Source organism: Mobula hypostoma, chromosome 5 (genome assembly GCF_963921235.1).
Source record: "Mobula hypostoma chromosome 5, sMobHyp1.1, whole genome shotgun sequence".
Lineage (NCBI taxonomy): Eukaryota > Metazoa > Chordata > Chondrichthyes > Myliobatiformes > Myliobatidae > Mobula > Mobula hypostoma.
Genome location: NC_086101.1, coordinates 178,347,819 through 178,400,632, shown reverse-complemented (window position 1 = coordinate 178,400,632; position 52,814 = coordinate 178,347,819). Strand labels below are relative to the sequence as shown.

The 52,814-nt window shown below is 41.2% G+C and overlaps 1 long non-coding RNA gene across 1 annotated transcript; it reads left to right on the top strand.

Annotated features, from left to right (window-relative positions):
• The first annotated feature begins 16,242 nt into the window (after positions 1 to 16,242).
• LOC134346360 (uncharacterized) lies at positions 16,243 to 29,074 on the top strand. The gene is made up of 3 exons (XR_010017919.1): positions 16,243 to 16,367; positions 26,557 to 26,609; positions 29,044 to 29,074. It is a non-coding gene; the product is annotated as an uncharacterized LOC134346360 (long non-coding RNA).
• The last annotated feature ends 23,740 nt before the right edge of the window (positions 29,075 to 52,814 follow it).

Sequence of the window (52,814 nt, the reverse complement as noted above, 5' to 3'; positions counted from 1 at the left end):
TCACCTGGGATTTTCCACACACATTTGTCTCTAAAGTTTACAGAGAATGGCGTGAAAAATAAAACAAAATAAATTCAGTGAGCTGCAGTTCTGTGTGTGAAAATGCCTTGTTAATGTACTGTCAGACTGGTTCAAGCTGACAGGAAGGTGACAGCAACTTAAGTAACTATCCATTTGAGCTTCAGGATTCACACCACCAGGTTCAGAAACAGTGACTACTCCTCAATCTTCAGGCTCTTGAACCAAAGGGGATAACTTCACTCCACTTAACCCATCATTGAGATGTCTCCACATCCATTGGCCTCACTTTCAAGGACTCTTCTTTTCATTCTTAATATTTATTACTTATTTACTTATTATGATTATTATCTCTTCTTTTTGTATTTGTAGTTTGTTGTCTTCTAAACGCTGGTTGAACATCCTAGTTGGGTGATCTTTCATTGATTCTGTTATGATTATCATTCTATAGATTTATAGAATATGCCCACAAGAGAATGAATGTCAAGTTGTATCTGGTGACATATCTGTACTTGGGTAATAAAATTTACTTTGAACTTTGTTACAACAGTGGTGTGCAGAAGAGCATCTCTGAATGCACGTGTTGAACCTTGAAAGGCGTGGGCAACAGCAGCAGAAAACCATGAACATTTACTAAGTGGCCATGTTATTAGGTAGAGGAGGTATCTAATGAAATAGCCACTGAGTGAACATTGGTATGGACATTAATAATTTTTTTGGAAAGGTGGGCATTGCTGGAAATGGAGAATACTTATTATCCTTTGCCCTATTGACCCTATTTGCAGGTATTTTGCTTCACTACACCTCCGCTCCATACCTCTTTCATGCCCAGTCATCAGCCCTTAAAACCAGTAGATGATACTTTGAAGGAGAAGTTTTGGTTGAAGTTGCAGAGAAAGTGGAAAGATATTGTGATCAGCAAGTAGCTCTCCCACATAGAAATGCTTGGGATTTCTGTGGGTCTAGGGTCAGATTACTGTGTAACTTCAGGATCCGTTAGTGGACCATGCAAGGAAATGCAACCCCTGACGTTTGCACATCAAGGGGCAGTTGGCAGCAACGAGATGGTGAACAAAGTCTCATCACAGTGCTAACGGGCCTCAAGATATCCTGCTAGAATTTCGTGAGAAAGAGCAGGCAGGTTTAGCAAATTCATTCTGAGCATCTCTTTACACTGCAGACTACCCTGCACTGTATCACATGCCTTTGACAATGGCATGCCCACAGCTAGAGATGTTTTGGCTATGTGCTGCATTTCATGCAGTGACATGGCATATTAAGAGTTATTCTACCCATCCATCTTGTGCCAGGATTATCTCTTAACTATTTAAATAAATTGAGTCTAAAGTATCATTGATTATGATCATAAGGATCATACGTCACTTCAACCATGGAACTTGGCCCATTATTGAATAAAATCATGATTGTTTTGATTATGACTTTAGAGTCATAGAGAAGTACAGCATAGAAACAGGCCCTTTGGGCCATTTAGTCCATAACAAAACTTTTTAAACTACTTACTCCCAATGACTTGCACTGGGACCATAGCCCTCCATATCCCTATTATCCATGTGTCTATCCAAACCTCTCTTTAACGTTGAAATTGAGCTTGCATGGACCAATTGTGATGACAACTCAATCCACACTCCCATGAGCCTCTAAGTGAAGAAGCTTCCCCTCATGTTCCCCTTAAACGTCTTACCTTTCACACTTAAGTCTTGACCTCTGGATGTAGTCACATCCAACCTCAGTGGAAAAAGCCTGCTTGCATTTACCCTATCTGTACCTCTCATAATTTTGTGTAGCCCTAGCAGCTGTCCTCTCAATCTTTGACATTCTGAAGAATACAATCCTAACCTGTTCAATCTTTCCTTATATCTCATGTCCTCCAAATATGGCAATATCCTTGTAAATTTTCTCTGCACTCTTTCAACCTTGTTTTCATCATTCCTATAGGAAGCTGACCAAAACTGCACAAGATACTCCAAATTAGGTCTCACCAATATGTTAGACAACTTCAACATAACATCCCATCTTCTATACCCAATACATTGATTTATGAAGACCAATGTGCCAAAAGCTTTTTACCAGTGAATGACTTTCCATGAATTATGGGCCTGTATTCCCTCTGCTCTACCACACTCATAGTCGTCATAGTCATAGTCATAGTCATACTTTATTGATCCCAGGGGGAAATTGGTTTTCGTTACAGTTGCACCATAAATAATTAAATAGTAAGAAACCATAAATAATTAAATAGTAATGTGTAAATTATGCCAGGAAATAAGTCCAGGACCAGCCTATTGGCTCAGGGTGTCAGAATGACCCTCCAAGGGAGGAGTTGTAAAGTTTGATGGCCACAGGCAGGAATGACTTCCTATGACGCTCTGTGCTGCATCTCGGTGGAATGAGTCTCTGGCTGAATGTACTCCTGTGCCCAACCAGTACATCATGCAGTGGGTGGGAGACATTGTCCAAGATGGCGTGCAGCCTGGACAGCATCCTCTTTTCAGACACCACCGTCAGAGAGTCCAGTTCCATCCCCACAACATCACTGGCCTTACGAATGAGTTTGTTGATTCTGTTGGTGTCTGCTACCCTCAGCCTGCTGCCCCAGCACACAACAGCAAACATGATCACACTGGCCACCACAGACTCGTAGAACATCCTCAGCACCCTACCATTCATTGTGTAAGACCTATGCTGAACTGGTCCTGCTGAAGCACAAAGCCTTGTACTTGTCTACATTAAATTCCGTCTGCCATTTTCAGCCCATTTTTCCCGCAGATGCAGATCCCTCTGCAAGTCATAATTGATTTCCTACACTACAGCTCCAGTCTTGGTGTCATCCAGAAATTTGCTGATCCCGCTAGCCACATTACCATCCAAATCATTGACATAGATGACAAAGGACTCAGCACTGATCCCTGCAGCACTCCATTTATCACAGGCCTCCAATCAGAGAGGCAACCTTAACAAAAGAGAGCTTTACTTTGTACTCCCATCAACTCTCAGCAACCTCCAGCTTCTGCACCTTTTGTTTAACTCTGCATCAAAAAATTCAAAAGTAAAGTTTCCAGTTCTCTTCAGAGATAAGGATTCCAAAGATCCATGACGCCTGAGTGAAAATAATGTTGCCTTACCTCTATTGTTTTTATGTAGGGACTTTTAGATTCTCGCACAATAGAAAATAACTTCCCCGTGTCCAAACTGTCAAGAATTTTCAGTCTTGATTAGGTGCCCAAACTCGAACCATCAACGTTCCATTCCCCTCCATAGTTGCTACCTGACTTGTTGAGCTCCTCCAGCTCCATTGTGCATTGATCCAGATTTCCAATTTCTGCAACCTCACTTGTGTCTTCAACAACTTTCAGGATGATACATTTTTCAGTAAAGTTCCCTCTCACTCAACAGTCAAGACAAGGCTAATTTGCCCAGACGTTCCACAGTACCTGTCCGGCAGACCCTCTTGGAAATAATTTTCAATATATTCAGACTCAGATTTACTGGTTCATTGAAGCATATAGTGAAATGCGTCATTTGCGTTAACAACCAACACACCTAGGGATGTGCTAGGGGCAGTCTGCAAGTACAATACAAAGCTGTAATAGCATTCGAGATGTATCCTCATTAATATTTATATAAAGCACAACCTCCTTACATTCAAAAAAATTAATTAGAAATAAGGGACGGTAACAGACATTTCCAGACAACAAACCTGTGCCGCTCAGATACTTCTACATGGCCAATTAATCTACTAACTCATATGTCTTTGGAACATGGGAGGAAGCCAGAGCACCCAGAGGAAACCCACGTAGGCAAGGGAAAATGTACAAACTCCTTACAGGCAATAGTGGGAATTGAACCTGGGTCTCTGGCACTGTAATAGCATTACTCTAACTGTTATACTACCATACCATTGTGAGTTTGAATTCAATTCCCCGAACAATAAATGAAACATTCTGTTAACTTGCTTGATTACTTGCTGTACCTGCATTCTGGCTTATTTGAAAAACATGCATTAAGTTGTCCCATTCCCTCTTCATTTTTGAACTATGTAACCTCTCAATAGTCGAATAGTATATTTTAAAAATTTCTCCTGTCAAAATGGGCCGTTTCACATTTTCCCACGGTATTCTGCATTTCCCGCATCCTTGTCGCACATTTAATCTTTGTAGCCTCCTTATGCATTTCTTTCACAGCCTTATTAGCGTCTCAAGCAAATTCAGGAACAATAACGTCAGTTCACCCAGTGCCCTTGGAAGGGCGATTCTATTCTTAAGCACCAGAAAAAAAAAAGGCACGGATGTTGGAAATCTGAAATAAAAACAGGAAATACCGGAAATATTCAGCAGGTCCTTTTAGGAGGGTCATTGACCTGAAATGTTAACTGTAGTTCCTCTCTCTTTTTCCACAAAAGCCGGAGCATTCAGGGTGAACCTACAAGGAAAAGGTTTGATTTGGTGCTAAAACTATAACTTACACGTGTTCTTACTAGGTGTACCGGCATGTCTGGTAGTGTTGGATTGTAGATTGGTGTGAACTAGAGAAGCAGGTTCTTGCAAACCAACTTCTGAGCATATGGATATCCAGAAATATCTACACCATTATGTTTTAATTGGAGTTGGAGGGTTGCCTAGGTAAACCTAATATTTTGTTTGCTGATCCTTCTCATTTACCTCGTAATTCATAACCGTTAAATAATTTTGTCGGTAATAGTAATTTTAGTTATGAGCAGAAAGTTTCCTAGGCTATGCTTGTTTTCTTTAGAAAAGTGGAGGCTGAGATTTAATCAAGGCATATAGGATTATTGGGGGCCTGGTCATGGTAAAGAGAGGTGACCAATTTCATGGGCAGAAAGGTCAATATCTCAAGGGGATAGATTTAATTGGTGGTAGGGGTAGAAGGAAGTGGAGGAAAATATTTTAAGTCCTAAGAGAAGTGGGAGTCTGGAGGTCACTTCCTGAAAGACGGGTGGAGGCATTTCAAGAGTATCTTACAGAGCCATAAATTATAGACCAAGAACTGGGAAATGGAATTAATCCATTTCCATTTTTTGGTTGGACCAACTTTGCTGAAAATTTCTCCGTTTAGCAAATTAAATGTTTTTTAGTAGATCCCTTCTGTCCCAGATAAGGAGGTGTCAGGACAGGCAACAAGCCATAAGCAAACTGCTGGAGGAACTGTGGAGGCAGAGGAATGGGCAATGTTTTGGGCTGAGGCCCTGCAGCAAGATTGGAGGTAGCTAGTACAAAGAGGTGAAGGTAGGTTTTAAGGTTCATCTTTGAGGGAGTGATTCCCATAGATTAGTAGCTGGACAGTTGATGGCAGATTCGTTGTCACTGGACTGATGAAAATGAGAAGTGTGCAAAGTATCAATAGTACAACACAATCCTCTTTCCTTTGCATGGTCGCTTATTTGCCATGTTGTGATAATTTTACTGAACTGGCCTCCCAACATTAGGAATCATTATCTTCACACCGTGCATTCAAACTCCACACGTCCATACATAAAGTACCATGTCTGTGTGGCGGTTAGCACAATGCTATTCCAGCTCGGGGCATCGGAGTTCAGAGCTCAATTCTGTGTGTAATGAGTTTGTACGTCCTCCCCATAAGTGCATGGGTCTCCTCCAGGTGCTCCAGTTTCCTCCCACATTCCAAAGATATACTGGTTAGTAGGTTAATTGGTCATTGTAAATTGTCCTGTGATTAGGGTAGGGTTAAACAGGTGAGTTGCTGAGCAGTGTGGCTCATTGGGCCAGAAAGACCTGTTCTGAACTGTATTGCTAAATAAACAGTGTAAATAAATAAATAAACACATCCCACAAACAAGTTTCATTAAAGGGCACTCTTGATTTATTTAAGCTGTCATCCCTATATCACATAGGGCAATCATTCAAGTTGAGGAGCATTTACTCTGGTGGATGTCAGTGAGGAAATATTGTGGTAACTTTTTTTTGGGAGATTTTATTCTGCTGCACTGAAGATAACTAATTTTGAGTATTGTATAAAAGGATCAAGCAAGAAAAATGGGATCCAATCGATAAGATAACATCTCATTAGATGGGTGGATGAATTAACAATGCTTGTTTGATTCTTACACGCAATTGAGACAGAATGAAATAATAACAATTATCTGTTTTTAAATTTAAAATGTTCAACACAGTAGAGAATTAAAAAATTGTTCATTTTTAAAAAATTCCTCTACACATATGTTTTTTGTAAAGGCTATAACTCTGGCTAGATATACAGTAGTTTTGCACATAAAGTCTGCTACCTAGTTCTCAATAAAACAGAATTTATCCATAAGCCCTCAAGGTGAAGGGGTTGTGGTGGCTGCAATAACTGAGGTCTTTTCTCAGTCCAGAGGAAATTTGAGGCTCTGTGCAATAACGTCAATGAATAACAAATAAGCATATGTATAGTAAATAGCCAATGACCTATCCTTTATCAACTAAAAACAAACTAATAAACTAATGGTTTTAACATTTTCCACCTCTTTCTACATCTTTCCATGATCTGAGCTCGCCTATCTCTGTTAACACTACCAGACCCATAACTATCATGGATCGTCATGCTTCTCCAGTTCCAGCTATCTGTGCATCCCTGATTTCTACCATTCCACCACTGACAGGCACGGCTAACCCATACGCTTCGGATTTCAAAGTTCAAAGTAAATTTTTTGTTAAAGTACCTGCTGCCCCCGAGATTCATTTTCCTGCGGACATTCACAGTGGAACAAAGAAATATAATAGAAACAATGAAAAACTACACACAAAAGTAGACTGAGAAACAACCAATGTGCAAAGAAGACAAACTGTGAGACTTAATAAATGAATAGACAATACCAAGAATATCTTGAAAGTGAGTCCATAGATTTTGGAATCAGTTCAGACATGAGGTGAGTGAAGTTATTTATTCTCTGCAGGAACTTGATGGTTGAAGAGTAATAATTCTTTCTGAACTTAGTGGTGTGTGACCTGATGCTGCTGTACCTCCTTCCTGATGTCAGCAGCAGGAAGAGATCATGGCCTGGACGATGGGGGGGGCATTGATAATGGTTGCTACTTTCATGTGGCAGCGCTCCTTGTAGATGTGCTCAATGGTGGAGAGGCCTTTCCTCCCTAATACTTCTAGTTCCCCACTTACTACCTTTTCCACCAGAATTTTGTCCATTTTACCCGACATCTCCATGTGCTGGTCAGTATTAGATTTGCTTGATTGTGCTCTTGTGAAGTAACTTGGGAAGGTTTGTTTGGGATAAGTGCTACATAAATGTGGCTAATTTGGGTGAACCAAACTCCTGAGAACTAGCACAAGAAACCAGGAGCATGAGTAAGCCTACTGGCCCCTCAAACCTGCCCCATCATTCAATAAAATTGGGAATGATCTGAACTAGGCCATAACTCTTCACTAACCCTGCTCTAACGCAGATTGCATATGGTCGTGCAAAGAACTCTGTACACGAGTATGCTCCATTTTATTTCATCTGTCTCTTCACTGCAGAGCAAATCGTCAGAAAGAGCAGCACATGACAGGTTGGACATGACAAACTGAGATGGTGAGAAGATCCAAGCAACACACACAAAACGCTGGAAGAACTCAGCAGGCCAGGCAGCATCTGTGGAAAAGAGTAAGCAGTCGACGTTTTAGGCCGAGACCCCATTGATATTTTTCCTGCATCTTCCAACACTGTCAAAAGATTTTCCTGTTGGACTTTGTTGCTTCTTGGAGGTTTCTTTATAATCTTTGATGATGTCCCAGTTGTTTTTTTTAGATGCTTATCATCGAACTGTAACTAGAACATAGAAATCTACAGCATATTACAGGCCCTTCAGCCCACAATGTTATGCCTACCCTAGAAATTACCTAGAATTTCCCTTCCCCATTTTTCTTAGCTGCACGTACCTACCTAAGAGTCTCTTAAAAGACCCTATTGTATCTGCCTCTACCACTGTCACTGGCAGTGCATTCTACGCACCCATCATTCACCTGCTAAACTTACCCCTGACATCCACCCTGTACCTACTTCCAAGCACCTTAAAACTATGCCGCCTCGTGTTGGCCACTTCAGCCCTGGGGAAAAAGACTCTGGCTGTCCACACAATCAATGCCTCTCATCATCTTACACATTTGTAAAATTTGTAACTATTTATACATTTGCATAAATGCATTTATACACATACATTTTTAACTAATTGTAAAATTGAAACCATTTTGCCTCACACCTTCATTTGATTACTTTAGTCTTGAAATTGCTGTTTACAATCAGATCCATTTATGTTTACCACTACCTAAAAAAAAGATACTTAAGTATGACTTCTTCAGCAAGGTTAATCAAATGCAATACAGCATTTCTTTTTTCAAAAACATGCTGTTTGTCACGTTATCAACACACTTTAATTGTTAGAAACCAACCAAAATTCTTTAAACAGTCTGGTAGACTTCAAAATCTATTTTCAAAAGAATTGCATTCACCTTGATATGCATCCAAAAGTACTCTGTTTATGATCAGAATCAGAATCAGGTTTAGTATCACCAGCAGGTATGGTGAAATTTGTTTCCTTTGAGACAGCGATATATTGCAATACATAATAATGGAAAAAGACTGTGAATTACAGTAAGTGTGTATGTATATATATATATATGTATATAGTTAATTTAAATAAATAGAACAAATGTAGAAATAAAAAAAAGTATTCATGGGTTCAATATCTGTACAGAAATTGGATGGCAAAGGGGAAGAAGCTATTTCTGAATCGTTGAGTGTGTGCTTTCAGGGTTTTGTACCTGGGTGATGGGGGTCCTTAATGGTGGACGTTGCCATTTTGAGGCATTGCTCCTTGAAGATGTCCTGGATGATACGGAGGCCAGTGCCCATGACCCTGCTAAACAGTAAAGTTATTCATAAAAATAATATCTTGGTGAGTAGATTGAAAAAAATGGGTACTCTAATTTAATATGTATTTGCTTCATCTATTCTGTGAGTAGGGTGAGATGTGACTTAAAATCCCTGCCCACGTAGGCTGAAGGGGACCAGAAATGGAAGGACCATTATCTTACACAGCACAATGACACATCTAGCAGAGCTGCTGCCTGTCAACTCCAGCAAACCAGAGGTTCAGTCCTTCAGCAGTTCAGTCCTGACCGCTGAAGTTGTCTGTGTGGAGAGTGCTGTTGTAGCAAAGAACATTTTGTCAGTGGCTGTAGGGATTCAAGAAGCATTGAACTTTCATATGGCAGGATCTTCTCAGGCAATGGTAAGAGGCTTGCCAAAACTTCCAACCTTAAGTGTACAATTACACTAACAGGTCACGGAAGCATTGTTTGTCAAAGTCAATGTTTTCAACTATTTTCCTGTGGGAAATAGTGAGCAGCAAGAATGTGTCCTTCAATTCTGTAGTATGGGAGGATTCCCACAAGTGCCATATATTTAAGTACACTCAGGCAGCCCACGTTTGTCACTCTCCCTGGTCGGTAAACAGAAGAGCAACAGTTGCTTGAATGTAAAATGTAACTGTAGAAAATGGATCTTTGAGTTGTAGAGCCATACAGCATTGAAACAGGCCCTTCAGCCCAAATGGTCTACACTGACCAAGATTCCTTGTTAAGTTAATCCCACTTGCCCATATCTCTCTGAACTTTTCCTATCCATATACCTGTCCACATACTTTCAAATGTTGTTCACGTAGCTACCTCAACCACTTCCTTTGACAACTCATTCCATATACTGAACAACCTCTAATGAAAACCATTGTCCCTCATATTTCTATTAAATCTCTTGCCTCTCACCCTGAGCCTTTGTCCTCTATTTCCTGATTCCCCAACCCTGGGGAGAAGAATGTGTGCATGCACCTTAACAAAGTCCCTCGTACTTTTACTTATCTCTAGAAAATTCACCTACACTCCAATGAATAAATTCCCAAACAGCTCATACTCCATTCATAAAGTCCCAGCTGCATTCTTGTAAATCTCCTTTACGCTCTGTTCAGTTTAATTGTACTTTTCTTATAGCAGTGTGTCCAAAGTTGAACCCAATGTTCCAAATGCAGTTTCATATCTCAATGTCAATTGTCAATGCCCAGAATCATGAAGCTATAAAGTCTAGTACCATAGCAGCTTCAATGATTCCTTCCTCTGTAGATTTGACATTGTTGGTAGGGGCAAGGGGCACCAAAAGTTACTTTTGGAGACTGAGGAAATGCACCACATACACAAAATGCTGCAGGAACTCAGCAGGCCAGACAGCATCTATGGAAATGAATAAACAGTCAACATTTCGGGCCAAGATCCTTTTTCAGGACTGGGAAGGAAGGGGGAAGATGACAGAACCAAAAGGTGGGAGCAGAGGAAGAAGGATAGCTGGAAAGTGATCAGTAAAGCCAGGTGGGTGGGAAAGGTAAAGGGCTGGAATCTGATAGGAGAGGAGAGTGGACCATAGGAGAAAGGGAAAGAGGAGGAGAGGCCCCAGGGGGAGGTGGTAGGCAGGTGAGAAGAGGTAAGGGACTAGAGTGGGGAATAGAAGAAGAATGGAGGGGAGAGGGATTTTTTTTTTAACCAGAAGGAAAAATTGATATTCATGCCATCAGTTTGGAGGCTACCCAGATGGAATATGAAGTGTTGCTCCTCCTACTTGAGGATGGCCTCATCGTGGCACAAGAGGAGACCATGGACTGACATGTCGGACTGGGAATGAGATTCGGAATGAAAATGTTTGGTTACTAGGAAGTTCCAATTTTGGCGGATGGAGCGGAGGTGCTTGATGAAGAGTTCTCCCAATTTACAACGGGTTTCACCAAAGTAGAGAAGTCCACATTGGGAGCACTGGACACAATAGACAACCCCAGCAGATTCACGGGTGAAGTGTTGCCTCACCTGGAAGACGGTTTGGGGACCTGAATGGAGAGAGGGAGGAGGTGAATGGTGTTGGTAGCACTTTGACTGCTTGCAAGGATATGAGCCAGGTGGGACGTTAGTAGGGAGACACGAATAGACAAAGTAATCATGGAAGAAATGCAATGGCCATGGTTCAATAACCCAATTCATCTCTTGAGGAGAAGAGTTGATGAGAGGTATAATATTGATTATACATTACATGGGTCCTTCTCAACGTGGTACATTTTCCAATAAATAATCTGCTTAAGCAAGTTAGGGGAACTCAGCAAGTCATGCAGCACCTGCAGAAGGAATTGAGAACCTGGAACCCATGCAAACACAAAGAGAAAGTGCAAAGATTAAGTAAAGCGATCTGGCATTAAGATAGAAAATGGCTCTACTAGCTGTGTCACCACACTACCACATAAACCTGATAGGCAAATTGGCCTCCTTCTAAGTCTTCAGAAATATGAAAAAAGTTTAAAGGCTTTATTTCCATTGCTGCTTGAGAAAGAGAGTTACAAATACTCATGGTTATGGAGAAAAATAAAAGCTCCATTTTTTTTCCTAATGGGCCTCTCTTTCTTTTGAAAAAGCAACCCATAGTTCCAGATTCTTCCAGAAGGGGAAACATCCTCTCCACATCTAGATTCTAACCACAGCAGATACAAGCCTCCATCATGCACAGCCAGCAAACCCTCCAAAACTTAGTCACTGAATGGGATAAATCTGTAAAAGGCAATGGTACGTCTTTCCAGCACCTCCCTGAACTGTAGCAGTCTTGTGAGCTGACCTTAAAAACATTTTAAGATTCATCCACGAGTTGCAGATATCACTTGCAAGGCCATAACTTATTACCATTCCTCTTGCTACCTAATTTGAGTATGAAGTCAATGTTCTACTGCATTAGGTGGTTGAAGAGACATTAATAAAGTGGACAGGTTGCGATATTAATTCAGTCATTTCATGGCTATCCTTGTTAATTAATTTACATTTCATTAATCACTTGAATTTAGTTATACAAAACAGAAATAGACCCTTCAGCCTTTTGGGTATATGACAACCAACAAACATCCATTAATATGAATTTCGTTTTATTTTTATTCACACCACGTTCCTGTCAACTTTCCCTATATACTATTACTGCCCTACTCCTGGGATTATTAATGTGGGAATTTAACTTGCCAACATGTATGTCTTTGGGATTAAACCAGAGTGCTCAGAGAAAATCTATGCAATTATAGTGAAAACTTGCAAACTCCACACTGACCAACACCAGAGGTGAGGATTGAACCTGTGTTGCTACAGCAGCTGCATCAGTTGTGCCACTATGCTGAGGTGGGGGATTGAAATTCATGCCTCTGAACAAATTGCTCAGGTACATTTGAGGGCCACTTGTATACCTGCTTGTTAATGCAAATATTTAATCAGTCAATCCTGTGGCAGCAACTCAATCCATAAAAGTATTCAGATATGGTCAAGAGGAACAGTTGTTTAAACTGAGCACCAGAATGGGGAAGTAATGTGAATTAAATCACCTTGATCCATGGTGCCAGACAAGGTGGTTTGACTACATCAGGAACTACTTTTTTTAGATGTCTGATACATGGGAAGTGCTTCCATGTATCAGGCCTTCAACTTACTTTTGCAAAACCAGCTTTGAATTAAGTCAGCTGAATTCCCTTGAGCTTCAGTGTCCTTTAAAAACCTTATCTTTCCAAAGAACACATAAATTCTGCGCAGTAGATTGCCCTCATCACTGGGTTCAATCCCCTTCAGAAGAATTTCACTGGATTTGTGAGGCATGACCTATTGGTGCTAAAAACTTATTGACTTCTCTTTATTGCCTCTGCGCTTATGTGAGCATTGACGGAATTCTATTAAATGCTTTAGTGCACTTCTCGCTACTATAAACATAGCCTAGAAATGGCCAGAAAACTGCAATATAAAATATTAACACCATCCCTGCAGAAATCCCCTTTTGTGGTTGCACTGATAACATTTTAATTGTCTCAATTCATTTCCTACTGTCTTGCTCTTTCTATTGCTCATAAATTATGCAAATCTCAGCTATCTTTCTTTCTTTTTAAATCTTTTTATTGAATAAGTATACAAAAAAGGTAAGCCATATAAACATTAATACAATGTTAAAGTATAATAAAATTCCAAAAGGTATCAATACCAAAAAAAAATACTACAAACAATGAAATTTAAACATAAGAAACCAAGACAACATAATAGTATACTAAATTTTATATATATCAATGGAAAAAAAAAAGAAAAAAAAAACCCCAAAAAAAACCCACCGTGCAACTAACTAAAAGCAAAGCAAAGCAATGGGCTAACTTGAAACCAAACAGAGTTAAACTTAAAATCACGTCCTCAATCCCGACCTCCATTAAAAACAGTGAAAAAAAACAAGAAGGGTAAATATTACATTAAATGAAAATATCGAATAAAAGGTCCCCAAATCTGTTCAAATTTAAATGAAGAATCATAAAGGTTACTTCTAATTTTCTCCAGATTCAAACATAAAATCGTCTGAGAAAACCAAAAAAAGGTAGTTGGAGCATTAAGCTCTTTCCAATGTTGTAAAATACATCTTTTCGCCATTAAAGTAAGAAATGCAATCATTCTACGGGCTGAAGGGGAAAGATTAACAAATCTCAGCTATCAAGCTTTCTTTAAAAAAGACTTGTAGTCACTGGTTTGAGACTGGAAGCCAAACTTTGATTTTCTCTCATCTGGAACGATGACATATTACCACTGACTACTTCATACCTGTTAGCAACTTCAACTGTGTTCTTCAGTAGAGAGTTTACCAATGAATATATCAGTGCTGCCATCAAGAAAATTGTGTAAAGAGCGGCAGGGGTAAAATCTCTTTTTAATCATTTAAATTAGGATTCTATAAGATTCTGTGGCATTTTACTCCAGATTCCACTAAAGCTCATTTCAATTGTTGGTGCAGTAACCTAGACCTACATGGAATTTAGTTGTATAGTTTGTTTAGTAACTTATGGAACCCTTTAGTCATTGGTATGGAAATAGGCAAAATGATTGTTTTAGTCACTCCGTTGTACAAAAGGCATCATTAAATTGGAAGGAGAGCTAAGAAGATTTACCAAAGTACTACCAGTCTGAGTTATTGTGTAGGGAGAGTTTGGACAGGTTAGATCTTTATGTTCCTCTTTGTATCAGTGATATTGTGGTCACAAAGAATGAGAGCTACACCTCCCCCTGCTCCCCTCTTCCTTCCCTTTCTTCCACAGTCAACTCTCCTCTCCTGTCAGATTCCTTCTTCTCTAGCCCATGACCTTTCTAACCCACCTGGCTTCACTTATCACCTTCCAGCTAGCCTCATTCCCCTTTCCCAACCTTTTTCTTCTGGTGTCTTTCCCCTTTCTTTTCAGTCCTGAAGAATTCTGGGCTGAAACGTCGACTGTTTATTCACTTCCATCGATGCTGCCTGACCTGTTGAGTTCCTCCAGCATTTAGTGTGAGTTGCTTTGGATTTCCAGCATCCGTAGACTTTCCCGTGTTGACGAGAGCTACAAGTTTCTAGGATTGAACATCACCAATGATCTGTGCTGGTCAAAACATGTTGATGCCACGGCCAATAGATCTCACCAGTTTGCCTGTTTCCATCATCTTCCCTTTGACCTTCACCAACTCACAGTGATGCACCATTGAATACATCCTATGACAGCTTGATAATGCGACTACTCTGCCCATGATCACAAGAAACTGCAGAGAGTTGTAGACACAACTCAACACATTTCAGAAGCCAGACTCCCCTCCACAGACTTTATCTACACTATTGTAGCCTTGAAAAACCAGCTAGCAAAATCAAAGATGCTTCCTAGCTTAGGCATTCTCTTTCCTCCCCCTCTCATCAGAAAGAAGCTTTAAAACACTAGGCTCAAAGATTGCTTCTATCCATCAACGACTCTTCAATGGACTTCTTGCATGTTAGCTTTAAGTTTCTCGCTGAATATTGGTACACGTGACATAAATTAACAATATCTTTTTTTTGGTCTACATGAAAAGGCTAGTGTCTCATCTATTTATTCTATTCTTTACACTTTAACATCATATCAATATTCTGTACTCTCTATGGCCTAAAGCCATCATCTCTACAAAGCATAACCCCACATACAATTTGCTTTCCTGATCTATTCTCCTCTCAGGTGCTGTCCATTGGAAATATTTTCCAAACTTATCAGAGATTAACAGTTATATAGCAGCAATATTATGGATGAAGAAAAAATTGTTTTGGAGGTCACAGACAAGCAGATCAAAATTCCTCTGCAGCTCATTGACCAGGCCAGGCTGAGCGAAGCGACAATGTTCTCCACATGTAGTGTAATTAACAAGATTGCAAAAATTAACGTAAAAGGATCAAATTCTATATTTGGACAATTTGTGTTAATAGAGCTAAGAAGTTTGGGGGAAGAAGTTAAGATAAAACTAATAAAATCTCCCATTTGTGGGATAGGATTCCAGTCATTCAGCACTGTCTAGGAAATTCCCGAAATGGAATAGTGGGAATTACTCCTGCAACTTGGATAGGAACTTGAATGGTAGGGGTATGGAGAGCCATGGTTCCGCTGCAGGTCGACGGGACTAGGCAGTTTAAATGGTTTGGCACAGGCTAGATGGACTGAAGGGCCTGATTCTCTGCTATGCATTTCTATGACTCTTTGACTCATGGATTATTAAAAAAATGCTTTTCTCTACTTTTTGATACTTCTGATTATCAGTAATGACTACTTATCAGAACACACACTGAAATCTGTGATCTACGTTCCCTGTTTAATTTTCGTACTCAATATTCATGTGCCTCATGACATAGAGCTAGACCAGACATCCCACTTGTACTGGTTCGCAGAGGAATCCACTCTCCCACTAGTATCTGAGAAGCTGTTCTCTTTCACAAGATTCAAATTTCAAGATTGTTTCACGTCATTTCCAGTACACAGTGTAAAAGAGAACAAAATAATTATTCCTCCAGATTGATGCTATAATTATAAACTATAGCAGGGGTAATTTCCGACAGCTAATTAACCTACCTTTGAGATATGATAGGAACCTGGAGAACCTGAGAAAACCCACATGGTCATGAGGGTTTATATACTCCACACTTTCAGCATCTGAGGTTAGGATTGAACCTGGAAAAGGAACCACTAGGCAGCAGTGTTAACTGCTGCACCACTATAACATTCTTGTGGATGTTTTCCTTGGGAGGGGAATTTATAACCACGCGCATAGCTTCAGAATAAGAGATCATGCAGGTAAAATGGTTTAAAGAGAAGTTTCTTCTCACAAAGTATCATGAATCTTTGGAATACTCTGACAGAACAGTTGAATATATTTAAGGCTGTTGAAGATTTTTCAATGACAATGGAACAACAAGTCATGGAAACATGCAGGATGCAGAAGCAAAGCCATAATCAGACGAGCCTTACTAGGTAAGCATTTTGCCTGTCCCTTTTCTATATATATTTACCTTTCATAGCTTTATCCTCCAAGAGGACCACAACCCTTGTAGTGGTTTGGACATTTGTGTGCCTCAATGACCTGGAGAGCTATGTCGACTGGAGTCAGGGTTTTATGCTTTGCCCCTTGGTAAGGTCACCCATGCCAAACACATCAAAAGCTAGAGGCCCAATGAAAATGGTCCTCTAATCCTCCAAGTCTGGGGGTTCAGCTCAGGGCTGCATCCCTGACTGGTAAAACAAAGCTGTTATGGAAACAGCAATGAAGAGTCCTTTTATTGTATATATGAGTGTGATAGTATTCCTAAGACTCCATCCAGGACTTGCATGGCTGACAGTAGTGAAAAGCAAAAGGAAGCTATTGGCACAATGAAGGAAGCCCTGAACACTGCCAGAGATGGAAGACCCTCATTGCTGCCCTAAATGCTAGTGGCATAACGGGCAGTAAGTAAATAAGTTCATAGCTTTAAGGATTGTGATGAGGTAAACCACATTGCACCATCTTAATCCTTATACTCCTTAAACCTCTCCAGCTAACTTTCTTGCAAAGCCTTTAACTCTTTTCCTGAGATCATTCAGGGATGGCCCCATTGCATGTGAATAAATTGAATGGTGATAATTAGCCAGAGTTCAAGAATGCAAAGAAATCAGCAGTTCCTGATTTCTATTCAATCATCTGTAATGGAAAGTCTGCTCCTGGGGCGGTCAGCTGTGGTTTAACAACCATGGCCAAGGGTTGAATTATACCCATGAACAATGGAGACTTGGGCAAAGTACCAGAGGAATGCCCATGCCCTTTGAATTGCACTTAAACTGAGATCATCATCTTCAAGGGAGGAAGGGAGAAAGATGAGTTGTTTTCTCAAAGGAAATAAGAGGTTGAGAAGGTCGTGGAAATTGCAGCTTTGGGCAGGAGTGCACGTTATCAAAATATGTTGTTACTTCTGAGGTTGCCAAAACAAACAAAGAGAGATGAAATCATATTTATCCAGGACTTGATGCCGGAAATAATCTAAATGTGAGGAGACCATTTGATCAACCTTGAGTTAATAAATGTACACTGATCCCTATATCTTTTTATCCTGATAGTGAGCGCCATTAGTTTTGCATTACGTTAATTTCAAAATAAAAAGGTAACATATCACTCTGGTAAGTTTTAAGCAATAATTAACTAGATATTTATATTTATAATTATAAAAAATACACAATGGATATATTTAATATGGAGGATAATGGGTTTTTGATTTGTCAGGGTGCCAAAGGTTACGGGAAGAAGGCAGGAGAATGGGGTTGAGATGGATAATAAATCAGCCATGATGGAATAGTGGAACAGACTCGATGGGACAAATCGCCAAATTCTGCTCTTATATCTCATGGTCTTATAATTCCATGGATCTGCAGATGAAGGAAGTGAGATCAATTACCATCTTCAATAAATTGAACTAAAATAAGTTCTGCAGTGTTCACCTGAGACGATGAAGGCTGAACATTGTAGAACTGTAGAATGATTAAAATCGATGACACAGGAAGTGTCCATTTGTTTCAAGTGGACTTTAGGTTGATTCACTTCCCAAGTATTGGTCCAAGTCTCTATGAATCATTGTCCTTAGGGGCAAATAGAATTTAGACAAATAAATCTAGATTTTGAGTTGGAAAAGTATAAAATGGATCCTTATTTCATTTACCCTGCAGGTGTTAAAAGGATGATAGGGACCAATTTCAGGTCCTCAAGAAGGTTGAATAGGGAGTGATTATCAATCCCCTTGAAATCAGAATCAGAATCAGCTTTAACATCACGGACATATGTCATGACATTTATTGTTGTGTGACAGTATAATGAAATACATGAAATACAATAAATTACAATAGGAAATATATATAGAAAAATTAAATTAAGTAAGTAGTGCAAAAGAAGAGCAAAAGTAGAGAAGTAGTGTTGATGGACTGGTTCAGTGTCTGTTCGAAATCTGATGGTGGAGATGGAGCTTTTTCTAAAACGCTGAGTGTGTATCTTCTGGCTCTTGGAACTCCTCTCTGATGCTAAGAAGAGAGTGTATCCTGGGTGATGGGTGTAATGTAGTAATCCTAAAAGCAGCAGCCCAAGATAAGTCATTAAGACCCTTTAAAATGCTTATTCTGGGCTGAAAGGTTATTAAAAGATTTTAGCCAGATATAGGATCAGTTCTGATTAACTCAGAAGATGTGGATGCTACTGCACTGAAATCTAAATGGGTCTTCCTTCTCGTTCCAAAAAGTCAAGAAGCTGCCATTAGCCATGATGGTTCCCAGTAAATAAGCTTATGAGAGGTAAAGTCAAACTCAAAGTAAAAACTGTTGTAAAAATACTCATGAGCTCACTTTTCGTCTCAGGTTCATGATATTTATTGCTGATTAATTATTATTATTGTTTTTTTTTCTTTCTTTTTGTATTTGAATAGTTTGTTGTCTTTTGCATATTGGTTGTTTTCTGTCCTGTTGGGTGTGGTCTTTCATTGATTCTTTTGTGTTCCTTGTATTCATTGGAATTTCCCACAAGAGGCGCTTCGGTTTCCTCCCACAGTCCAAAGATGTACAGGTTGGTAGGTTAATTGTTCTTTGTAAAATGGTTCCATAAACAGGCCAATGTTAAATCAGGCGTTGCTAGGTGGCAGGGCTCAAAGGGCTGGAAGAGTCTGTTCCACTTGTATTTCAGTAAATAAATAAATAAAGCATTTGCAAAAGTTTCATCATCATACAAGGAGACATCATCAGTGTGCTGTACATTTGAGGTGTGTCCTCTGAATACGTGGCCTTTATATACTTAACAATCAATTGATTGGTCATCATGATGGAAACTCAGTTGTGACATAGGGATGGGGTCTCATCACTGATTGGTTGCTTGGCAAACATTGTGTGTTTTCTGGAATTTTGCCCGCATTGGCTTATAATTGGGTCGAGGTCTATATGCCTGTTTATAGACCTGTTTGTGGAAAACCATGCTTCCAAGAATTCTCTTGCAAGCCATGTGTTTTCTTGCACATTGGCTCTCACTGATGCCCTGTCAAACTTGTGCTCCTCTCGATCTTCATGGGCAAGGGCACAAGATTTAGAACGACATGCTGTAGCTGTATAGTACTGTGCCTGAGACTTTTATCAACATGGAGAGGAAAGTGTGTTTTTAAATCTGGTGGGAGCGAGAGGATTTGGGAATGGCAAGGGTGGAGTGTCACAGGAGGGGTGTGGGCAGGTGTCAGAGGAGTGCCAAAGGCAGGAGGTAGCTCAGTGGTTGACACACCCATCCTCGAGAGACTGGGCAAGATCATTTGATTTCAAACAGTTGGTTTATTGATCATTACTGAATGTCTCTCTGGTGCATCCCTCTCCCTTCCCCTTTTCCCAACCATGATTCCCCTCTCCCTGTCTCCTTCCCACCCTCAATCCAAAATAGAGACCCATATCAGAATCAGGTTTATCATCACTCACATATGTCATGAAATTTGTTTCTGTTTGTGTGGCAGCAGTACAGTGCAATTTGTAAAATTACTACAGTACTGTGCAAAAGTCTTAAGACAACCCAGTTATATGTGCCAAAGACATTTGCACAGTACTGTATAGGATTTTGGTGAGAATGCACCTGAAATATTGTGTGCAATTCTGGTCACTAATACTATAAGAAGGATATGATTAAGCTAGAGGATGCAGACAAGTTTCCAAAGGGTGTTGCCATGACTGGGGAGCTAGAGTTATAAAGAATGACTGGATAGGCTGGGAATATTTTCCTGGGAGAAAAGGAGGGTGTGGGGGTGGTGACCTTACAGAGGTTTATAAAATCATGAATAACATAGAAAAGCTGAGTGGTCATTGTCATTTTTCAAGTGTAGTGGTGCCTGTAACGAGAGAGGGCATAGGCTGAAGGTGAGTCAGGAAAGATTTAAAGAGAACGAAGAGGCAGGTTTTTCAAAGGAGGCTGGTGGGTATATGGAATAAACAGAGGAAGAGAGGAGATGGTTGCAATTACAGTGTTTTAAAGACATTTAGCCAAATGTGTGAATAGGAAAGGTTTGGAGGGGATATGGGACAAATGTAGGCAGGCGGGTCTAGCTCAGGGTCAAAGGGCTTGTTCCCATGCTGTACATCACCATGGCCCTCAATGGGAAAACAAGATTGGTAGGAATGTTGCAAGCAGGAAGGCCCTTTTCCTCACCATACAACTCTGTGACTTTGCCATCTCCCACCCTCCTGGGACTTGCATTGGAACAGTGGCTGATCAGAATGTGGAGTGTTTCCACAGACGCCACATTGCAACAGGCAGTTTCTCCTGAAAATTCACATGGAATCTGAGAATGGGTTTCTTTCTACTTGGGTACAAGGGTCAGACTTGTACCCATGTGATGCTTTAAAAATATTCTGAAGTGATTTCTAGGCCAAAACCTTTACTTATTTTTCACTTAACATAGTTGACTGCTTTGTCATTTGTAATGCCTGCTAGGGGAATTGCACTGCCTGGGAAGAACAGACAATTTTTGTCCTGAATATCTAATCAGCTCATGATCACTTGGCCTTACATTGGAGACATATACTGTATCTTAATATTTTTGTTATCCAAATGCACATATTTGAAGCTCAGATACAGGAGCCTGTAGACATACTCTCAACATTTTTGGATCAGCTTTCTCCCCTCCGCCATCGGATTTCTGAATGGACAATGAACGAATGCGTGAACAATGCCTCATGATTTTTGCTCTCTTTTCACACTACTTATTTAATTTAATATTTCATTTATATATTTCCTATTGTAATTTATAGTTTTTTATGTACTGCTGCCGAAAAACAGCAAATTTCTTAGTGATGTTAAGAATTCTGATCTTGATCATGTACAGCCAACAGTTAGTAGCTGATCCAGTTCTTGAGATCCACAGTATCACAAAAGCCTGAAAGTTTGATCTGCTTCATCAAGAAATGGCTGAGAGCACCAGTAATGGGATAGGACCAGACACATCCTGCTTGTAACATTAAAGGTTTGCACTGCGAAGTTATTCATATCTCTCGCCAATTATGACACTGACATCTATCTGAATATGTGGATGATTTCCCAGAAATATCCTGTTCAGATGAAGCAACAACAGTTAACTGTTTAATCAGTTTACTTTGAGCAAATTGAAGAAAGAGCAACTTGATAGCGTTACAGTTAGTGCAACACATGACTATACTGAGTCTATAAGATCGGAATTCCATTCCTGCCACTGTCGGTAGGGTGTTTGTACATTCTCCCTGTGGGTTACTTCTGGGTGCTCCGGTTTCCTCCCTTATTCCGAAGATGTATGGTTAGGGTTAGTAAGTTATATGCATGCTACGTTGGCGCTGAAGACCTGGCAAAACTTTTAGGCTGACAGCATAATCTTCACCAATTTGATTTGATGCAAATGATGTATTTCACTGTATATACTGATATTTCAATGTGACAAATAAAGTAATCTTCTTTAATCTTTAAGAAAGTGATAATAGTATTATCGTTTGCTTCCCAATAGCCTCCTTAACAACATAATTTTGGGTTTTTCATGGCAGCTCACTCCAAATTTCATCTCAGCATTGGTCTGAACCTGGACCAAAAGGGCTGAATTCCGAGGAGAGGGGAGCATGTTCCTCCTTGACATCAGGTTATCAGTTGACTAACTGTGACATCAAGGACCTGCAAAAATTGAGGTCAATAGGGTAGGAAGGATAACTCTCCAATAGCTGGAGCCAAATCTCATAGAACAGAAGATGATTCATAATCAGGTTTAATATCATTGGCATATGTTATGAAATCTGTTTTACAGCATCAGTATATTATAATACATAATAATAAAAAAACTATACATTGCAATTCTATAGATTTGATTTTATAATATAATTAAATAAGTGCAAAAATAGAGAAAAAATAGTGAGGTATTCTTTGTCCATTCAAATATCTGATGGTGGAGAGAAAGAAGCTATTTCTGAGACATTAAGTGTGTGTTTTCAAGCTCCTATACCTCCTTCTTGATGGTAGCAATAAGAAAAGGGAATGTGCTGGGTGATGTTCGTCCTTACTGATGGATGCGCCTTTTCGAAGATATCCCTGATGTAGGAGAGGTTAGTGCCCATGATGGAGCTGGTTGAGTTTACAACTTTCTGAAGCTTTTTTCTGATCCCGTGTGGTGGTCCCTCCATACCAGACAGTGATGCAACCATCTGAATTGTGATTGTTGGTGACTAATCATCCCAATTGCAGGAGGATCCAATGGTATGAACACCAAATTTTCTAATTTAATTTAATCCCCTACCTTCCTTTCCCATTCCCTATAGTCCACCCAGATTTTTTCTCCTTTTCTTCATTTTTTTCCCAGTTTTTCTCCCCACCCACCTAACTCCATCTGTCCATCATTCCTCTCCCCTCTCCTACCACATCATCTGGTTCTATCCATCAGCTTCCAGTTCCCCAGCAATTTGATATACAGGCATTCTTTGCTCTTCCCTCCTAACCCGGAAGCACAATCTCTTTTGCCTCCTCAAATACCTTACATCCTGAGTTTTTCCAGCAGTTTATATGTTGCTTGGGAGGACTTTTGCTGATTGGATTCATCAGCGAAACCACCTCCATTTGCTTTATCAATGACCTTTCATCCCTTATAAGGTCAGAGTCAAGATTCAAGTTTATTGATCATGTATACATTGAAACTTGTAACTTACATTAACAACTAACACACCCAAGGCCAACACAGCATGTCCTTAGTGCTGAAGGAGCTCAGCAGGTCAGGCAGCATCTATGGATGGGAATAAACAGTTGACGTTTCAGGCTGAGACCACTCATGAAGACAGAGCACAACAAGCATCAAAATAACAACAGCAGTGTGGGAAAGGAAGAGCATTTGGCATGGTAGACTGGATGCTAATCAAATGAACAGCAAAACCAACCCCTTACCTCCCTCCCACCCACGTAGGAATGCTCATTGGTTCAGTACTATTAGATAGATAGTTAGATATACTTTATTGATTCCAAGGGAAATTGGGTTTCATTTCAGCCGAACCAACGAACAATGTTTAGAGCATAAATATAGCAATACAAAACCACAGACAATCAAACAACAATATGCAAATTATGCCAGATGGAATAAGTCCAGGACCAGTTGATTGGCTCAGGGTGTCTGACCCTCCACTGGAGGAGATGCAAAGTTCGATGGCCACAGGCAGGAAGAGAAATGTTCTTGTTCTTAGGCTGTCCTGAAAAGAGTGTCTAATTGGCTAAAAACAGAAGCTTGTGTCAATTTTTGTAAAAGATAGATAGAGAGATAGATATACTTTATTAATCCGGAGGGAAATTCGGTTTCATTACAGCCGCACCAACCAAGAATAGAGCGTAAATATAGCAATACAAAAACCCCCAACAATCAAACAACAAAATGCACACTATGCCAGATGGAAAATAAGCTCACAGCTCCTTAACAAATGAACTAGTCCATATGGCAGCAAGCAGCAAGACCTTGACACCATCATAGAAAGCAAAATGGCAAGCTGCAGGAGCCGATCATCTATGTTAAAAGAAGATCGAACCATCAGCCCTTGATACTTATTAGCAATTTTACATCCTTGGGGGTCATCATTAATCAGAAATGTGTCTGTTCAATCACAAGGGATTCACAAATGCTGAGTGTCCTGCTGTGAGCAATTCACCTCCGAATACTGCAAGGGCTCTCCAGCACCTGTGATGCCTAAGTCAGCTACAATATGTGATGGAGTACTTTCTGATTGCATAGCTGAGTGCAGTTACAAGACATCCTCCATGATCTTCATGACCTCAACACCCTTCAAGACAAGGCAGTTCATTTGATTAGCATCCAGTCTACCATGCCGAATGCTCTTCCTTTCCCACACTGCTGCATAGAACCACTACAATATACACTGCAGTTACTCAACTAAGTTACTCCAAACCCGAAACCTCTATCAGTATGAAAGGCAAAGCAAGTGGGGTATGGAACCTCCATTACCCATAGGATTCCATCCAAGGTGCACACCATCTTGCGATGGAAATTTACCACCATTCCTACATCGCCATTGGGTCTAAGTCATGGAATTCCCACCCAACGACATTATAGATGTACTTTGGTTCAGCAGGGACCTCACCACTATCCCTTCAATCTCAATTATTGATGCCTACTTTTCCACTGATTCCCACATTGTGAAGAAAAAGAAGGAGAAATATAATAACTGTGCACATACATCTACTGATGCTTCTGGACACATCTTCAGTGATGTTCCTGGAATCATCGGGTGTTCTGGGTCTTTCAGCATCATACAACCTCCTCCAGGTGACCCAGCTGGGGCTGATCAGACTCCAGCTTGTGTCCAGATGGCTAGCTACTTATGACTCCATGGCTCCCCTCTTTTGAGCCACAGCCATCTTGAGGCCCTCTCTGCCGCATCGGCGGCACTGCGGATGGCTCTCCTCTTCCTCTCTCCCTCGATGCCCAAAATGCTGAAGGCTCTAACTAAAGAATGGGCTGCGAATCCCCTACAACCAACCTCCACTGGGAGACACCTCGCTCTCCATCCAGCCTGCTGACCAGTCCTGACAATAATTGTTGTCATGGCTTCCAGCTTCCTATCGACCCCTCCCTTTGCCGTTGCCTCCAGAATTTGGTTAACATCTTCATCAAACTGCTTCCACAGTGAAGTCATGTTAGCTGCAGGCCATTTGATCCGCCTCCTGTTAGACTTCATATTAGAAGGATTAGTTTGCAACACATTTGTATCTGAAAATTGAAATGACCTAAAAAGCAAAAATACAGCATGTATTATTTAATTTGCCATTCAAAAAGGATACCATTTTTTTCAGTAGGAATATGTTACTTTCCAGTACCAAGATTACAATGAACTGTCTGGGATTGCCTCTGGGAAAGCACCAGTGAAGAATTAGTTACAGAGGACTTTCATCCAAAAATAGAAACATTTATTTCTGTATTTATTGAGAAGCGGTGCATATAGACCTTTCAGTCCCTTTGAGCTGCACTGGCCAGCAACCCTCAATTTTACCCTGGTCTAATCACAAGAAAATTTACAATGTCCTACCAACCAGTACATCTTTGGACTGTGGGAGGAATCGGAGCAAACCCACACTGTCACAGAGAGAATGTATAAACTTCTCACAGACAGCAGCAAGAGTGGAACCCAGGTTGCTGATGCTGTAAAGCATTGTGCTAATCACTACAGTACCACACCACCCACAGTAAAGGGTTTCTGCCAAATAAACGATGACTCCTGGAGATTATTGTAAAAAATGCAAAAGCTTAAAATATGAGCAGTGCCCAGTAAACAGATGGCAAATAATTCATTCCACCTTTCCCTTAATTCTCATGATTGTAGTATCAGAAGAGAGCATCTGCACTGAATGTTCCTTTCAAACAAGTAATATAAATATAATTCATGTGAAAAATGTTGCATGTAATGACAAGAATAGAAAAAAATATATATATTCATCATAGCGCACTGTCTAATTCTCATCTACGTGCTGTGCCTCAATGATGTCATCCGAAACGTTACAGTTTGCTTCCACGTTAACATTGACAGTAAGCATCGCCACCTTTGTCAAGAATCCCTCACATCTATCCCACAATCACTTTGACACCTTCCCCCCCCCTCCCCCCGACCACCACCAGCAGGCAGCAGGCACTGTAGCATTAGGATAAGAACTGTCAGGATGGGGAACAGCTTCCTCCCCTGGTCCATAAGTCTACTGAGCTCCCTGCCACCAAGTAGGTCTCATCAGATATGAAGTGCCTTCAGTTAGTCCTGACGAAGGGTCTCGGCCTGAAACGTCGACTGCACCTCTTCCTAGAGATGCTGCCTGGCCTGCTGCGTTCACCAGCAACTTTGATGTGTGTTGTAGTGTTATACTGTTTACTTTTTAATTTGTGTCATAAATGCATCTTATGCTAAATGTCAATCTTTTGCAATATATTTTATTATTTGTTAATTTATTTGTGGTAATATTACTTTATGTGTTCTGCGTGAGTTATATGTACTGTATTGTGCACCTTAGCCCGGAAGAACATTGTTTCATTTGGTGGTATACATATATTTGGTTGAACGCCTATAAACTTGAACTTGAACTTGAGCACTGCTGATGAAAATACTTTGTTCCTTGATCTTTCTACTACCTACTCAGACAGGCAGAAGCTTGGGAGTCCTGGTGGCTGGTTGGTCCATCCTTTGTTCCAGGTAAGTGCTCCTTTCGTGACACTAGTGATAGTCCACTGGACAGTTTATGGACTCCAAGGGGGCACCACAAACTCTTAGGGACTTATGGGACTTCAACCAGGAAGTCTTCCCAATGAACCTGTTCAATGATCTACTTTATTTGTCACATGTACATCAAAACATTGAAACATACAGTGAAATGTGATGTTTGTGTCTAGAATGAAAACTAGTGGCAGATGATGTGTTATCATGCTTTTGATATTAACGTAGCATACCTACAACTTATTAACCCTTATACAGATGTCTTTTAGAATGTGGGAGGAAACTGGAGCACCAGTAGGAAACCAACACAGTCATGGGAGAGTGTAAAAACTCCTAATGGACAGTGGTGGGAATTGATCCCCATTCTTACAGCTGACACTATAAAGCATTACGCTAAGCACGATGATACTGTGCCAACCCATACATTAGGTTAGAGTTCCAGTGGGTTCACTGAAATCAATAGAAAGGAAAGGCTGTGGAGAGAATGATCAGTACAAGTTACAGTAATTTCTTTTTTTGATTTGACCTAATTCATTTTGGTTGCACAAAGTTAACTATTTTAACTGTGTATTTTAGTACCTGATTTTTTTTTGATAGCATGTACTTTTTAACAATATTTGAATGCTTTTGAATACTTGTGTAGGCAAAATGATATTCATGGACTTAAACTGGTCTGCTTGAGCTTAACAAGACAACACAGGGTGGAGTCTGTCCATTCTGCTAGAACTGCCCTGCTCCGGTATAATCGGGTCAGGTATAATTTTACACCTGATCCAAATCGGACTCAGCAATGGCCAATCCAAACCTGATCCAAGTTTAGATCCAAGTCTGCCAAAATCCACAGCAAAGCCCTAGACTTGACTATTTAATTTCCTTCATATCTGGCTTCTACTCGGAATTCTTTAAAACACTGATTTCCATGACTTAACTTCCACTAATTACCATTCCCCCCCCCCCCCTTCTGTGACTCAGAACCTCACTGTTGTAAGCATCACTTTCCTTGCTTCATAGTTGGTGGGTGTGTGTCAGCTGCTTTCTTCCCAAACAAATGAAGTGTTTTGGCCCAAAACTTGACAGTTCATTTCCCTCTATGAATGCCTGACCAACTGAGCTCTTCCAGCATTCTGCGTGTCTTGCTTAAGATTTCCAGCATCTGTAGAATCTCTTGTGATGCCTCCCAATCTCAGCAATCTTTCTCGCTTAATCTTCTTGTTTTAAATTTTCTCACTCTCTACCATATTTCTTTTCTGGCTCATTATTGAAGTTCTTCATTAGTAAATGTCCCAGTAAAGTACCTTGAGATATTTTGCCATGTTAGATGCTTTACATCAAGGCAAACTCTTGCTATAATGATTATACCAGTCCACTTAGCACAAGGAAACAATTTGATCAGCAGTATGTTTTTTTTCACTCTTCTAAGAGACAGAGGTACTACAACTTAAAAGAGTAAGCCAGAAAGATCAGAGACTTCATCCAATTGGCTCTGTGCTGGTTTCCTGGAGTATTTCTACTGAACTAACATTATAGCTTTAGTGAGAGTCTGGGAGAATCTCTGAGGCGTTTCTAGAGCAATGAGTTCTTTAAATCTGTGTAATTATTAATAAAACTATCATCTGTCAATGTGAAAGTTTGTTTGAAATCCTTAGTTTTCAACTTCACCAGGAAATAGAGCAGCAAGAGCATGGTGCCAATCCAAGCAGATAAGGGGATAGAATTTCATATGGGAATTGAAAATGAAACAATTTCAGCAATGGGTAACTTCACAGGTCAATGTTCAAAGTGAATTTACAATCAAAAGTATGTATATGTAACCATATAATACCTTAAGATATATTTTCTTGCATGCATTTGCAGGGAAAAGAAGAAATTCTATAGAATTTGATCAAAGCTGTTCATAAGCAAAGACCGTCAAACAGCAATGTGCAAAAACAGATAAACGGCAAATTAAAATAATACGGAGAATATGAGTTGTGAAGAACCCTTAAAATTAATGTGTAGATCATAGACTCAGTTGAGAGTAGTAGTGAATGAAATTATTCATACCGGTTCAAGAGCCTGATGGTCGTAGTTATTACTGTTCCTGAGGAGGTGTAGGACTCTGTACCTCCTACCTGATTGTACAAGCCAGAAGAGAGCATGCCCTGAATGGTGGGATCTTTGATGATGGTTGCTGTTTCCTTGTGGCAGCCCACCTTGTAAATGTACTCAATGGTAGGGAGGGCTTTGCCTGTGATGGACTGGGCTGTATCCATCACCTTCTGTAACCTTTTTCTGCTCCTCGACATTGGTGTCTCTATACCAGGATACAAGGTTTAAACTTTTGAAAGCTGGAATTCTACTCTAATCTGTGCAGATACTGAATGTCAATGGATCAAACCTGACATTCTTAATCTTTTTGTTTTTGTTCCTTTAGCTCTCTGATATGATTGTCAGTCACAAGACCACAAGACAAAGGAGCTGAAGTAGGCCGTTCGGCCCATCAAGTCTGCTCCGCAGCTCCCCCATGAGCTAAACTATTCACCCATCTAGTTCCAATTTCCGGGTTTTTCCCCATATCCCTTGATACCCTGACTAATTAGATACCTATCAATCTCCTCCTTAAATACCCTCAATGATCGGGCCTCCACAGCTGTATGTGGAAACGAATTCCCCAAATCCACGACCCTCTGGCTAAAAAAATTTCTCCTCATCTTTGTTTTAACTGGGTACCCTCTAATTCTAAGACTATGGCCTCTTGTCCTGGACTCGCCCACCAAGGGAAACAACCTTTCCACATCTACTCTGTCCAACCCTTTCAACATTCGAAATGTTTCTATGAGATCCCCTCTCATTCTTCTATACTCTAATGAATACAGTCCAAGAGCCGACAAACGCTCCTCATATGTTAGCCCCTGCATTCCAGGAATCATCCTCGTAAATCTTCTCTGAAAAGTCAAGTCCTTTCTTTACTCTGGCTCAGGTTCAATTCCAGCTCTAATAATATTTGGGATGGTGGGAGGAGAAGATGGCGGCACGACACAGCGCGCGCGGCCTCTGTGATGAAATGATATCGTATTTGTTAAATAGGGGCCGTGCACAATTCTGATTTGATGGAGACAGACGTGAGAGCACAGAGGAACATCTGGAGAAACTTCTGAAATGCCTGGTTCGCTGCTGCTGCTACTGTGTGATTGAGAATCTCCAGAGGGGAAGGGTCCAAATCCTCGGCTTTTCCTGTTGTCGGCAGCCGGGGCCGGGGTAGAAGCACTTGGTAGAGATAGTGCTCGGTGCTCGGTGTCGGAGGGCTGGTTGGAGGCTCAAAGTTTTCGGATGACTCAGAGTCGGACTGTGGTTGGATGCTTCCAGGATGCTGCCTCGGCAAGTTTGCGGCACTGGAAGCTCACGGCAGCAGGAGAGTTTTCTTCCTTCTCCCGTCTGTGTGAGATGATGGGACTTTTGAGAGACTTCAAACTCTTTTTTACCGTGCCCATGGTCTGTTCTTCATCAAGTTACGGTATTGCTTGCACTGTTGTAACTATATGTTATAATTATGTGTTTTTTGTCAGTTTTTCAGTCTTGGTCTGTCTTGTGTTTCTGTGATATCACACCGGAGGAACATTGTATCATTTCTTAGTGCATGCATTACTAAATGACAATAAAAGAGGACTGCGTGTCTTCATAATCTAATAATCTAATCTAATAAACTACAGGAAAGTCCCATTTTATTGGCTGTAAATAAAGACTTTAGAGCCATGGAGCAATGCAGGATGGAAACAGGCCTGTCCGCCCATTGAGATCATACTGACTATTTATTCACTCATTTTACCCTCTCCTACATTCCCATCAGCTCCCTTCCAAATTCCAACACTCACTACAATTTATTAACCAATTAACCAATCAGCCGGACCATTTTTCTGATGTAGGGAAGTAAAGTTCTGAGAGGAAATGCATGAGGTCACGAAGAGAACGTGCACACTCTACATAGAAAAGACTGGCTTGAAACAGGGTGACTGGAGAAGAGGCTTGAATCAGGGTGACTGAAGAAGAGGCTTGAATCAGGGTGACTGGAGCTGTGGGGTAGTAGCAACAAGAACTGAGCCACTGTACCACCTCTGAAAGAAACTGGCAACCAACATGGGGTTCAAGTACATGAACCTAAGATTAGGAGACTTGCGTAATACTGAATGACCTGGCTAGGGTTTTAAACATAAATTTATGCACTCTCAACTCAGTTCCTTTTAGATATGTGGCAATTGAATAAGACAACATCAGACGTTGTCCAATATAGGACTAATGGCTTAGGATGTGTGGGTTTCCTCCAAGCGCTCCAACAGTCCAAAGGCATACCGGTTAGTAGGTTAGCTGGTCATTGTAAATTGTCCCGTGATTAAATCAGGGGTTGTTTTATGGTCTGGCTCAAAGGGATAGATGGGCCAGTCCCTGTATCTCAATAAATAAATAAACAAACAAACAAACAAACAAACAAGGAACACACATCAAAGTTGCTGGTGAACGCAGCAGGCCAAGCAGCATCTATAGGAAGAGGCGCAGTCGACGTTTCAGGCCGAGGACACAGGCCCTTTGGCCCAACTCATCCATGTTGACTCTGATGCTTCTGCATTCTGTTTCCTTTTCATTCCCTGGATGTAATTATGTATAATATGATCAGTCAGAACAGCTCATGGGTCAAAAGCTTTTCATTGTGTCTCAGTACATGTAACAATAATAAATTAATATAAATGTCTGTTTAAGCTAATCCCATTTGCCTGCATTTGGCCCATAACCTCTAAGCCTTAGGTTTATGCACACCAAAGGAAGGAAGGAATAGGTGGATTGGAAGGAGAAGTATCTCAGATATAGAATCATCCATGTTCTTACTAAGTGGCAAAAAAAGCTTAAGAATTTATCTTCTCAACAATAGGGGAACATCACTGGACCAGACATAGTGAATTGAATTGAATTGACTTGACTTTATTACTTACATCTGTATCGAAGGGTTTTAATGAGACAAGCCCTGGTGAGATAGTGGATCCATTGGTCCAAGTTTTTTCAAAAGTCACTGAGTTCTGAGAGGGTACTGATGGATTGTTAACTGCGGATAAGACTTCCTTCTTCAAGGTAGAAGATAGAGAGTGACAAAGGGCAAGAAACTTTTAAGTTATAAACTTATGATCTATCACTGAAAAGATGCTGAACTCTGCAAGCAACGCTCATCAAAGTTGCTGGTGAACGCAGCAGGTGAACTCCACAATCAAGGAAGAAATAGACAGAAGTGCTTAATGTAATCAAAGCAAACCAGTATGGAAGATAAATCGTGTTTGACACATTTTTTGGAGTAATTTGAAGAAGTAACAATCAGGGTCGAAGTGGAGGATATGTAGATGAAGCGTATTTGAAGTTTCAAAGCACATTTAACAAGGTGCCATGTGAAAGGTTAACATAGAAGATGAGAGTTCATGTACTGGGGGAAGTTCAATACTGTCTATCACATACTTAGAGAGGGCCAGAATAAATAGAACTTTTCCAGGTTGGAAGAATGTAGCTAGCAGATGCCCCAATGATTAGTTCTTGGCCCTCAATTGTGGCATGGTAGCATAGTGATTAATGTATTACTATTACAGCATCACCGACCCAGGTTCAATTTTGTTGTTGTTTGTAAGGAGTTTCTACTTTCTCCCATGACCATGTGGGTTTCCTCTGTGTGTTCCTCCCATATTCCAAAGACAAACAGGTAAGTTGGTTAATTAGTCACATGGATGTAACTGGGCAGCAAAGGTTTGTTGGGCCGGAAACCCTTGTTACCATGCTGTATCTCTGAATAAAACACAAAAAACAAAAATAAATTATCTATTTGCCCAGAGAATAGTTCTTTCTTGAATTCAGATTATGAAGAAAATTCAAATTCCATAGTTACTATGGTGGATCTTTAACTCATATAGTCATAGTCATAGTCATAGTCATACTTTATTGATCCCGGGGGAAATTGGTTTCCGTTACAGTTGCACCATAAATAATAAATAGTAATAAAACTATAAATAGTTAAATAGTAATATGTAAATTATGCCAGGAAGTAAGTCCAGGACCAGCCTATTCGCTCAGGGTGTCTGACCCTCCAGGGGAGGAGTTGTAAAGTTTGATGGCCACAGGCAGGAATGACTTCCTATGACGCTCTGTGTTGCATCTCGGTGGAATGAGTCTTTGGCTGAATGTACTCCTGTGCCCAACCAGTACATTATGTAGTGAATTAGAGACATTGTCCAAGATGGCACACAACTTGGACAGATCCTCTCTTCAGACACCACCGTCAGAGAGTCCAGTTCCATCCCCACAACATCACTGGCCTTACGAATAAGTTTGTGATTCTGTTGGTGTCAGCTACCCTCAGCCTGCTGCCCCAGCACACAACAGCAAACATGATAGCACTGGCCACCACAGACTGGTAGAACATCCTCAGTGTGGTCAAGCAGATGTTAAAGGACCTCAGTCTCCTCAGGAAATAGAGACAGCTCTGACCCTTCTTGTAGACAGCCTCAGTGTTCTTTGACCAGACCAGTTTATTGTCAATTTGTATCCCCAGGTATTTGTAATCCTCTGTATATCTGTAGATTATTTCTTCAGACCATTGAGCTTTCGCCGGCTGATGGTGTAGTGGCATCAGTGCTGGACTTCAGAGCGAAGGCTCCTGAGTTCGAATCCAGCTGGCTCCCTTGCACGCTTTCCTTCCGTGCTGGGCTGAGTGTAGAGCTAGCAACTTGGCCTCGTAAAAATAAGAAAGCATGCCAAAAAAAAAGGCGTCCCTATGACTCCACTCGGAGTTAAAGACTTTTTTTTTCTTCTTCCTTGAGCTTTCAGATCAGCAATTTCATACCACTACCACCAACACCCGAAACAAAACAATTATCATCCATTTAACCTTTTTTTCCAGAGCTTCCTTAAATTTTGTTGAAAGGTAAAAGGACCTTTCAATTTTTAAGGTAAAGAAAGGAGCAGTCTTTCTTTGTGCATCAACTGTGTAGAGGAAGGTTTTCACATGCAAATCAGAAACTGTCCGATTTTAATTCCATTCAAGTGAAGGAAAAGATTTGAAACTAGCTAGACACTATCCTTGACATGACATGACATGAAATGTTTTATGTCTGAGCGGCAAGTGCAAAGCCCAGAAAATACTGGAAATTAAGGTTTGATAGTCCAAAAGTGAAAGGGAGATTAATGGCTTCCAGTAAGATCTCCAATTAGTTTCTTTTATCGTTGAAGGGGAGGTTAGTCATTAGATAAATTGTAAAAGTGTTAAATAGGAAGTTATTCCTTGGATCTGAGTGTCACTGAGTGTTGGTCATGATTGTAGATAATGTGAAATATTTCCAACAATTAAAATGAAAATCAACTGTATTCCAACTTTAAGAGCAACAGACTCCAAGGGCAGAATATTCCTGTTCCTATTTTCCTATGTTTCATAATAGACCATGGTTCTAGCCCTGAACTTTTGCATTCCATGGATGACATTCCCATGGTTCTAATAGAACTAGAGTCATATATCTGAAAGAGCAACAGATCATCAGTTCTGATAGTTATCCTGAGGAACATCTCCCAATGCGAGACATTCATTCCTGCTCTATTTAAAAAGATTTAGCAAGCTTGGCCTTCACATCTAATTCTACATAAGCACCAGTCTGTGGGAAAACAATATTTTGCTCTCTCATCCCACTTGAGGCTTGCTAATTTTATACTTTAGCCCTGTGACTGTAGTTTAAACTATCAGTTTATATGGCTCTATCAGCATCTTAAGGAAAAAGATCCAAATCCCTTCTAATGGTATCACATTCTATTTTGGATACCTGCCTAGTTGATAGCTCCAGTCTCCGAAAACTCTTTAGTACATCTGCTGCATTCTTCCTGAGCTCTGATGGATTATATATAGAATACACAGAATTAGATGTAATAATGGTTCATATTTTGAGGGATAGTTATTTTAAAAAAGCCCATTCACATAATTTAAATCACCTATTAACCCCAGTGAGCTGGATTATATTTTATATTGGACACAATCATCATCTTATTTTGTTCTACTCTTCTTATTCACTGTCTACATCTAGAGTCTAGAAAAGTACAGCACAGAAATAGGTTCTTTGGCCCATCTAGTCCATTGCAAACCTTTTAAACTGCCTATTCCCATTGACCTGCGTCAGGACCATCGCCCTCTATACTCCTTCCATCCATGTAGCTGCACAGGCTTCGCTTAAACGTTGAAACTAAGCTTGCATGGACCACTTGCACTTGCAGCTCATTCCATATTCTCACAACCTCCGACTGAGGAAATTTCTCTTCATGTTCCCTGTAAACGTTCCACCTTTCACCCTTAATCCATAAGTTGTCAGTGGAAAAAGCCTGCTTGCATTTGCCTCATCTACACCCTTCATTATTTTGTATGCCTCTATCGAATCTCCTCTTGATTTTCTACGTTCAAGGAACAAAGTCCCGACCTATTCAATCCTTCCTTATAACTTAGGTCCTCCAGGCCCGGCAACATCGTTGTAAATTTTCTCTGTACTCTTTCAGCCTTATTTACAGCGAATTGAAAATTTCTAAGTTCGAGGCTGAATGCGCAAAGTAAATTTATTATCCAAGTACACTTGTGTCACCATACACAGCCCAGAGATTTGTTTTCTTGTGGGCATGCACAGTAAATCCAAGAAGTGTAAGAGGATCTATGAAAGACCACATCCAACAGGACAAGCAACCAATGCGAACAAGACAACAAACTGTTCAAATACAAAAGAAAAAAAAACATAAATAAATAAGTACTAAATATTGAGAACATGAGGTGAAGAATCCTTGAAAGTGAGTCCATAGGTTGTGGGAACAGTTCAGTGATGAGGCAAGTGAAATTGAGTGAACTTATCTCCACTGGTTCAAGACCCTGATGGATGAGGGGTAATAACTGTTCCCAAAACAGGTGGTGTGGGTCCTGTACCTTCTTCCTGATGATAGTCATTGAGGTAGGTTACAACATTCTTCTTAGGCACTGGTATAATTGAAGCCTGCTTTAAGCAGGTGGGTATCTCAGACTGCCAGAGCGAGAGGTTTGATCAGCAAGGGTCCTTAGTACCAGGTATCCCATCTGGGCCATATGCTTTCCTTGGGTTTACCCTCCTGAAGGATGCTTTCACATCTGCTCAGAGACTGAAATCACAGGGTCGTCGGGGGCTGTGGGAGTTCATGAAGGTTCCTCCATGTTTTGATGGTCAAAGCGAGCATAGAAGGCATTGAGATTATCTGTGAGTGAAGCTTTGTTCTCACCTTTGGCTCTGGGTTTCACTTTGTGAGAGGTAACAGCATTGAATCCCTGCCACAGAAGTCAAGCATCCTTCAGTAATTCAAGTTTGATCTGGAATTGCTACATCGCAACTGAGCTGGCTTTCCGAAGATTGTACCTGGATCTGTTGTATCTTACTGAGCCACCGGACCTGAATGCCACTGACCTGGCCTTCAGCGGATTGTGCATCTCATGGTTCTCCCAGCACTTCTGGTTAGGGAAGACGCTGAATGATCTTGTGGGAACACACTTGCGTATGACCGTTTTTATAATGTCTGTGATAACTGTGGTGTATTTATTCAGATCCTGTCATAAGTCCTTGAACATGGGCTAGCCCACCAACTTGCAACATAGCCACTCTTCTGCCTCCCATGACCTCCTCTTTGTTCCTATTTCTGAAGCCTTGCTTTTTAGCCTCTGCCTATATACAAGTAGGAGAAAGACAGCCAAGTAATCAGATTTCCCAAAATGTGGTCTAGGTGTTCTTTACAGCAGTATAGCAGTGGTCAAATGTGTTGGGGGCCACTGGTGCTGCAGGTTATATGCTGATGATAATTGGGTGGGGATTTCTTCAAACAAGTCTGCCTTTTACCATTCTCAAACTTCTACTATTGTCTATTTGTGCAAGTGTTACAAGTGATGACTAAACTATGTCCAAGCAACACACAAAATGCTGGAGGAACTCAGCAGGCCAGGTTGCATCAATGGAAGAGAGTACAGTCGACATCTTGGGGCCAAAACCCTCCGGCAGTACTAGAGAAAAAAAACAGAGGAGTAGATTTAAAAGATGGGGGAAGGGGAGAGAGAAACACAAGGTGATAGGTGTAACCCAAAGGGGGAGGGATGAAGTAAAGAGCTGGGAAGTTGATTGGTGAAAGAGACAGAAGGCCATGGAAGGAAGAAAAGGGGGGAGGAACACCAAATGGAGGATCTCTTGTTTGTGATTGGATTACTAAACTATGTCCTTTCACCCTAAACTTCCAGAAGTGCAGAAATAGTTTATCATAATCTATGCATCAAAACATTCAACTGTATCACTCCCAGGTGTACTAAATTGCAAGCAATGCAGATCCAACTTGTGTAACCTCTTACATGATTTCACCAAGTAATCTTCTTGCCAATCTATGATGTTATCTGTCCAAGATCATTTTTATCTTTGATACCCACAGCTGCTCCCCTTTCCCAGTCAGGGTAAAACCATGGAGAATGTACCCGTTATATCTATTGGAAATGTACATTTTCTTATTTTCGTTTGTTCATTTGTTATCTGTAAAAGCAGCAATTTATATCCCTTCCTGCTTACTTTTTATCAACTATCCAGGAACATTTCAATCTAGGTAGAAAAAAATTCTTATTTTCCCCAAGCCACCAGGCTGATCACCACCTCTATGCATTAACCCACCCTAGCACCCCATCCCACCACTACTATGTCCTCATCAACCGCTCCTCTTCACAGCTCCTAAATGCCCTTCATACCCCCGAACAATGCCACTTTACGCTTACACTCCTCACCTCATACCTCCACGGACACAATTACTGTCCTATGATGCTTAATAAGCCCTGATGATACTGAGGAGATATTTTCTTGCCAAGAGTCAATTTGTCACTTTATCATTCCCTGTCAGACACCTTGTGCTCAGAGACTCCGGCACATAGTGTTAGTTTATATACATACAATCAGTCTATCTGTATAAGCTAAATCTTAGGTATATATAGCCATATTCTTAGAGTTAACCTATGTTCAGATATCATGATAAGTACATACAATCAGTATAAGCTAATCTTGTGCACTTATGGCCAAGCTGCTTTATATTTGCATCTATATTTATATTTATAGTGTTTATCATGCCTATTGTGTTTTTTATGCTGCATCGTATCCAGAGTAACAATCATTTCCTTCTCCTTTACACCTGTGTGTGCTGAAGAATAATAATAAACCTTTAAGAATAATAATAAAAATTCAACATTTTTGGATAAATTTAAGAGTTTTATTGGAACAAATTATTGGAATTCAACTTCCACATAACCCTATATTATTTTTATTAGGTGACACTGAAGGGATAAAACTTAACTTAACTTAACGAAACTTAAATTGAATAAATACCAGAAAGAATTTATAAAAATTGCATTGGCAGTGGCCAAAAAGGCTATTGCAGTTACTTGGAAATCGGATTCATATTTAAGTATGGATTGTTGGAATAATGACATTTTTAGCTGTGTTCCACTTGAAAAAATTACTTATAATTTAAGAAATAAATATGATACATTTTTGAATATTTGGCACCCTTATTTACAAAAGATAGGATTGTATATAGAGGTGCTCTGATGATAAAGATGTTGGTCCTTTGGGGAAAGAAACAAATACATATATTAAATTTATTTCGAATCCCATGGAGCATGTGGATACCTTCCAATATCCAGGCAGTCTTTTTTTCCCTTTTTTTTTCTTTTCTTTTATGTAGGGGTATGTATCGGGGGAAGAGTTAAGGGGAGGGGGGAGGGTAGATATTATTATTCCATGTAATCAAGTTTGAAAATTGAATAAAAAAAATTATTAAAAAAAGAATAATAATAAACAATCATGAATTTTGAAACCCACTTTTCTTTGGATCTCCGACTATTTTGAGTATTCCTGCATTAAGAACCTTTCCTGTTCTGTGCTTTATGGGCTCAAAAGTGGATGATAAACTCCATTATTTCCCTTCCATAATTTAGTACTTACTACAACTCCAATTCATTAGAGTATTGTATGTGATGAAAACCTGTCCCACCAGAGATGGTTGCAAAGGGCTCTAAGCTGAAATGAAACTTGGATCAATCTCCAGCATTAGCTGGTAAATTGGGAATCAGAATCATAAGACCATAAGACAAAGGAGCAGAATTAGTCCATTCAGCTTATTGAGTCCGCTCCGCCATTCCATCATGGCTGATCCCAGATCCCACTCAAAACCATACGCCTGCCTTCTCACCATATTCTTTGATGCTCTGACCAATCAGGAAATGACCAATTTCTCCCTTATGTATATGCACAGACTTGGCCTCCACCGGTGTCTGTGGCAGAGTATTCCACAGATTTAAGATTATCTGGCTAAAAATAAATTATCCTTACCTCTGTTCTGAATGGTCACCCCTCAGTTTTAAGGCTGTACCCTGTAGTTCTGGATATCCCCACCATAGAAAACATCCTCTCCACATCTACCCTATCTAGCCCTTTCAACATTCTGTAGGTTTCAATGAACACCCACAAGCCCCCCCCCATGCATTCTTCTAAATTCCACTAACTACAGGCCCAAAGCTGCCAAATGCTCCTCATACATTAACCCATTCATTCCCGGAATCATCCTCATGAACCTACTCTGGACTCTCTCCAATAACAAAACATCCTTTCTGAGGTATGGGGCCCGAAACTGTTGACAATACTCTAAGGGTGACCTGACTAGTGTCTTATAAAGGCTCAGCATTATCTTCTTGCCTTTATACTTTATTCCCCTGTAATAACTGCCAACATTGCATTTGCCTTTTTTTTACCACAGACACAACCTGTAAATTAACCTTCTGGGAGTCTCGCACGAGAACTCCTGAGTCCCTTTTCACCTCTGATGTTTGAACCTTCTCCCCATTTAGATAATAGGCTGCACTATTGTTCCTTTTACCAAAATGCATTATCATACATTTCCCAGCACTGTATTCCATCTGCCCCGTTTTTGCCCATTCTTCCAACTTGTCTAAGTCCTGCTGCAATTGCATTGCTTCCTCAGCACTACCTACCCCTCCATCTATCTTCTTATCATCCGCAAACTTTGCCACAAAGCTATCAATTCCATTATCTAAATCATTGACGAGCAATATGAAAAGAAGCGGTCCCAATTCCGACCCCTTGAGGAACACCCACTAGTCACCAACAGCCAACCAGAAAAGACTCCTTTTATTTCCACTTGCTGCCTGCTGCCTGTCTGCCATCCCACTATCAATGTCAGTATCTTTCCAGTAACACCATAGGATTTTATCTCGTTAAGCAGCATCTTGTGTCGCACCTTAACAAATGCCTTCTGAAAATCCAAGTAAATGACATCCACTGCCTCTCCTTTGTCCACCCTGCTCGCTACTTCCTCAAAGAACTCTAACATATTGTCAGGCAATGCAAACAAGAGAAAATCTGCCAATGCTGGAAATCCAAGCAACACACACAATATGCTGGAGGAACTCAGCAGGCCAGGCAGCACCTATAGAAAAAAGTGCAGTTGACTAAACTTTCCCTTTACAGAAACCATGCTGACTTTGACTTAGTTTATTATTAGTCTCAAAGTACTTCAAAACCTCATCCTTGATAATAGCTTCCAACACTTTCCCAACCACTGAGATTATGCTAACTGGCCTATAATTCCCTTTCTTTTGCTTCCCTCCCTTTTTAAAGAGTGGGACGACATTTCCAATCTTCCAGCCCTCCGGAACCATACCATGATCAAGTGATTCTTGAAAGATCATGACCAATGCATCTGATATGTCTTCAGCAACCTCTCTCAGGGCTCTGGAATGTAGTCCATCTGGTCCTGGTGATTTATCCACCTTAAGACCTTTCAGTTTTCCTAGCACATCTTCCTTTGTAATAGCAATGGCGCTCACTCCTGCTCCCTGACACTCATGGACCACTGGCACTCTGCTAGTCTCTCCCACAGTGAAGACAGATGCAAAGTATCCATTAAGTTCATCTGCCATTTCTTTGTCCTTCATTACGAGCTCACCAGCATCATTTTCCAGTGGTCCAACATCAACTCTCACCTCCTTTTTACCTTTCATATAACTGAAAAAACTTTTGGTATCCTGCTTTATATTATTGGTTAGTTTGACCTCATATTTCATCTTTTCCTTTCTTACGGTTTTATTCTCTGCCTTTTGTTTGATTTTAAAAGCTTTCCAATCATCCAACCTCCCATTCACTTTTGCTACCTTATATGCACTTTCCTTGGCTTTTATGCAGTCCTTAACTTCATTTGTCTGCCACAGTTGTCTATCCCTGCCATTTGAGAACTTCTTTCTTCGTGGGACATATAAATCCTGCGCCTTGTGAACTATTCCCAGAAACTTCAGCCATCTCTGCTCTGCCGTCATCCCAGCCAGTATCCTCCTCCAATCCACCTGGGCAAGCTCTTCTAGCATATATCTGTAATTCTCTTTATTCCATTGCGATACAGATACATGTGGGTTATGCTTCTCCATCTCAAATTGCAGTATGAATTCAATCAAATTATGATCACTGCCTTCTATGGGTTCCTTTGCATTAAACTCCCTAATAAGATCTGGGTTGTTACGCACTATCTAAGATAGCCTTTCCCTGAGTAGGCTCAAGCTGCTCCAAAAGGCCATCTCGTAGGCACTCAAAAAATTCCCTCTCTTACGATCTGACACCAATCTAATTTGCCTAATCCCCTTGCATATTGAAGTCCCCTGTTACTATTGTGTCATTACCCTTATTACATACCTTTTCCAGCTCCCTTTGCAATGGAGGCCTATATATGATTCCCATAATGGTTTTTTTACCTTTGCAAGTTCTTAACTCCACCCACAAAGACTCAACATTCTCTGACCCTAAGTCACCTCTTTCTAAAGAGGTAATTCCATCTCCTACCAATGCGCCACACTACTGCCTGTGTCTTCCTGCCTGTCCTTTTGATACAAAGTTTATCCTTTGACGTTAAGCTCCCAACTATGGCCTTCTTTCAGCCACAACTCAGTGATGCCCACAATGTCATACCGACCAATCTCTAATTGCGCCACGTGTTCCTCCACCTTACTCTGAATGCTACATGCATTTAAATACAGCACCTTCAATCCTGCATTCTTCCCTCTTTTGAGTTTTGCCTCTGTGATGCAATTTAACTCATTGCTGTGTCTGCATTTGTACCCAATCATTGACTTGTCCTTCCTTACATTCATGTTACACCCATCATCTACTAGCTCATTCTCAGCTCTATCATATTGGTTCCCACCCCACTGCTATATTAGTTTAAACCACTCCCAACAGCTCTAGTAAATCTGCCCGCAAGAATATTGGTCCCCCTCGAATTCAAGTGCAACCTGTCACTTTTATACAGGTCACACCTGCCCCAGAAGAGGTTCCAATTATCCAGAAATCTAAATCCCTGCACCTTACTCCAATTCTTCAGCCACACATTTATCTGCCACCTCACTCTATTCCTATACTAACTGTTGCATGGCACAGGCAGCAATCCCGAGATTACTACCCTTGAGGTCCTGCTTCCCAGCTTCCTTCCTAATTCTCCATATTCTTTTTTCAGGACCTCCTCCCTTTTTCTTCCTACGTCGTTGGTACCAACAGGTACCATGACTTTTGGCTGCTCACCCTCCATTTTCAGGATTTTATGGATGTATCCAGAAACATCTTGGACCCTGGCACCTGGAAGGCAAACTGCCATCCATGTTTCCTTCTTGCATCCACAGAATCTGGTGCTTCTCCCTGGTAGGTCTCTCCCCCCGCTCCGCAACAGTACTCAAAATGGAGCCTAGGGGCAACTACTTCCGCAGCTACACTCTATCACTGCCTCACTTTCCCTAACAATCCAAAGGTCATCAAGTTACAGCTCCAGTTCCCAAACATGGTCTCGAAGGAGCTGCATTTCGATGCACCTGGTCTGGGATGCATCAGGGAGGCTGGAAGTCTCCTCGAAATCCCACATCTGACTCCCAGAACAGAACACTGACTCTGAGGTAGACATAACCCGTGTTCTCTGTAGAGTTAAATAAGAAATAAGGAATGAATGTACCTGTTTACCTTGCCTCTGCCTGTTCTCGCCGAAGCCTTGTTGAACCTGAGCCTTCCTACTCTGCCTCAGACTAGTCAAATGATGACCACTCCCGGAATGACCGCTCTGCTAGCTGGTACCTCTCTTTTATAGAGATTGGGTTTCCTGTTGAAAATCTTTGTCAGGCCTGCGCAGGGTCACTCCTGTTCCATCTGCTCAGTACTCCAATCAAAGACAGGTTTAATATCACTGACGTATACCATGAAATTTGTTGTTTTGTGGCAGCTTTGCAGTGTAGTACCTAAAATATTCTATAAATTACAATTAAAAAATATATAAAATTACATTCAATATGTAGTGGTGAGGTAATGTTCATATCCATTCATAAATCTGATGGTGGAGAGTAGAAGCTGTTCCTAAAACAGAAGGTTGGTTTATTACTGTCACATATACTGAGGTACAGTGAAAAACTTGTCTTACATACCATTCATACGAAGTGCATTGAGGTAGTTCGAGTTTAGGCAAAAGCAGAATGCAGAGTGAAGTGTTACAGTTACAGATAAGGTGCACTGCAGGTGGACCATCAGGTGCAGGGCAATAATGAGGTAGATTGTGAGGTCAAGAACCCTTCTTAACATACTAAACGTCTGCCATAATCTTATAACAGTGGGATAGTTACTGTCCTTGAGCCTGCTGGGACATGCTTTTAGGCTTTTGTATCTTTAAACCAATAGGAGGGAGAAAAATAAATGGCCGGGATGGGTGGTGTCTGATTATGTTAGCTGTTTACTAAAGTAACAAGTGTAAACAGATTCATTGAAGGAGTTGGTGTGTCACAGTTTGTCATACATTATGAGTTAAAGAAGAATGTAAAGTGATTTCCTTTCATTCTTTTGTCTGGTTTGACTTACTTTGTTTAGTAAATCTATGAATGTCAGACCCCTGTGCTAGTTGCACACACCTTTGCTTAGAAGCCTATGAGTAGCCCTTTAAAATCATATGTTACAAACTTTAGAAATTCATTTTCAACCATGCAGTGTTAGCGTCTTCACTAGAAGGGCAGCAACCATTCAAGAAGGCAATTCACCACCACCTTCTCAAGGGCAATTCGAGATTGGCAATACTTGCGTCATCCACTTTAATCAAATGATGTTTTTATAGTTTATGATTTCTGAAATGCAAAATAAATCATATTGCTGACGAGGAACACCAGAGATTTTGTAGATGCTGGAATCCAGAGTAACACACATAAAATGCAGGAGGAACTCAGCAGGTCAGGCAGCACCCAGTCCTGATGAAGTTTCTAGCACTTTTGAAATATTTTGCTGATGAAATCCTACATTCAGAACACAAAGCTGAACCAAGTACAAAGACAGCCAATGTGACGCCATAATGAAACATGTTACTGTTCTGCAAATGACTAACCACAAGGTGACCAGTGAAAGTCATGCTGAAAGAGTATGTGCATTGCATCTCGGTTGTAAGCTGGAGGAACCATGCTATGTGGTGTGTTTATTTGCAGTGCAAGGATTCCTTCATTTTCAATGAGTGCTTTCTAACATTGAAACACAAGAAACCAGGGAGAACTCATGCAAACAATCAATGGCCTCCCCTGGTTGGGAGTTAAAGGTCCGCTTTGACTAAGAAGTGTTTATTTGTTAGGTCTGAAATAATTTCCATGCACGTCTGAAGACTGAAACCTGCTGAGCAACAGAAACTTTCTGGTGTAAAGATGGCCCACGTGTTTTAAATGAGCACAAGATATTGCTGTTTTTCTTATAATTTGTTTTATGAAATGTTCTACAGTCTGATTCCTAAAGTCAGAAATTTTAGATCCTGGTTAATTTTGAATGAGAAGTACCAATTATCCAGTGTACTGGCCTAGTCAACATTTACCAAAGCTGTGTAAGCCTTTCTTTTCCATTGTTATTTATTTATCAAGTTACTAAATAGAATTAAATGGTTAACATTATTAAAAATACATTATTTATTGAATAAATTAAATTATATTACTTATTAAATGGTTATTGATTTTTATCCTGACCAAGATACTATTTAATTTAGCTAGAAATTGTGATAACACTAGAATACTCAGCTTAAAATTAGGAATAGCTATTACTAAGCTATCGTGGCAGGGGTTGGGGGGAGAGTGGATGGGTTAATGGGTGGAGGTGTTGATTGGACTGACCACTTGGGGGAAGTAACTGTTTTTGAGTTTAGTGGTCCTGGCATGGATTCTGTGTAGCATGGACGCTGATGGAAGTGGGACAAACAATCCATAAACAGGGTGGATAGGGTCCTTTATAACATTGCTGGGCTCCAAGGACCTTAACCTTGTCATAGGATTTGGAGGCTTGCATGCATCAATGACCCAGAGAGCTATGTTGGCTGGAGTCAGGGCTTTATGCTTTGGCTCTTGGTAGGGTCACCCATGCCAAACAGATCGAAGAGTAGAGGCCAGACTAAGAGTGGTCCACCGGTCCTTGAGGTTAAAGGATTCAGCTCAGGGCATACCTACACATATACAGTATGCCCTTGGTGCCAGTGATGTGTTGGGCAGTTTTAACTACCCATTGTAGAGCCTACAAATGATCACGTTATCATTGACATGATCATTTTGAATAGTAGCCTGTATACTTGACTCTACTGTTATTCTAGTCAATATCAGTTCCACAGCAGCAGGAGCCAGTTGTGGTTAACAAATCGCACAGAGACATGACCTACATTGAGAAATATTAGTTGTGTGGAACCTCTTTGGGTAAACCTACGAAGAAAATGCATCCTTTTCTGTCATCAGGATGCCTCAAGATGATTCACAGCCAGTAAAGTTCCATTGAAGTGTAATTACTGTTATAAATTATGAAATATGATGTCAATTTGTACAGAGAATTCTTCCATGGATAACCCCAAATAAATAACTAAATATACCTTTTTTCAAACAGGTCAGAAATAAACTTACAGGATACTGGCATACTAGTCCTGACGAAGGGTCTCGGCCTGAAACGTCGACTGTACCTCTTCCTAGAGATGCTGCCTGGCCTGCTGCGTTCACCAGCAACTTTGATGTGTTTTGCTAGGATACTGGCATACTTAGATAGATTTGCATGGGTTGTGCTCACATCCATTTTTTTTCACAAGGTAAACAACTTTCTGTGATCTATGGACCCTCTGTTTTCTATCCTCAAAACTATCATACAGTTACTAATTCCATAAATTTATAACTTAACAAAATTAGTATTAAAGATATTACCACACTTCATAATCACAATATAATATGGTAATGACTGCTCTTAGCATATTGCTATCATTATTCTCTTTATAATTAGTTTCTTCTGACAGCGAAGTTTAGAATCAATAGCAGAATCTCACCATATGCAGGCAGCTGATTATGAATAAGACGGGGAGGGATTTTCTCACTTGGGGTTATGACACTTTGGAATTTTCAACCACAGAATGTTTTGGATTTTGTGCCAACTTTCATTCTAATATTTTTACAGTTGTGTGGACCAACTATTGTTCAGAGCAGGAAATTTTTACATGGCCTGAAAACTGCACAGCACTTTTTTTTGTAAAAAGCATACAGTGAATATTTGGAATGAAAACTGAAAAATCACAGACTTGATTTTATTTATTAATTGAAGGGTATAATGAAAACCAGTATGACAAAAAAACCTTCCACATTTTATAAACTTTTTCTCTTCTGTCTTAATCTCAATTGCGCAGCAACAAAGGCTATTTGCAGGGAGCATTTCTGTTACTGTACAGTCATGTACCCACGCAGCATAGAGGGACCAGTGTTCTGTGTCATTAAATAAAATCAATGCTAAGATAGATTTTTGAATCATTAGGAATGAAGAAGAAGAAGAATATTGAGTCCAAGATGAGATCAGCTTTGTACTAATGGCGAAGTGTAGGGCCTTAGTACATGAACTTTGCACCTTGTTCTCATGTTATGGTTGTGCTTAATTTAAACATCTACAAGTTACTTTGATATCACCATTAACACCACTGCAGACAAACCAATTGACAGATTAAATAAATTCTTTAAGGCTCTCATTTGTTTTAGTATCACTGTGTGAATACCGAGTTAGAAACTGCTTCTGGACAGACTTAGGGTCCATTACCAGCTGCGTGGTGACAACAAAATTGTTATGTTTATTGCTTTTGTCATTTACACACTTCAAAAAGCTTCACAGTGGTAAGTTTTCAAAGCAGAGTTGCTGATATAACTTGTAATAACAAATGTTATTGTTCATGTCCGAACAGATGTTTGGCTTGCGTTTCACAACTTTTGAATTTTGAAGACATGTCCCATCAACAAGATATTGCAGTGCGGTACAAAACATTTTGCACACCACGGCCCACATTTTGTTGTGCCACAATCCTGAGGAATCATTGGATTGTGCAGAGGGAATGAGAGTTTTAGAAAAGCAAACAGTGGCGGTCGGCACATTTTGTGAAGACACTTTGGATTGGGCATAATTAGGCACTTGGCAAGGGCCAATAAAAAAATAATTTAAAGCAGAGCAGCCATTGTGTGAGTGGCCAAGTGAGAGCAGCCATTGCATGAGTGGGCGAGAGTTGGAGTGAGAGTTGAGATTTTTCAAAGCTTAGAAGAGGCATTGGCCATAAGTATATTTTTTAAAATCATTATTTATTTTCTCTTTCTTTCTTATCACACGTTTAGAACAGTGGGGATGCCAGACAGGATACTGGAATGCTCCTCTTGCAGGATATGGGAAGGCAGGGAGACCTCCAGTGTCCATGAAAACTACACCTGCAAGAAGTGTTTCCAGCTGCAGCTTCTAACAGACCGTGCTAAGGAATGGAGCTGGAACGAGATGAACTCCGCATCATTCAGGAGGCTAATGGGTTGATAGACAGAATATACAGGGAGGTAATAACAACCAAGGTGCACGACACAGGCACTGGATGACATTCAGGAGGGGAAAAGGTGATAGGCAGCCAGTGCAGAGTATCCCTGTGGCCATTCCCCTCAACAACAGGCAAACCACTTTGGATACTGCTGGGGGATATGACCTAGCAGAGGAAAACTACAGGTGTCAGGTCCCTGGCAGAGTCTGGTTCCATGGCTCAGACTGAAGAGGGGAGAAAAGGCAAGCATAAAACCATAAGACATAGGAGCAGAATTAGGCCATTTGGCCCATCGAGTCTGCTCTGCCTTTCAATCATGGCTGATCTTTTTTTACCCTTCTCAAACCCATTTCTGGCCTTTTCCTGTAAGGTTTGAGGCCTTGGCCTGTCAATCTCCACCTTAAATACACCCAAGACCTAGCTTCCACCGCTGTCTGTAGTAGCAAATTCCGCAAATTCTGGCTAAAGAAATTTCTCTAGATCTCTCTTTTAAATAGACGCCCCTCTATCCTGAGTTGTGCCCTTTTGTCATAGATTGCCCCACTATAGGAAACACCCTTTCAACATTCAAAAAGTGTCAATGAGATCCCCCCCTCATCCTTCTAAATTCTAGCGAGTACAGGCCCAGAGCCATCAAACATTCCTCATATGATAACCCTTTCATTCCCAGAATCATCCTTGTGAACTTCCTCTGAACCCTCTCCAACGCCAGCACATCTTTTCTTAGATGAGGAGTCCAAAACCGTTCATAATACTCAAGGTGAGGCCTCACCAGTGCCTTATAAAGCCTCAGCATCACATCCCTGCTCTTATGTTCTAGACCTCTTGAAATGAATGCTAAGATTGCATTTGCCTTCCTCACCACCGACTACCTGCAAGTTAACATTTAGAGTGTTCTGCACAAGAACTCCCAAGTCCCTTTGCATCTCAGATTTTTGGATTTTCTCCCCACTTAGAAAATAGTTGGCATATTTATTTTCTTCTACCGAAGTGCATGACCATGCATTTTCCAACATTGTATTTCATTTGTCACTTTCTTGCTCATTCTCCTAATCTAAGTCCTTCTGCATCCTACCTGTTTCATCAACACTACCTACTCCTCCACCAATCATTGGATCATCTGCAAACTTGGCAACAAAGCCATCTATTCCTTTATCCAAGTCACTGATATACAGCATAAAAAGAAGCGGGCCCAACACCAACTCCAGTGGAACACCACTAGTCGCTGGCAGCTAACTGGAAAAAGATCCTTATATTCCCATTCACTGCCTCCTACCAACCAGCCAGGTTCTAACTATGCCAGCAACTTTCCTATAATGCCATGGGCTCTTAACTTGGTAAGCAGTCTCATGTGTAGCACCTTGTCAAAGGCCTTATGAAAATCCAAATATACAACATCCACTGCATCTGCTTTATCCATCCTACTTGTAATCTCCTCAAAGAATTCCAACATGTTCATCAGGCAAGATTTTCCTTTAAGGAAACCATGCCATATCTTGTGCTGTGTCACCAAATGTTCCATAACCTCATCCTTAACAATTAATTCCAACATCTTCCCAACTACTGAGGTCGGGCTAGCTGGTTTATAACTTCCTTTCTAGGGGGAGGGTGGTATTACTGATCATAGTCTGTTTAAATCAGGACAGACTGGATAGCTCATCTAGTAAGGTTTTATGGATAGAAATAAGGTGTGACCATGTTAATGAGTTTATATTATCAACCACCCAACAGTCTGCAGGATTTAGAGGTGCAAATTTGTAGAGAGATCAGAGACTGTTGAATGAAACAGAAGGTTGTGATTGTAAGTGATATTAATTTTCCACATATTGACTGGGACACCCATACTGTAAAAGGGCAGGAAGGGAAAGCGTTTGTCAATTGTATTCAGGAAAGTTTCCTTAACAATACAGAGAAGTCTGAACAAGAGACATTGTGATACTAGATCTCCTATTAGGGAATGAGACAGGGAAGGTGACAGATGATTGCGTAAGGGAACACTTTGCATCTGGTCATGATCATGCCATTAGTTTCAAGGCAATTATGGAAAAGGATAGTTCTGGACCTTGAATTGAGATTCTAAATTGGAGAAATACCAGTTTTGGTGGTATCAGAAAGGATCTTGGAAGTATAGATTGGGACAGGTTGCTTCCTAGCAAAGACATACTTGGTAAGTGGGAAGCCTTCAAAAGTGACATTTTGAGAGTACATAGTTTGTATGTTCTTGTCAGAATAAAAGGCAAGGACTACATGTTTATGGAACCTTAGTTTTCAGGAGATATTGAGGGCCACGTTTAGGAAAAGAAGGAGGGGTATAGCAGATATAGGCAGACAGGAACAGATGAGGTACATGTTGAATATAAGAAATGCAAGAGAACACTTAAGATATAAATTAGGTAGAAAAAAAGAAGATATGAAGTTACTCTCAAACAACAGGAATTCTGCAGATGCTGGAAATTCAAGCAACACACATCAAAGTTGCTGGTGAACGCAGCAGGCCAGGCAGCACCTGTAGGAAGAGGTGCAGTCGACGTTTCAGGCCGAGACCCTTCATCAGGACTAACTGAAGGAAGAGTGAGTAAGGGATTTGAAAGTTGGAGGGGGAGGGGGAGATCCGAAATGATAGGAGAAGACAGGAGGGGGAGGGATAGAGCCAAGAGCAGGACAAGTGATAGGCAAAAGGGGATACGAGAGGATCATGGGACAGGAGGTCCGGGAAGAAAGACAAGGGGGAGGTGACCCAGAGGATGGGCAAGAGGTATATTCAGAGGGACGGGGGAGAAAAAGGAGAGTGAGAGAAAGAATGTGTGCATAAAAATAAGTAACAGATGGGGTACGAGGGGGAGGTGGGGCCTTAGCGGAAGTTAGAGAAGTCGATGTTCATGCCATCAGGTTGGAGGCTACCCAGACGGAATATAAGGTGTTGTTCCTCCAACCTGAGTGTGGCTTCATCTTTACAGTAGAGGAGGCCGTGGATAGACATGTCAGAATGGGAATGGGATGTGGAATTAAAATGTGTGGCCACTGGGAGATCCTGCTTTCTCTGGCGGACAGAGCGTAGATGTTCTGCAAAGCGGTCTCCCAGTCTGCGTCGGGTCTCGCCAATATATAAAAGGCCACATCGGGAGCACCGGACGCAGTATATCACCCCAGTCGATTCACGGGTGAAGTGTTGCCTCACCTGGAAGGACTGTTTGGGGCCCTGAATGGTGGTAAGGGAGGAAGTGTAAGGGCATGTGTAGCACTTGTTCCGCTTACATTGATAAGTGCCAGGAGGGAGATCAGTGGGGAGGGATGGGGGGACGAATGGACAAGGGAGTTGTGTAGGGAGCGATCCCTGCGGAATGCAGAGAGAGGCGGGGAGGGAAAGATGTGCTTAGTGGTGGGATCCCGTTGGAGGTGGCGGAAGTTACGGAGAATAATATGTTGGACCCGGAGGCTGGTGGGGTGGTAGGTGAGGACCAGAGGAACCCTATTCCTAGTAGGGTGGCGGGAGGATGGAGTGAGAGCAGATGTACGTGAAATGGGGGAGATGCGTTTAAGAGCAGAATTGATAGTGGAGGAAGGGAAGCCCCTTTCTTTAAAAAAGGAAGACATCTCCCTCGTCCTAGAATGAAAAGCCTCATCCTGAGAGCAGATGCGGCGGAGACGGAGGAATTGCGAGAAGGGGATGGTGTTTTTGCAAGAGACAGGGTGAGAAGAGGAATAGTCCAGATAGCTGTGAGAGTCAGTAGGCTTATAGTAGACATCAGTGGATAAGCTGTCTCCAGAGACAGAGACAGAAAGATCTAGAAAGGGGAGGGAGGTGTCGGAAATGGACCAGGTAAACTTGAGGGCAGGGTGAAAGTTGGAGGCAAAGTTAATAAAGTCAACGAGTTCTGCATGCGTGCAGGAAGCAGCGCCAATGCAGTCATCGATGTAGCAATGGAAAAGTGGGGGACAGATACCAGAATAGGCACAGAAGATAGATTGTTCCACAAACCCAACAAAAAGGCAGGCATAGCTAGGACCCATACGGGTGCCCATAGCTACACCTTTAGTTTGGAGGAAGTGGGAGGAGCCAAAGGATAAATTATTAAGAGTAAGGACTAATTCCGCTAGACGGAGCAGAGTGGTGGTAGAGGGGAACTGATTAGTTCTGGAATCCAAAAAGAAGCGTAGAGCTTTGAGACCTTCCTGATGGGGGATGGAAGTATATAAGGACTGGACATCCACAGTGAAAATAAAGCGGTGGGGGCCAGGGAACTTAAAATCATCGAAAAGTTTAAGAGCGTGAGAAGTGTCACGAACATAGGTCGGAAGGGATTGAACAAGGGGTGATAAAACCGTGTCGGGGTATGCAGAAACGAGTTCGGTGGGGCAGGAGCAAGCTGAGACAATAGGTCGGCCAGGACAGGCAGGTTTGTGGATCTTGGGTAGGAGGTAGAAACGGGAAGTGCAGGGTGTGGGAACTATAAGGTTGGTAGCAGTGGATGGGAGATCCCCTGAGCGGATAAAGTCGGTGATGGTGTGGGAGACAATGGCCTGGTGCTCCTTAGTGGGGTCACGATCGAGGGGTAAATAAGAGGAGGTATCCGCGAGTTGTCACTGTGCCTCGGCAAGGTAGAGGTCAGTACGCCAGACTACAACAGCACCCCCCTTATCGGCGGGTTTAATAATAAGGTTAGGATTAGTGTGGAGGGAGTGGAGAGCAGAGCGTTCCGAAGGAGTGAGGTTGGAATGGGGACAAGGTGCGGTGAAGTTGAGACGGTTGATGTCCCGTCGGGAGTTAGCGATAAAGAGATCCAGAGCAGGCAGAAGACCAGAGCGGGGTGTCCATGAAGAAGAGGAGGGTTGAAGACGGGAGAAGGGGTCATCGGTGGGGGTGGAAGAGTCCTTGCCGAAGAAGTAGGCTCGGAGACGGAGACGGCGGAAGAAAAGTTCCGCATCATGGCGAACACGGAACTCGCTGAGGTGTGGGCGAAGGGGGACAAACGTGAGGCCCTTACTGAGAACAGAGCGTTCTGCCTCCGACAGTTGAAGGTCGGAGGGGATGGTAAAGATCCGGCACGGATGAGAGCTGGAATCAGAGGGGGGAGGGGGGAGGCTGGGGGTGTCAATGGAGAGGGGAGGGTTGGGGTGAGAGGAAGATGGAGCCTCTGAGGGCCCAGGAGCTGACGGTGGGATCTGAGGAAGACAGGGCTGCGGAGTGGTGGTGGGGGAAGGGGAGACAGGAGTCACAATAGCAGCACATAAAGACCCGGCCTGGAGCTCAAGGCT